We start from the raw sequence: 72,089 nt of genomic DNA on the forward strand, positions 1-72,089 counted from the left end.
TGGTAAGTTATTTAAAGTACAGTTATACAATAGCAATAACAATATTGGTACAAACTTCTAAAAGATTAGTACTAATTAATAACTCTACTGTTGTTGTGAGTTAAGGGCGCAGAGAGAGATTAGCAGACGAAATCATTAAGGACTAGCAAAGGCCCACCGCTTGCTCAGGCAAATGGTCTTGAGTTTATGCAGTGTCCTAATTTTTCTCACAAGACTTCAAAAGGCTTACTTATTAAGAAATTGTCATAACATTAAGAGTAACTTTTGTTTAAAGATATATAGAGTGTATTTGCAAGATAGCTTAGTAGCAACATAATATCAGAAGGCATTAATTGCTATTGCTTCTATGGATTTTTTCATATTTCTCTTCATTATCTGAACAAAAAACCTTGGGAAAGTATATAAATTTCATGAGAATGTCTCACTGAGAAAGCCCAGTAACTGCCTTTAGTGACAAAACAAGTCTTTTAACAAAACATTCTTTACTAGCCAGCTGCACTTCTATTCAAGGCCACGCAACAGGCCACTTCACTACACTTTATCTAAGATTCTAATGTCTAGTTAAACTTTATTTATTTACTATATTCATATACTAGCTAAGTCCTAACTTTATTCTTTCTAACATGATTAATAAGAAGAAATTCTTCTACAAACTTAACCCTTTATGAGGGATATTATGGCCAGCCTCTTATGTTTATGAGTCCAGTTTAAGGGGCTTACAGGCTTTTCTGTGGAACTTACACCTTCTGTCTCATTTTTAAAGAAATTATTACAAATTTACAGGGAAAGTATGGTACTATTATTCCTGTGCCATAAATAATAGCACACACCCAGAAAAGGGGGGAATATAAGGCCAGATTAATTCAAAAGATTAAAGGGGGAAGTATTGTGCCTTTCCTTTGCGGTGACTTTGTCAATTTGCAGCTGTTGGTCTTACTGCGGTGACTCTATCTTCTTTTGCTGCGACTTTGTCAACCAGCAGTTGTGGATTTTCTCCTGCTGTGACCTAGTTAGCCAGCATTAGTGGATTGGCTCCCGACAGATAGCTAAACAGTGAGAAAATTAAAACAACCATGAAAAACCTCTCAAAAATAAAAGTTCTGGACCAGATAGCTTCACTGGTGAATTCTACTAAGGATTTGAAGAATTATTGATTCCTGGCCTTCTCAAACTCTTCCAAACGATTAAAGAAGATGCAATACATTCTAACACATTTTATGAGGCCAACATAACCCTGATACCCAAACCTGGCAAGGACAACACAAAAAAATAAAACTGCAGACCAATATCTCTGATGAACATAGACACAAATATCCTAAACAAAATAGTAGCAAATTGAATACAACAATACATTAAAAAAATACATAATGATAAAGTGGTGTTCATCCAGAAAGCAAAGAATTTTTCAACATATGCAAATTGATCAATTTACTATACTACATTAACAAAGCATAAAAATTATATGACCTTCTCAATAGAGGGGAAAAAAGCATTTGATAAGATACAACATCCACTTATCATTAAAAGAAAAAATAAAATGGGTGTAGAAGGAAAGTACCTGAACATAATAAAGGCCATAAATGACAGACTTTCAGCTAATATCATACTCAGTGGTGGAAAACTGAATGCTTTTCTTCTAAAATCAAGAAGAAGACAAGTATGTGCACTCTCACCACTCTTATTCAGCATAGTCATGGAAGTCCTAACTGAAGCAACCAGGAAAGAGCCAGAAAAAAAAAGGCATCCAACTTGAGAGTAAAGAAGTAAAAGTGTCACTTTTTTCAGATGATGTGATTTTATGTATAGAAAACCCTAAAACTCCTAGAAACCATAAACAAATACAACACTGTTTCAGGGTAGAAAAATCAATGTACAAAAATCCACGGCTTTCTATATACTAACAATGAAATTCCACAGAACAAAAGGGAAAAACACAATTTCTTTTGAAATTTTAACAAAAAGAATAAAGTACCAAGGAATAAACTTAACAAAAGATGTTAAGGACTTATATAGTGAAACTACAAAGCATTATTAAAGAGCTTGAAAAAGACATTGAAATAGAAAGATAATCCATGTTCATGGGCTGGAAGAAGCAATATAGATGAAATGGCCATATTACCCAAAGCAATAGATTTAATATAATCTTCATCAAAATACTAATGTCATTATTTAAATAAATAGAATAAAAAAATCATCAGCTTTTTGTGTAACCACGAAAGACCCCAAATAGCCTGTGCAATCTTAATGAAAAAGAACAAAGCCAGAGGTATCACACTACCTGACTACAGAGCTACAATAATCAAAACAACATGGTATTGGCAGAAAAACAGACACATAAACCAATGGAACAGAATGGAGAATCCTGAAATAAATGACACACATCTGGGAAAATCATTTCTGACATAGAATCCAAAAACATACAAAAGAGGAAAGAAAGTCTCCCCAATAAATGGTGCTGGGAAAATTGGAAAACCACATGCAAAAGAGTGAAATTAGACTACTGTTTGTCCCCACATACAAAAGCTAATTCAAAATGGATCACCAACCTCAATATAAGACTGAAGTAATAAATTACATAGAAGAAAACATAGGTAACAAACTCATGCACCTTGGTGTTAGAGAAAATTTTATGAATTTGACCACAAAGGCAAGGGCAGTAAGGCAAAAATAAATGCACAGGGCTTTATCAAACTAAAAGTTTCTGCACAGCAAAAGAAACTCATTACAAAACAAAAAACCGACCAACACAGGCCCTGGCCGGTTGGCTCAGTGGTAGAGCGTCGGCCTGGCGTGCAGAAGTCCCAGGTTCAATTCCCGGCCAGGGCACACAGGAGAAGCGCCCATCTGCTTCTCCACCCCTCCCCCTCTCCTTCCTCTCTGTCTCTCTCTTCCCCTCCCACAGCGAGGCTCCATTGGAGCAAAGATAGCCCAGGCGCTGGGGATGGCTCCTTGGCCTCTGCCCCAGGCGCTAGAGTGGCTCTGGTCGCAAGAGAGCGACGCCCCAGAGGGGCAGAGCATCGACCCCTGGTGGGCGTGCCGGGTGGATCCCGGTCGGGCACATGCGGGAGTCTGACTGTCTCTCCCCGTTTCCAGCTTCAGAAAAATACCAAAAAAAAAAAAAAAAAAAAAAAAAGCGACCAACTGAATGGGAGTTGATATTTGCAAACAATTCCAAGAAGAGGTTAATATTTAAAATAAATAAATAACTCATACAACTCAACACCAAACAAGCAATTCAGTTAAAAAATGAACAGCGACTTCTTTCAAGAAGACCTGCAAATAAGCAGCAGAGATATGTAAAAATGTTCAACTTCACTAGCCGGTAGGGAAATGCAAATCAATTTTACAATGAAATACCACCTCATACCTGTTAGACTGGCTGTTATAATAAGACATAGGAACAAGTTTTGGAGAGGTTTTGGGGGAAAGGGAACCATCATTCACGGCTGATGAGAATGTAGATTGGTACGGCTGCTGTGGAAAATGGTCTCGTGCTTCCTCAAATAGTTAAGAATAAAGTTACCATATAACCCAACAATAACCTCTTTTGGGTATCTACCTAAAAAAAAACTAAGAAAACATTTATTTGCAATGATGTATGCACCCTTATGTTCATTGCAGCATTATTCACGGTGGCCAACACATTGAGACAAGCACAGTGTCCTTTGCCAGAGGATTAGATAAAGAAGATGTAGTACAGACATACTCTGTAATACTACTCAGCATACGAAAAGATTAAAAAAAAAAAAGAAAAGATAAAATATTTCTATTTGTGCCAACATGAATGGACCTTGAGAATATTATGCTAAGTGAAATAAGTCAACCAGTAAAAGCTAAGAACTATTTGACTTCACTCATTTGTGGGATATAAAACTAAGACTCAGAGATACAGATACAGTATGGCAGTTATCAGAGGGAAGGGAGTGTGCCATTGGCAGACGGGTTACGGGGACCGAATGTATAGTGACTTAAGGCAGTTTGACATTGGGTTGTGGGACCCAATGCAATATACAGGTCATGTATCATAGAACTGTAACATGAATCTTAGATGATCGTATTAACCAGTGTCACCCAAAAAATTAAATAAAATATGAACCCCCAAACACTACTCTGAGAAAGACAATGCCAAGAAAAAAAAATATGAGAAGACAAGCCAAAGACTTAAGGAAAATATTTTTAAAGACATGTCCAACATATACAATGTACTCTTCAAATGATATGAAATTACACAACCTATGTGAAAAATAGGCCAAATCAAAAAGTGTGTGCCAAAGATCTTGACAAATACCTCACCAAAGGGGATATGCAGATGGCAAATGATCATATGAATAGATGGTCCATAGCACGTGATCAGGGAAATGCACATTAAAGCTGTAAGATACCACTACATGCTTACCAGAATTGCCGAACTCTGAAACCCTGACAGCACCACGTGCTGGTGGGTATGTGGAGCAACAAGAGCCCTCATTTATGGCTGGTGGGGATGCAGAATGGCACAGCCACTCTGGAGACAGTTTGGAAAACGATGGTAAAGTGGATAGTTTAGTTTTTAACTTGAGATTAAAAATTTATGGGCACATAAAGAAAATGAAAGGATAGTTTATACATGACAAAACTCCAGGCCATGTGTCACAGCAGGTCCTATGTGACACATCGTCTCCAAGAGAAACTAGATTTTATTTATTAACAGAAGAATAAGAGGATGCTCATGGAAGACACCGAAGCTGTAGTGGACATCGGCGGTAGCTGAGATCGCAAAGGCATAACCAGTCTGTGATGAAGTGACCTGTGCAGCACGATATCCTGACTCTTACTCCAGTGCTCTAAGATTTTTGTTTTTTGTTTTTTTACTGTCTAATTAACCTGCATTATTCTATTTTTTTTCCTGTAATTCTTAAACAAATGCCTTCCAGTAGAAATGATTATCTAATTGTAGTCATATGATTGGAGTAGTACAGCCTTGTCCTGATCCGCACCTAAGTCATAAGGTAAATAAAATGTCATAGGTCTAGCAAATCTACTGAAAACATTAAACTTCTGGGATCAGGCATGGCAAAGAAAGAAGGAAGATAAAATATGAAACCCTCAAGTCAAAGAATGTGAAAGCCTCCTCCTCTACACTTGCCTCAAGCTCTGGCGGTGTGAAACACGCTGCCTTTTTAAAGCCGGGGAACTACTGACGCTGTCGTTTTTGCTGTGACTGACATATCCTGCCTCCCTCACAGTAATTGAGATATCAGGACTTTTCTTCCTAAAAGCACTTCATGGAAATCTTGAGGACAGTGAGTTGGTGTTTCTATCTCAGGAAGCATCACAGACACTGGTTTCCCAAGATAAAAATTTCAAAGACAACCTTGACCCAGATGTCTTCCTCATCTCACTCATCCAACCTTTTACTAACTAATCCTTCGTTGTGACTATCTCTTGAATCTGAATTTTCCTTTCCATTTTCACTGCCAGAGCCCTAGCTCTAGCCTTCGTTATCTCTTCCCTGGAACTTTTCAACAGCTCCTTTACAGAGAGGTATCTCTTCAGCTAGTCTTTACTTCACTCTAGTCTCTACTCCACATCACTCTACTCTTCTGACCACATTGTATTCGAGTGGTCAGAAAACTACTTTGGTGCATGCTGATGTCTGTTTTTTTTGAACTCATGTTGAATTACTCACGATTGTGCATGTGAGGTTAATTTCTGACTATGTGTTTTGTCTCCTGAATTTAGATGAAAACATCTCTTGAATGGTTTTCTTCACTTTTTCTTTTTAAATCAATTTTGATCACAGTGCCCAGTGTGCAATGGCAAATGCAGTTAACTAGGTGTTTAATGCAGAGCTAGATGATTAATTATATTATCACAGGTTAGGTTTTAGCATCACAAGAGGATATCAGAGTTATCTTTCGATTGGCAGCCTTTTCCTAAATCTTTTGTGGAAAAGGTCTTGGGCTTCCATTATAGTGGAAGATGCCAAGGACATACTTACTTCTTGCCAAGTTTTATTTATATAATTTGTGAGATAAAATATGGTGCTACATTGAAATGCCAAGAGGAAAACAGAACTTACAAACTATAAATAACTGAAGAGACCATCTCAGAGCTGTATTTGGGTATTCAGATATGCTTGCACGAATGAAGAGAAGTGGTTCCAATTGCACATTTCATTGTCTGAAATTTGGATAAGTATTAGCAGGCTGCACCAGTAGCTAGGTGTGAACCAAGACTAAGCAGTTATTAGGGCTTTGAATAGATATACTAATTCAAGATTCTAAAAAAGAGGGGTCACAGTTTAACACTTTTGCATTCGTATGTAATAGCACTTTCTTTGCTCTTTTAGAGAACGTAGTCATAATAAAATATATTTTTGACAAATTTAATGGTATTTTCTTTTTTTTTAGATTTTTCATTTATTGATTTTTATAAATAAGGGAGAGAGTGATGGAGGGAGAGAGAGAGAAATAAGGAAGAGAAATAGGAAGCATATCAACTTGTAGTCTTTGCCTCCTATATGTACCTTGGTGGGCGAACCCATGGATTTGAAACGGTGATCTCAGAATTCCAGGTCAACACTCTATCCATTGCATCAGGCAATTTAATGGTATTTTTATATTAGTAGTTAATTGTTGATCTAGTTCTTTATACTGGTAAGAAATACAGACTGATGTACTGAGGTTCCATTATGATGGCAGACGTGCTATTTGGAAATCACGGTAGAGAAATAAGTTCTTTTAAAATCGACTTATTTTCCCCTTGAGCAATTTGACTTTCGGGGTTTGAATAATAATTTACATATTATAGATTAAGATGATCAAAACAAGATTTAATTTACATATTAAAGGAAAGTAAAAATTTCAAACTGAGACTGAATTTGACATTTAACACTGCCATTTTTTATATTAAACACCAACAGGGACTGGGTTAATATCAACATCTGTGCATGAGATTGTATCAACTACCGTGATTAGAGAAAGACCCTCTGCAATCTTTTTTTAAGTTTATTATTAATTTTAATGGGGTGACATTGATAAATCAGGGTACATAGGTTCAGAGAGAACATCTCCAGGTCATTTTGACATTTGATTATGTTGCATACCCATCACCAAAGTCAAATTGTCTTCCGTCACCTTCTATCTGGTTTTGTTGTGCCCCTCACCTCCCCCACACCCCCGTAACCACCATCCTCTTGACCATGTCTCTGAGTCTCATTTTTATGTGCCATCTATATGGAATCATATAGTTCTTAGTTTTTTCTGATTTACTTATTTCGCTCAGTATAATGTTATCAAGGTCCATCCATGTTGTTGTAAATGATCTGATGTCATCATTTCTTTTCTTTTTTTTTTTTTTTTTTTTTTTACACAGACAGAGAGAGAATCAGAGAGAGGGATAAACAGGGACACACAGACAGGAACGGAGAGATGAGAAGCATCAATTATTAGTTTTTCATTGTGCATTGCGACACCTTAGTTGTTCATTGATGGCTTTCACATATGTGCCTTGACTGCAGGCCTTCAGCAGACTAAGTAACACCTTGCACGAGCCTGTGACCTTGGGTCCAGATAAGCCTGTGTTCAAGCTGGTGACCTCAGGGTCTCGAACCTGGGTCCTCAGTGTCCCAGTCCAATGCTCTATCCACTGCGCCACCGCCTGGTCAGGCTGATGTCATCATTTCTTATAGCTGAATAGTATTCCATAGTATATATGTACCAAAGCTTTTTAATCCACTCATCCACTGATGGACACTTGGGCTGTTTCCAGATCTTAGCTATTTTGAACAATGCTGCTATAAACATGGGTGTGCATTTCTCCTTTTGAAACAGTGCTATGGTGTTCTTGGGGTATATTCCTAAAAGTGGGATAGCAAGGTCAAAAGGCAGCTCAATTTTCAATTTTTTGAGAAATCTCCATACGTTTTCCATAGTGGCTTCACCAGTCTGCATTCCCACCAGCAGTGCAGGAGGGTTCCCTTTTCTCCACATCCTCGCCAGCACTTATTCTGTGTTGTTTTGTTGATGAGCGCCATTCTCACTGGTGTGAGGTGATAACTCATTGTGGGTTTTTTTACTGATCTTTTTAAATCTTGGAGCTAAGTCCTTTTTTTTTTTTTTTTGTATTTTTCTAAAGCTGGAAATGAGGAGCAGTCAGACAGACTCCCGCATGCATCCGACCGGGATCCACCTGGCATGCCCACCTGGGGGCGATGCTCTGCCCATCTGGGGCATCACTCTGTTGCAACCAGAGCCATTCTAGCACGTGAGGCAGAGGCCAAGGAGCCATCCTCAGTGCCCGGGCCATCTTTGCTCCAATGGAGCCTTGGCTGTGGGAGGGGAAGAGAGAGACAGAGAGGAAGGAGAAGGGGAGGGGTGGAGAAGCAGATGGGCGCTTTTCCTGTGTGCCCTGGCCGGGAATCGAACCCGGGACTCCTGCACACCAGGCGGATGCTCTACCACTGAGCCAACAGGCCAGGGCTCATTGTGGTTTTAATTTGCATTTCTCTAATGCTTAGCGATGTTGAGCATTTTTTCATATGCCTATTGGCCGTCTGTATGTCCTCTTTGGAGAAGTGTCTATTCATTACTTTTGCCCATTTTTTGATTGGATTGTTTGTCTGCCTGGTGTTGAGTTTTACAAATTCTTTAAAATTTTTTGATTATTAACCCCTTATTAGATGTATTGTCGAATATGTTCTCCAATTGTATAGTTTGTATTTTTATTATGTTCTTATTGTCTTTAGCTGCACAAAAGCTTTTTAGTTTAATATAGTCCCATTTGTTTATCCTGTCTTTTATTTCACTTGCCCCTGGAGATAAATTGGCAAATATATTGCTGCAAGAGATGTCAGAGAGCTTACTGCCTATGTTTTCTTCTAAGAGGCTTATGGTTTTATGGCTTACATTTAAGTCTTTTATTCATTTTGAGTTTATTTTTGTGAATGGTGTAGTTGGTGGTCTAGTTTCATTTTTTTGCAGGTAGCTGTCCAATTTTCCCAACACCATTTATTGAAGAGGCTGTCTTTACTCCATTGTATGCTCTTACCTCCTTTGTCAAATATCAGTTGTCCATAAAGGTGTGGGTTTATTTCTGGGTTCTCTGTTCTGTTCCATTCATCTATATGCCTGTTCTTATGCCAGTATCATGCTGTTTTGAGTACAATGGCCTTGTAGTATAACTTGATATCAGGAAGTGTGATACCTCCCACTTTATTCTTCCTTTTCAAGATTGCTGAGGCTATTCATGTTCTTTTTTGGTTCCATATCAATTTTTTGGAATATGTATTCTATATATTTGAAGTATGTGATTGTTATTTTAATTGGTATTGCATTGAATTTATTTTGGATAATATAGACATTTTAATGATGTTTATTCTTCCTAACCATGAGCATGGTATATGCTTCCACTTGTTTGTATCTTCCCTGATTTTATTTATCAATATCTTATAATTTTCGAGTACAAGTCTTTGATCTCCCTGGTTAAATTTACTCCTAGATACTTTATTTTTTTTGGTTGCAATAGTGAAGGGGATTGTTTCCTTAATTTCTCTTTCTGACAGTTTGTTGTTGGTGTTTAAAAATGATTCTGATTTCTGAGTATTAATTTTATATCCTGCCCCCTGGCTGAATTCATTTATCAGTTCCAGTAGTTTTTTGACTAAGACTTTAGGGTTTTCTTTATACAATATCATATCATCTGCAAATAATGATAGTTTTACTTCTTCTTTTCCAATTTGGATGCCTTTTATTTCTTTTTCTTGTCTGATTGCTGTGTCTAAGACTTACAGAACAAAGTTGAATAAGAGTAGTAAAAGGGAGCACCCCAGCCTTGTTCCTAATCTTAAGGGGATTGCTTTTGGTTTTCTCCCATTGAGTATGATGTTGGCTGTGGGTTTGTCATAGATGACCTTTATCATGTTGAGGTATGTTCCCTGTATTCCCACTTTGCTGAGAGTTTTGTTCATGAACAGGTGCTGGATTTTTATCAAATGCTTTTTCTGCATCTATTGAAATTATCATGTGGTTTTTCTCCTTACTTTTGTTTATGAGATGAATCACAATGACTGAACTGCGAATATTGTACCAACCTTGCCTCCCCAGAATAAATCCCATTGATCGTGATGTATGATTTTTTTCAGAAATTCTTGTATCCGGTTTACTAATATTTTGTTGAGGATTTTAGCTTCTAAATTCGTCAGGGATATTGACCTATAATTTTCTTTCTTTGTGTTGTCTTTGCCTGGTATTAGAATCAGAATTATGCTCGCCTCATAAAAGGAGCCTGAAAGTCTTCCTTCCTCTTGAATATTTTGAAATAGCTTGGAAGGATAGGAGTTAGTTCTTCTTTGAATATTCGGTTGAATTGTGAAGCCATCAGGTCAAGGACTTTTCTTTGTTGGGAGTTTATTGATAACTGTTTCGATCTCATTTGGTGTAATCGGTCTGTTTAGGTTTTCTGATTCTTCTAAATTAATTTTTGGAAGATTATATGTTTCAAGGAATTTGTTCTTTTCATCTAGGTTTTCTAATTTTTTAGCATACAGTTTTTTATAATATTTTCTTACAATATTTTGTATTTCTGTTGTGTCAGTTGTTATTTATCCACTCTCATTTATAATTCTATTTTTTTTTAGTTCTCTCTTTTTTCTTCTTAATGAATCTAGTTAAAGGTTCATCGATCTTGTTTACCTTTTCAAAGAACCAGCTCCTAGTTTCATTGATCCTCTGTATTGTTTCTTTAGCCTCTATATCATTTATTTCCGCTCTGATCTTTATTATTTCCTTCCTTCTACTAGCTCTGGGCTTTACTTGTGGTTTGTTTTCTTGTTCTGTAGATGCAGGGTCAAGTTGTTTATTTGAGCTTTTTATAGCTTTTAAGGTATGCCTATAATGCTATGAACTTCCCTCTCAGGACTGCTTTTGCTTTTGAGTTGATGTATGCTCATTATCATTTGTTTGTAGGAATTTTTTTATTTCTTCTTTGATCTCATTGTTAACACATTCATTATTTAATAACATGCTATTCAGTTTCATTTATCTTGTCCTCTAACTCTCTGATTCGATCCTCAGCTTCATTCATCCTGCTTTTAATTCCTTCCATTGTGGTCTTCATTTTGGATATTGTATTTGTCATTTCTGACTGATTCTTTATTATTATTTCAATGTCCTTTTTAATATTTGCTATGTCTTTATTTAGGTGTTCGTAATGACCATCTATTGTTGTTGTATGATCTTTGAGCATCCCAGCAATCATTATTTTAGATCTGCATCTGGTAATTTGGTTATATCTGAGTCATTCAGGTCCTTTTCTGAGGATTTCTCTTGATTCATTTTTGTTGCATTTCTCTGCCTTCCCATTTTGTCTGTGTATAAGATGGGTATGGCCACTGGAGTCCAATGGGTGTGACCTCTGTAATCCCTAGGTGTGGTCTGTCTGCAGGCCCACACTGCTTCTGCCACTGCTGCCTAGAGTGTTCGGGTACTCACATTGCCAGTGCCAGCCTACTGGAGTTGTTGCTGCGGTTTCTGCCTCTCCTGCACATGAGGATATGTGATCACTTGCCTGGGTCAACAAGCCTACGGGGCCTGGGCTTTTGCCGTGCCATTGCGGGTAGGGTTATGAGCCGCGCCCAGGCTGCAAGCCTTGGCACTGCAGGCAGGGGTGAGCACCTTTGTTCAGCTGTGGGTCTCCGCTTGTTTCTGGGTTTCCGCCCCATCCCTGCAGGAGCAGCCTGCTCGTGGGTTGGCTGCAAACCTCGGCTCCATAGGCTGGGTGGGCCAGCATGTCTGAGCTCAGTCATGGGACTCCGCCTGTTCTGGAGTTTTTTGCCCCACCACCGCGGGAGAAGCCGGCTCATGTGTCGGGTGGGCTGCAAGCCTTCATTCTGCAAGCCCAGCGAGGCTGTCTGCCTGCGTGCACCTTCTGGGGCTCCCGCCCTTCCCCCCACAGGTGGGGTTGCAGGTGGCCCACAGCTGGGCCTGACCACTTTTGCGCTTCCCCTCCAACCCAGCTGGGGGAGACTGAGCTCACACCCTGGCCTCAGTTGTGGCTGGCCAGTTCTGCCCTTGCAGATGGAACGGCGCTTCTGGTTCCCACTGCCTCCCGCCCTCCAGCTAGCCCTCAGCTGTGTGAGTGGGGGCATTGCAGCTCAGACCCTAACACTCCATACTGTAATCCCAAAAGCTCCCTCCTTCTAAGTGACTGTGCTCTGAGTGCCGTGGGAGAGCTTGTTTGGCTGATGTCCTGCTTCCCTTTGCTGGTATTGCTATTTCCAGGGGAAATATTAACTTCAGATTTGGGGAGTGACTCAGTCCAGGGACTAGGGTGGCTGTCCAAAGTGTTTCCCCCTGTGCCTCCTAGATTACACTCTCTTCCCACTGCTCCGGTCCTTTCCTCTCTCCCATCCTCCGAAGCTCCAGGTGGGTGGTTGTGAGAGAGGTTTGCTGCACGGTCCCTTTGAGAAATCTGTCTCTTTCTCACAAACAGTATCCTGACTTGTTTCACAGCTAAATACTGTCTGTATGCCTCTTCTAGGCTCTGGGGCTGTAGGCTGGGGCTTTGTTGCTGGGACTCAGGACCCTCCCCTCTCCACTAAACTCACTTCCTGCAACCCGAGTCTCTCTGGGCTGCTGTTCACTCTGGGGAGCTGGGCAGCCCTCTCCATGTTTCTGCTTTTCCTACCAGTCTCAGTGTGGCTTCTTCGGTGTTCTTTGGTTAAAGAGTCCTCTTAGTTTAGTCCAAAGTTGGTTTTTCCAGATGATGGTTCTTAAAATTAAGTTGTAATCCACTTTGGTTCTGGGAGGCGGAAGTTGTATGTCCACCTACTCCATCGCCATTTTTCTGCCTCAATAAATAAAATTTCTACTGCATTCTAATGGTCAAAACAGTTTACAGGTCAGCCCAGATTCAAGGGGATGAGGATGTTTACTTCTGCTTGCTCTCCGCGAAAAGCCACCCCCCTCTGCACTCTTCAGCCTAGAGCTTGCATCCAACCTTTGATCCCAACGGGGACACTTGAAGGAGGAAAGAATAGTGTCATCACATTGATGATGACTAAATGACAGGGTTGTAATTGGCAGAGGTTTGCTCACATGGTAGCCATGGATGGATGAGGTGCCGAGTAGTAGGGTGATGCTCAGGAGGTTGACAGACTTGTCTAGCTTGGCATAGATGTAAATGAAGGTGTGATGGAGGCTGAGGCAATCGGGGAGCAATCACCATCAAGCTTCTGCACTTCTCCATGCATACTGTGCTAATGGAGGGGCAGTAGCTGCTCTGATATGAAAACACTGCATGGCAGACATGGTAGCAGTTGTAACTACTGCTTCTGCATTGGTACCTGGTCATCTGCACTGATTCTTTCTGAGCCACATTGGCCCGAATTCTCTGAATGAAGGTCTGGGACACTCTTAGCAAGGTGGCTGGCAGTGCAGGTCTGGGCCCTGGGAAACCCAGAATGCTGGATTAGCAGTGCTTAGCACCTGGTCACTCAGTGCCTCCTCCATCCTGAACAGGCTCAGGCGGAGACCAGAGGCTAGCACTTTCTAGGAAATGGATGACTTGTGCAATTCTACCTCTCAGGTTCTAGTAGGGCTGCTAGGTTTTGGGATGCTTTTTGAGTCATCCACCAGATTTTGGCTAAAGACCTGAAAGAGAAACAAGATCTGAGTTGGTGTCTCTCTATCCATCCCCAGGTCCAGTATCATTCAGGAAGAAAGACTTTCTTCAAGCTTATTGCAACTCATGTCTTATAAGTTCTTCAAGATTCAACTGAGGTTGAATTGATGGCTACAGTCCAGCTCAACCCAAACTGACTTCTCCATTTACAGCTATCAAAGAACATTGGTTTGAACCATTCACATCCTACAAAATTTTAACAAACTATATACTTTTTTTTCTTACTAGATTGCATAATCCATAGCATGAAACAGGCTCTATGCCATAGGTTTAAATGCTTTTTTCCCCTAATATTAAAGACTTTCTGCAAGATTCCTACACACATTCTAACAAGGTTGTTATTTGGATTAATTGACACTAATGTATATGACTGTATCTTGCCTGATGTTTGCCACCACAGTGTATGAGCGCACAGTTAATATTTATGTGTAGAAATATGTGAGAAAATGGAGGAAAGTGGACAAGAGAAAAATGGAGTAGGCCAGGATGATGAAATCCCTTGGCAAAGCTGGAGAAGCAGACAGACATAAAGAAAAGGAAGAGATATAGGTATAGGGATAGAGACAGAGAGATGGAGAGAGATGATGGAGATGATAATGATGATAGGGATGATAGGTAGATTGACTTTGTTCCACCATTTACCAAGAAATGCTTTGGTCCCTTTAACCTGGAAAGGAAAGAAGAAACACAAGCAATTGATTCTCCCCAACCAAAAAAAAAAAAAGAAAAGAAAAGAATATTCTCTCTAAGTTATTTTCTCCTTCACAAAGAAAGAGGAAAATGCTAGAGAGTACTGCTCCTTCAGGTAGAGGCAGGAAAAGCAGAAGAGACTTCTCCCCAGCATAGTGAATGACAGCAACAGTGGCTCATTGGGAGCTTGTTTGGAAACCAGTTGTGACAAGGGTCATTCAATACTCTTAAATGAGAAGCTCCAAGAGAGAATGGGCAATGGGTTGAAGGAAGAAAAGAAACAGTGTAGGGTTTATCAGGGAGGCAATTAGCTACATATATGTGATTACAGTGCCTGTCTAAAATCCATTCTCCTTGCAGTTCAGTGAATTCTAATATTCATGAATTACCATATGTTCCATGTCAAAGCAATTTTTTCCATTGGCTTCTCTCCGGTAATTGTTTTCCTGAAACTGTTGCTGTCTGACATACTCCCTTTTTCTGAGTCCTGAAACAAATGTCTTAAAATAACACTGAAACAGCCCACTCTATATAGTGTAACTGCTGACATTAAATCAAATGAAAATTATATTAAGGACATTTATTCCCATAAAGAGTCTACCAAAAAGAGTGACATTCTTACCTATTTTGCTTATTCTGGCAAATTTCTAGAGACTTGAAATTATTTTTTAATATTATTAAATTGTTTTGCCATAGCGCGAGTTTGCTGAATTATTTAATCTGTCATTCCATAAAAATGTTCTTCTAGTTCTTCTGACTTTTATAAAATATTTTAATGAAAATAATATATTCTGAATAATTTTAATGTAAAATTTAAATGCATAGTTTAGAACACATCACAACAATTTTTCTCTTCTATCACAGTCAGAAAAACAGCCTCCTAAAGACATCGAGGCTGCTATTCCCAGGACCTATGAGTTCTGTACTTTCCCTGGTAAAGTGAAATGAATGTTACAGGTAGAAATAAAGTTGTTACTCACCTGACCTTAAATGAGGAGCTTAGGCTAGAGAACCTGAACTGGTGCAGTGTGATTGATCACAGAGTCCTTAAGTGTGGAAAAGGCAGAAGAGCCTGTGTCTGAGGGGTGTGATGGGAGGAAGACTGGACTGGCCCTCTGGGCTTTGAAGATGAACTCACAGGATAAGAAATGCAGGAAATCTCTGGAAACAGTAAAAGGCAAGGAAACACCAGATTCTCTCATAGAACCTTCCATAAAGGAAATGAAAGCCTCTAATATCTCAATTTTAGCATGATGAAACTTAGTATTTGGAACTCTGAAATCCAAATCTGGGTGACTTTATGCTATCAAATGTGTACGACTACTTCACAGCTGCAGTGGGAATCTAATATATCTGGAAACACTAATTCATTTTGGAATTTAAATAAGAAACAACAGAAAGCCAGAAATCATGAAACAGAATGAGCCAAAATCTTTGAATTAAGAGAAACTTAAATTTAACAATTTGATACCTGTAAGATGACTTGAGTTTTAGGTTTAAAGTCTTTCATTTTATAAATACAAATATATATGTATTTCTAGAACATAGTTCAACATTACAGTTAATTCTTCTAACTGAAGATTTTGTCTAGGTAGATTTTTCAGAAAGATATTACATATTACAACACTTGAAAAATTCTTGAAATAAATATTTCTAGAGAATGCTGTTAATGTGTTGTAATCTAATAATTATATAAAATGTCTGACATAAAATAAAAATTATGGAGTTGAATGTGTTAGATAAGAAGTAGCATGAGCCCTGGCTGGATGGCTCGCTTGGCTGGAGCATTGTCCTGCAATGCAGAGGTGGCTGGTTCGGTCCGTGGCCGGGGCACGTACAGAAACAGATTGATGCTTCTGTCTCCCTCTTACCCCCCTTCTTCTCTCTGGATTCAATAAAAATAAAAGATTAAAAAATAGAAAACATAAAAACAAAATAAGAAGTAGCATGAGGGAACCCTAAAGCAAAGAAAACATATAATCTAAGTTTTAGTTGTTACACTTGTAACAGAATGTATGTAGAACCAGATAACTGCTGGTAAATATATTTTTATTTGAAAATAAATTATTATAAACTATTATGTTAGGATTATTACTATTTTTTCACATTTAATTTAATACTTTTATAAGAAATACAGAAATATAAATTCAAATTTCAAGGAAATTATATTCCTGTTATACTTTGTATTCATCAAATACACAGATTCTTCACGAATACATCAAATGTTAATGATTTACATCAAATGTTAATGATTATCTCTAATATGAGATGATTTCCTTAAATATGAACACAATACAACTACATCGGTTGGAACCACCAGGCTTAGCAAGGTGATCCAAAGATGATGCGATGAACATAGGGCTACATATTTTTTTTTTGAATTAGTGTTTTGGGTTTCTTCAAATATATTTCCAGAAGTGGAATCACTGGATTAAAAGTAGTACCATTTTTAATTTTTTTTTGAACTCCATATTGTTTATCACAGTGGTTGACCCTGTTTGCATTCCTACCAGCAGTGCAGAAGGGTTCTCTTTTCTCCACATCCTTGCTAACAATTGTTGTTTTTTGATTTATTGATAATAACCATTCTGGGAAATGTGAGGTGACATGTCACTGTGGTTTAATTTACATTTCTCTGATAATTAGTAACCTTGCTTATTTTTCATGTGTCTATTGGCCATCTGTGTGTCCTCTTTAGAGAAATGTCTATTCAGGCCCTTTGCCCATTTTTTAACTGGATTATTTTGTTTTCCTGGTGTTGAGTTATATTAGTTCTTTATACATTATTAAAATTAACCCCTAATCAAATGTATCATTGACAGATATATTTCCCATTCACTGTGTTCCCTTTTCATTTTGTTGATGGGTTTTCTTTGTAAAAGCTTTTTAATTTGAGTAGTTTCATTGTTTATTTTTTCTTTGTTTCACTTGCCCAAAAATATACATCAGAAAAATATTGCTATGAGATATGTCTGAAATTTTACTGTCTCTGTTTTCTTCTAGGATTTTTATGGTTTTTTAACTTACATTTAAGTCTCTTATTCGTTTTGAGTTTATTCTTGTGTATGGTGTAAGTTGATGATCTAGTTTTATTTTTTGCATGCACTTAATTTTCCCAGCACCATTTGTTATTTACTCCATTGTATGCTCTTGCCCCTTTGTCAAATATTAATTAATTATAAAGGCATGGGTTTATTTCTGGGCTCTCTGTTCTATTCCATTGGTCTATAAACTTTTCCTTGTGCCAGTACCTGGCTGTTTTGAGTACAGTGTTCTTAAAGTATAGTTTAATATCAGGTATTATGATAATTTTAACTTTGTTCTTTTTTCTCAAGATTAAGAAGTTATTCAGCACCCTTTTTTGGTTTTATATAAATTTTTAGAATATTTGTTCCAGTTCTCTGAAATAAATTATTTGTATTTTAATAGAAATTGCATCAAATCTATAGATTGCTTTGGGTAGTATGGACAGTCAGTGATGCTAATACTTTCTATCCATGAACACAGTATACACTTCCATATTTTTACATCTCCTCAATTTCTTACTTTAGTGTTCTATAATTTTCTGAGTATAGGTCTTGTACCTTATTGATTAAATATCTTTTGTTAATAGTCACCTACTGCATTCAAGTAACAAAAGATGTTGAAACAGAGATTAAAGTAACTTTTTTGTTGTCTTAAACTTGTGCAATTGTTAGTTTTTCTAAGACTTCTGCTTCTCATTAGTATTTGTCTTTGGTTATATGTTCTCATTTTCATCTTTTACACATTTCATTTAAGTTTTCAAAAGTTGTATGTGTTGGAGAGCTCCCTGGACTCTCATTCTATTGTTTTAGGTACCTTCACATTTTTCCATCAAAAAAGGAAATTATAACTGCATAATCAGAAATGCATTTTTGAGAGTTTCTCAACTCTCTTGAGGCACATTTCCTCCTTCAGTCCCAAAATATGGAATAATCCAATAGACTCTCTACGTCCTATTTCTTTCTATCACTTTCATGTCTGTCTCTTCCTATTACTCTCTTTCCTAATGAGTATGCAAGTTTTTCACAGACTGTTCATAACCAATTCAACTGTAAATTTTTATTTTTCTACATAGTAGTTTATTCTTTGTCCTATGTTATAGTTTCTACTTTCAGTCATCTTGACACTCATTTTGATTTCTTTGCCATCTTCAAAATCTTGTAAAAAAACTGCAAAAAACAAATATTTTTTAAATCTTTTTCTGTTTTCATATAGGTACTCTTCATTTGCTTTAAGTTAGAGTGTAGAAAAATAAATCATGATGTATTTCCTTCCCCTAAAATATGTATTGATTGCCTTCAATGTGAAGACACTTGAGTAGTTCCATTAGGGTTATGATCATTTTTTATGATGAAGTTTATGGGATACAAACTGGTTGAAAAATTCTGCAACTATACCCCTCTATCTTCAGACCAAAATAGGTCAAGTGTTCTACCTATGTATTTCCATATAACCCCATGCAAACCATTATGTAAGCATTACTACATTGCATTTTAATTACTTGATTACTTGCTTTCCATCTCTATATTACTGTTATTTCCTTGGAGGCATGACTTTGATAAGTTAATTAATTTACTGCATAATTAAGAGAATTGATAAAAATAGACTTAGAACTTCATAACTGATTACATGTAGTAGAAGAATAAAAGAGGAATCTAGTCTCATTCAGAGATTTCTAAATTAGTGAATAGGTGGAAGATAAGGCTATGAACTAAAATATAGGATAAGTGTGGAAGATTTACTTACAAGAAATTTTATGTGGATCTTTGAGTTAGTTTTTATGGTGACATCAGTTGTGAGTATATTATCATTGTTCATCACTAGTAGCAATATTTTATAATAATAATATTAAGGTTTAGAAAGTATTTTTAATTGCCTAACATCACACAACTAGTGATTTCTAAGATCAACTTTTAGTCCAAATTGCTTCAAAAATATACTCTCATTAGATACCTAATGATACCTAAGGTCTTCCAGAGTCTTTTTTTTTTTCTTAATTGAGAAGTGGGGAGGCAGAGAGACAGATTCCTGCCTGTGCCCCAACTAGGATCTACCCGGCAAGCCCACTAGGGGGCAATGTTCTGCCCTTGCTTCCTTGCACATCAACTGAGCTATTTAAGTGCCTGAGGCAAAGCCATGGAGCCATCCTCACCACCCGGGGCTAACTTCCTTCAGCTGAGACATGGCTGCAGTAAGGAAAGAGAGAGCTCGAGAGAGAGAAGGGAGAGGGGGCAGGTTGGAGAAGCAAATGGTCACTTCTCCTGTGTGCCTTGACCAGGAAATGAACCCTCAGGACATATACATGCTGGGCTGATGCTCTACCACTGAGGCAACTGACCAGGGCCATCCAGAGTCTTTCAATGTTAACTTGAGTTAAGTCTTCATATTACTTATTCAACACAAAATCAATAAATACCCACGAAAAATTTTTAGAAGTATTTAATTATTTGAATTCAAGAAGCCAAATTTAGAGGAAGTGAGGGAGAAAAAGTCTTGCAAATTCACACTTCCCTCTCATGCTCAGAAGCATCATATATATACATTATACATTATATATATATATAAAATATATGGTCTACTGGAAAGTTCTGTCCGTTTCTATCACAACAAGTTTCAACACATAAGCACATGTTGGCACATATGTGCCTCTCTATTTTTATCACTTAATGTATACATACTGACATAGCAAATTAACTAAAAAAAAGTTGATTCACGTTAGTCTTATTTGTGAAGCGATAGTGTACCCATGGCTACTGATAAAGTTCATTTACGCCACTGTAATTTTTATGAATGTCAACAAGGTAGAAATGCTACAGAAGCATGTCTATCGCATCTACCATATTCCCCGGACTTAGCACCCTCTGACTATCACTTGTTTTTGTCCTTACAAAATTTTTTGATGGGCAAAAAATTCAAAAATGAAGATATTAAACAAGCACTGGTTCAATTTTTTGTATCAAAAGATAAAACATTTTTCAAAAATGGTATATACAAATTGCTCTCATGCTGGCAAGAAATCATTAATAATAATGGCAATTATATTATTTAATAAAGTTTATTGATGTTAAGAAAAATTTGTATTTTGTTTTATTCCAAAAATGGACAGAACTTTCTGGTAGACCTTATACACACACACACACACACACACACACACACACACACACACACACATAATTTAATACTTATATTTACATAAACTGGCACAACAGAAACCACAAATATACCACTATAGAAATTAAAAAAAATGAAACTTATGGTTGAACTAAGTATCATAATGATACAATTTAATTTAGTAAAAAAAGAAAACTAAGAACTCTTTATAAGAATAAATTAATTATACCTACTTGTTTAGAATCATGGGCAAGGTACATCATAGGATAAGACTCAAGAATAATTTTAAGGGGAAAATACTTATCTAGTATATTCATAAACATCTAAAAACATTAAGCCATCTGGTATAAACAAGAATTCCAGCTGAGAACTAGCAAAAAAATAATAATGGTTTGACAACCTTGACATAAGAGCTACTTATTTCAATGCCAACTTCTTATGTCTTGCCAGTTCAAAATCACATCTCTCTGAAAATGACATTTAGTTTCATTGTAATCTGATAGTGAAAATAGACCTTCTTCTCATCTCATGTATTAATGTGAACATATTTGCTCAAGGTGCCAAATTTTAATTACAGACCAGTCTATAGCACAACTTACCAAGTGGATATTAGCTATACAAGCAAATAACTGTAAGAAAGAGTAGCAACCATTAGGATCCGTGACTCAAGGATAGTTTAAATAACACCACCTGACATTATGAATTAATCAGCATACAGTGACTTAATGAGAGTTTTGCCATTATTTTTTGTGGGGGGGGGGGTAGAGCAGGGGAAAGGCAAATCTTTTCTCTTACCATGACTGAGGAAAATCAGAAAAGAAGTTCTCCAGAAACAAGAAATCAGCATGGACAGTCACTAAGAACATCACCCTCAAATAGCAGAAATTTGAAAATAACTGCACCTTCCATATTATATCAAGATATTACTTTATATCTTTCTAATAATAAAACTGTGATATAAATCATTGATAGGTATTGAATGCAAAAATCAGTGGCCTCAATTTTTGCTTTTTTTCCTTTATGTTCATGATGAATGAAGACTAAAATAGAAAAGCCAATGACTTCTTGTTTTGAAAAGAAAAAAGCTTCATTCTATGATTTTCAAATCATTGAGACCGATAACAACAGTCTAGGGGTATAAAGAAAATGTAGACGAGAATGCTGCCCACTGCGTAGAAGCGAATTCCGAGAATAGCGATACTAACTTGGAGAGATATAAGTCGTCCCACTGGTCTGCAAAAAGAATCACTGTTTCCTGTTATGCATTAAACTCCTAGGAATAATGGTTCTTAGAAAAAAATAGTAATGAAATAAATAAATAACTTTTTTTTTTAACAGCATTTGTTATTTATTGACCTCTGGTCATTCAAAAAGCTGCCGGTACTGGTTCTCATATACAGGAGTGGGCAAAATAGATTTATAGTTTTAATAAAAATAAATTATACAATAATTAATAAACAAAAAATATAACAATAAACTGTTTCATGTACTCACAACTGTAAACCTACATTTGCCAGCCATTGTACTTACAATGTTACTTGTAATTCTGAAATGTTTGCACATTTCATAGTCATTTGTAAACCCTAGAATATGTTCATATGATTTCTATGAAGCTATCAAGCTGAAAATGAATAAGAATGTCTTTTACCATTGAACTAAATTATAATTTATTTCATTGAGTTGGGATACAGAATAATTCTCTTCTCTGAGTTAATTCAGTATTAGACATTTAAAAACATTATTTGTTATTTTATTTATTTTAGCCCAGTAAAATTTTATCATTTAAAAATATAGACCCATTCATCTAAACGTAAATATGAAAATATACTCACTGTTTCTTAGCCCCAGGTGCTGTGTCAAATACGTGTTTCTCTACTTCATCCTTTCAAGAGCTCTTCATGATCAATGTCATTATCACATGAGCAGACTGAATCTTAGGACACTTAAACCACTTGTCCAAGAAAGTAAAACTACTAAGTATACAACTTTGGAATTTCACATTCATTTTTCTTAATTAGCCACCTGTAGACTTAATAAACTCCCTGTATTACTCCCAGTCCACCTAAAAGTGTTATCTCACTGAGACGCCTTGGTTCTAGTGCAAAGAGCATTTATGCAATTCAGAAGTTAACTTTGTATAAATATGACCCCAGTGAGCAGCTTTCTACATATGCAAATAATTTATAGAATTAATTCTTAAATCTAATTTTTACATCTACTCACAATGTATTTGTAACATATAATTTGCTACTATAAGGATTGTCTTGATTCTAAAATTCTGTTTCCTTGAATTAATTTTTCTTCTTTACTAGAACCTATTACATTTATAAAATCTAGGAAAACAGAATCTGACCCAAATATAATAAATTATTGAGATTAAAATATTGAGTTATTAATATGAAACTTCAAAGACAAAAGGATTGAACAAGTATTTTTGGTGTTTTAGAATTAATTCCTAAACATCAGAAAGATATAATAACCTTTAGCTTTTGCTTTGAATCTCCTGCTATATTGAGAAGGTAATTGAATTACAGATGCAAATATAAGCAGATATTTTCATTGCCTAGGTGCTGCTGAGTCAGTGATATTCTTCTACAGCATGATAATATTTCCCTCCTTACAAAATATTCAAAAACAAAAATAGAAGCTCTCAACATTTAAACTTCATGAATTTTAATTTTTCTGTAACATCTCAACAGCCATATGAGCTATTGGAATCATACACCTTTAATAGGATATTTATAGCAGCAAACCTACCATGGGAAATATTAGTAAACTCATAATAAAACTGTTAATAAAGTTTCAGTACCATGCTCAGTACAGGTATTATCCCTGAGAGGATAACCGCAGTTACCACAAAGAAATATATATGTAGCTACTTTGCAAAAGTAAAGTTATATAGTAGATACAATGATAATACTTAGATTTTTGCCCTGAACTCTATTTCAATTATTAGGTAAAAAAGAAAAAAAAGCCAAAACTGTGAGTCATTTCTGGATAGTTATATGTATTCAATTATCATAGGATAGCGTTGCCTTGACATCTCTATGAGAAGCATATGAATTAGTCTTTGTGGCCTTCAGATTAGGCTCCTGGTATTCTGGGAGGACAAACACTATAGCGAACATTTCAATATTTACTATGGCTTTCTTGGGGGTATTCTAGTGGAAGTAAAAAGATATTTTAGTTTTGGAGTCATTCAGCTCTAGCTTCAAATTTCAGCTTCTTTAACTCTGTGGTGTGGGCAAAGTAAGTAACCATTTAAAAGTCTGATAGAGTATGCAGAGGGGAGGGAATGATATTCAGTGTGTACTGAGCTCAGTATCCTCAGAAATGTTCTCAACAAGCAAGGGATTGAGTATTTGGTGACTACATCTGCATACAAAGAAAATCTGCACCTGCCACAGAGAGTCATAGTGAGGATTAGCAGAAATCAAGTAGGAGAAATAATGTCACATGTACGTGGTAATTGAAATCAATCACTGGGTCTTAGTTTCTCTCCTATGCTTTTTTCTTCTATCAAAGTATTTTTGAGATACCTAGAGTGCTTGTCTATATCTACTGTAAACTCTTCTCTGTGAGTTATCTAAATTTGTGGCTTTTGATTCAAATGAGGAGTTGATTTATAAAGGTGTCTAAAATTGTGTCTGTTTGAAATGAAATGTAGATAAACTTTAAAAAATTACAAGACATTTGGACTTAAACGTTTTTATGTTGCTTTGTTTGATCAAGGCTCAGTTTTGTCTACACATTTCCCAGCTCTACAGCTGTGTTTTAGATCCTGTCTTGGATGACTACCATCTCACCTCTGAGAGATGTGTTTCCAGTATTTCCCAAGACTGCATGACCTCATATTCAAATCTGTCAGAGAGGGGAACATAAAGTTTCATAAATCTATTTGAAAATGTAACTTTGGGATCCTAGTTATCACAAATGGTGGTATTTATTTAATTTAATTAATTTTTGAGCTCCAAGTATATATTTTATTTTACTTTTCAATCATAGTTTACATTTGCTATATTTTGTATTAGTTTCAGGTGCATAGCATAGTGGTTAGACAATCATATACTCTGCAAAGTGATCCCCATGACATTCTCAGAACATACCTGGCAGCCTACATAGTTATTACAAGATTATTGACTATATTCCCTGTGCTGTGCTTTACAGCACCTTGACTATTTTGTGACTACCTAATTTTGTACTTCTTTGTATAAAATTTTGTATATTATACTTTTTAATCCCTTTAATATTTTCACCCATTTCTTTAATCCCCTCTCCTGTGGCAGCCATCAGTCTGTTCTCTATGTCTGTTTATCAATTTCTGTTTTGTTTTATTCATTTGTTTTTTTATATGATTCCACATATAATGAAATAATATGAAGTTTATCTTTTCCTGTCGGATTTATTTCATTTGGCATAATTCTCTCTAGGTTCATCCATGCTGTCACGAAAGGTAACATTTTATTCTTTTCAGGGCCAAGTAATATTCCATTGTATATACGTACCACATTTTTATGCACTTGTCTATTAATGGGCACTTGGGTTGTTTCGATACCCAGGCTATTGTAAATAACATGGAAATGACCATAAGGGTACATGTATATTTTTGAATTATATTTTTTAGCTTTTCAGATAAATACCCAGAAATAGAATTGCTGGGCTATAAGGCAGTTTTGTTTTTAATTTTTGGAGGACCTTCCATACTTCTTTTAATTGAATTATACCAATAAGTCACATTTCTGAATATGGTGAGGAGGATTAATCTAAATAAAAGTATATGGCTGTAGCCTGACCAGGTGGTGGCGCAATGGATAGAGCATTGGACTAGGATGCAGAGGACCCAGGTTCGAGACCCCGAGGTCGCCAGCTTGAGCGCAGGCTCATCTGGCTTGAGCAAAAAGTTCACCAGCTTGGACCCAAGGTCGCTGGCTCGAGTAAGGGGTTACTTGGTCTGCTGAAGGCCCACGGTCAAGGCACATATGAGAAAGCAATCAATGAACAACTAAGGTGTCACAACGAAAAACTGATGATTGATGTTTCTCTTCTCTCTTCGTTCATGTCTGTCTGTCCCTATCTGTCCCTCTTTCTGACTCTTTCTCTCTGTCTCTGTCAAAAATAAAAATAAATAAAAAATAAAAATGTATATGGCTGGAAAATAGGAGCTGTTATTAAGAGATAGGCAGCCAATACATATCAATCACAGTCCCATTCTTTAAACATCCAATTAGAAAAATTATTCTCATTAATGACTCTTAAAACTGTCAAAAGATATAAATATATATATATATATATATATATACACAAATACACACACATACACATATTATATATATATAATTTAATTTCTCCTGAAAGGAAGGTGAAATTTGATCTACTATTACATTCAATTTCATACCGCAGGTATCTGGATGATATGTAGATCTCTGTGAAATCCTACTAATACTTTCACAGATCTGAATTTACTATTAAATAAGTGTAACTAAGTTTAGAATATCTAATATATTCTTATGGAAAAGGTATAAGCTAAGTATGATAAAAACTCCCATTTGGAAGCACATAATGGCCACAAGTTTATAAAATGTATCACAGTTTGCTGAAAAGAAATAATAAACTACTTTATACTATAATTTCAATGTTTTCTTTGGACTTACAATTGGGGGCCACTATTCTTACAGTCCTTAAGACACTTTCTGTTTATTCAAGTTTTAAGATTTAGGGATTATTTCAGGAGTCAAGCATTCATATAACGTATTAGCTTGGATTGAGCTATTCCTGACAATAGAACCATTAGACAAATTGAGTAGGTTTTTTTTTTCTGTTCATTTCTGATCAGTTTACAAGGTATTCAGCTGTAATTTTTAGTCTAAGACAAGGCATGTTGAATTTCATTTTTTTCTAAGTATTACATTTTTGACCTTTGCTCATTCCATCAGATTTTATTTTCCTGGAATTTGCCATTTTAATCTCTACCTAGAGGATATATGAAATAAGTGCCAATAATTTGCACTTGACCCTTCAATGGCATTCAGGTTGCATTGTCAAAAATGATCCTGCTATCTACAAATGGTTGTATTTATCACATAGAGAAGGGTTATCAGGTTATCTGTTATTAAACTTGGCTCTACATTATTTTATTCAGGTGCCTTGATTTTCAGACCCAGATAGAAAAGTTGTCCAACTGGCAAAGCTACATTTTCTTCACTTGTGGGTCACTTTTGTAATGTGAGGTTTTTTTCTTTTTAATCCTAATACTGTATTGTATAACTCAAAGATTTAAGAGGTAGCCATCAGCTCCTAACAGTGTTACATTTTTTCCCAACACTCCTAATGTTGTAGTTTAGGGAAACACATGATTTGCATAAAGAGATACAGTAATCCATGGTTTATAAGGGTGGAAAGAGATTTGTGGATTTCTCTGCTCAGGGAGCTCATCACTGCTTTCACTAGGAAAAAGGAAACAGTGTGACAGGATATCATTTCTGTTTCAACAAGCTCAGTTCAAACACTGTCTCAGTGCAAACAAGTAGATCTGCTAATTACTACAAAACTATCAACAGTCCATATAATTAGTAAAAAGCACCTGGCCTAAGCCAAGATAAAAAGATTCAGAAGATTACTGCTCTGAAGTACAAGATTAAAATTAACATAGGAAGAAAACAAGAGGGAGAAGGAATATATAAAGTAGAGTAGTAGACTAAGAAACCAGGATTATCCAGAGCCAGAACTGGCTGGAAAGCAATATATGATAGATGATGAGAAAACTAGCTAAGTGTTCAGTTGACCCATTTGTTACCTACCTACTAGTGAAGATTTCTGTAACTGAGACAATTAGCTAATGATGATTAAACATGGCTCTTTTTTTAACCCATAGTTTGACTACATTCCTCAGGCTTCCTTAAAGTGATCACATACCTCAGGTTTAGCCAATGAAAGGTAAGAGGAAGTTTTCGGACTCCCTCTTTCCTCTCTCAAATAACAAACTTCCATAAAAAGTCTTCCTGCTTTTCCCCGTTCCTACTGAATGGACGGGGGACATGGATAATCTAGAAAGTCACATGTTGAAAGTAAGAGAACAGACTTTATCCCGGGTTTCTGAATATGTGAAGTAGACTACCTCCTCCACCTGGGTATGCCAAAGACTCGTCTGCAAGGAAGAAATACATTTCAATTGCCTAGACCCATATAAGTTTGAATGTACTTGGCACTGTTGCCTTACACTAATTAATAGAGAAATCAGTATTAATATTTTACTGGGAAAGGGTAGGTAATTGTTACACTGATACCAGAGACTAGGAAGGATTCCCATGTCATTCATTGATGAAAAATACTTTATAACATTATGATTTCAGTAACTCAGAAGGCAAAGAATTTACCATTACTATAGTTCTAGGGGAAGAAATCAGTTAGAGCCCATCCAGATTGAGTTTTACTGAGTGTTGACATAATTGCTTCATTTAGCAAAGTTTTACAAGAAGAAATTAGCTTAGGTAAGAACTGGCTATTTGAGAACAAACCTATAAAGGATAAGAGTGAAGGAATTAAAAGCTTTTCGGAGGTGGAAAAGTTAACTGGACCCCAAAGTATAGAATATAATAAGTTTTTCTACCAAATTGTATTGTTTGATATGGTTTCAAAGTTGAAGGACTTCTATTAAAATTAGATAAACATGAGGGAAAAGAAGGAAAAATAGCATTAATCCTAAGAATGCTTTCCTGAAAGTAATTTTAGTGAAAACTACTGGCATATGGTAATGATTGAAAGCAAAAAATATCAGAAGCTTAGTTAGTTGTTTCTGAGGGAAACCATGAGACTGGTCTTTAAAAACCATGATTATAAAAGCATGGGCTGTAAGCAAGTACAAGCTGGCACAAGTTACACTCCCTAATAACAACCTCACGTGTGACCACACAAATAATGGACAAGGTAAGACCACCCACAGGATGGAACCTGTGACCACAGATAGCCATAAACAAGCAAGTTTCATGCAGAGACAAGATCCAGAGTATGATGAAAGAAACCATGTTTCTTCCTGGGTCGCACTATGTTTCCCTGGCAGAACTGAATCACCTCACCTCTATGTATAAATGACTCCTATGTGTTTACTTTACTCCCTTTATAAACAGGAATTTTTATTATGTATCATCTTTGCTTGCTGCACCATTATGTATAGGAACTAGGGAAGTTGCTGGGAGAAAGAATTTGCATTTTCATATGTTAAATTACTGTGGAAAAAAACCCACACATCCAGGAAATATAGAAAGACCATTTTAATACTAGGAAACTCAGGAATTTAGAGGTGAATGCCAAAACTGTATAGATCAGGTAGAGAAGGTTGAGTTCTTTTTATTGTGAGTGTACGGGAAGAGGATCATAGTGGATATTTGATGAACGGAAGTTTCTCATTGTATCAGACTGCTAACTTCATCAAAATCAAATTTCTCTCCTTGGGACTCAGCTCAAATACACATTTCAGCTTCATTGTAATTAGGTGGGACTGAGTACTAAATAATACAATATGTATCATTAAGATTTGCTATGTAACAAACCACTCCCAGATTTAGTGGCTTCAAACAACCATGTTTTTTTTTTTTTTAGCTCATGATTTTATCAGTCAACAATTTGGACAGCACTCAAATGGGGAGTTTTCTTGGTTTTTCTGGGCTGACTCAGTCGTCTGTGGGTCTACTTCTGGAGGCTGTTGGCTATCTGCTGAAGAATCTGAGCCATTTGTCTTATCATCCAGCGGCTGGCTGTGACTTCACATCCCAGTGGAAGCAGGGATTTCCAAGCACCGCAAAAGAATGTTAACCCCAAATTTCAATCATTTATCAGGTTTCTGCATGTATCTTTTGATAAAAAAAAATCTAATAGCCAAACCCAAATTTAAGACTCATAGACATATATTTGATCTCATAATGGAAGAAGCTGATAAGCCCAATTGCAAAGGGACATTCAGACAACGAGAAGATCCTGTGGCCATGTTTTTCCAATATACCGAGAACATAAATAAACCTAATAGGTGCCACTTTCAGACCTACTGAAACCCCTCATGTTCTTTTCACAGATTTTTTCTCTTCAGTTAACTGGATAGAGATGATTGCTTTCGAGTATTCTATCTGGGTACAGACTCCTTGCCACTCTTTCCATCAAGATGAAGAGCCCTGCTGACCATATGTGTTTCTTGAGCAAATAAAATGCATTTGCACTGGTGTGTTCCACTTTGATGCCTAGTCTTTAATAGACCTAAAAACCTCAACTTTTAGCTTCCTGAAGCTCTGAACCTCTGTGTTAAGAGTTTCATCTGCCTTCTTAGAGAGACCATGTGGAGGGAGAGAAATTACTGGTTAGCCTCCAACTGTTTTAGCAACATTCATATGTGGAAGCTGCCAGACATATGAATGTTGCCCCCGGGATTTCAAGCTAGCTTTGAAATACTTTATCTATTCATATGAGCTGCTGAACATGTGAATGAAGACCAAATTGAGTCTCCAGATAATGCCAGTCATATGAGGGCACTTGGATGAGACCAGCAGAAGAATCTTCCAAGTGAATCCAAAGATTATTTGTAAATTCTAAACATGTTGTTTATTTGTCCCTTTTCTTAAGCCACTAAATTTTGGGATAGTGTTCTATATAGTGATAGACAGCGGCAGTAACCATGGTGGCCTTAGAAGATAGTTGAAAATACAAGAACCTCTATCTACTTGTATGCTTGAATAAATTGAGGATAAATGCTAGCTTCATTCCAACTCTTACAGACTTAGAGATCCTCAAGAAAGTAATGAGAGTAAGAAATGAAATGTTATCCCATTGAGCCATTTCATATGTAGCTCTATTTTATATTTCTGCAACCTAATCTACATGATAAAAGCTTCTATTATCAGTGGTCTGTCCCCATTTCCAAATTCAGCTCAGTCATTGTCTGTTCATTCCAATAGGCAGCTCACTTTCTGGTGATTTAGGACATCTCAAAAATTCTCCGCCTCTCCAAAAAGACGGTATTAGGGTTTTCACACCTTGTGTGTTGTTAGAATTACAAAGAAAAGTCCTGTCTGTGGCCAAGATAGAACAAGTAGAATCATCATGCAATTGCCCACTTGTCCAGGGATAGGACAACCTTGCCCCTGTCACATCAGAATGGGACAGAGAAAAGCACACTTTGAGTTGACATGAGAAAGATAGTTATAATTCCACAAAAATAATACTAAATGAAAATTCTAAGGCCTTAGTTTCTGTGAGGATAAAGTGTCAGTCAGGCAATCTTCTGAACAAGAGTGATTATTCAAATTGCATATAATTACAAAATATACCAGGTGTATACCAGAAAATAATTCTATGGAGATGGGTTTATTTGCAAAAATATTAATATATCATTGTACTGAATGTATACAAAAAAAAAATTAAAAACCTTACAGGAAAGAGGCTGAATATATTACATCCCAGGCATAATCTTATCTTTGAAGAAAAACTCTGTTCCTCACAGAATGCTAGAAAGTGAGGTACTACTAACAAACAACTAACAGATAGAATGAAAGATCAATTAACAATATAGAAAATATTGAAAACTCTTAGTGGTACAGAGTAAATCATCACAGAAATACACAGAACATACTCAGAAAAGAATTACTTTCAATACCCCTGTGTAAAATCTTCATGAGAACTGGGATGTGTCTTCTTTCTGCGAAAACAGGGAAAATGGGGACAGGTTGACCACCCTATAGATAAATGAATAAATAAGTGAGTAAAGGTATTCTTAAGGTCAAAATGGGGTACATCTGCATAGCCATATTAGATTCAGCTCTATCTTTGAGGGAGGAAATATTACATAATCTGACCAGTCTGATACAGTAGACTCGAGGCGCACTTGACTGTTGAAAACTTGAAATGTGTCAAGTACAACTGAGAATTTGATTTTAATATAATTAAATGTACATTTAAATAGTTATGTGTGGGAAAGTTGGACTACTAATACTTCGGGGACAAAACTACATTAAGTCATTTCTTTCTTGGCCATAAGGTGCTAACTAGCAGCGCTGAGAGACTCAAAGCATCCTCTGAAGCCTAACAGAAAAGCAGGTAACTGGATATATTCTGCTTTGTGTTCACAAATGCAGTCAGAGATTAGGAAATAATTTTGGCCTATGTATTTACCATGAAGACTTTTTTTCTATTTGGCTCCAGCCCGGTGCCCAGTGAGTATGCCAAAATCTCTTTTATTGTATAGGTGAAGCTCACTATTCTGCTTGAAAGTCATTGCCTCAGCTGTACCCAACCCATCACTTCCCACTCCTCTTCCTCTCCTCCTTTTCCTCCTCTTCTTTTTTTAGAAAACCCCTACACTCTACTTTAACCCCCCCCAAATCTTCCTTTATCAACTTCATCATCCTCAAAATGCAGGCAGAATTTATAAATAGCAATCATTTCCTCTACTATCTAACTTTATACTTAACCATATATAAATCATCATAATCTGTCATGAATTCCCCCTACTTATTCATATATGAGTCTGTCTTCTGTCCTCTGAGGTCCTTGGGCCCTAAACTCAGTATCTTTTTCTAATTGCTTTCTCTAAAACAAGAAGCTCCTTTCTCTAGGAGTTTCACCTACTCCTTCTGAGACTGTTCATTGTTTTGTTTGTTTTATTTCCCCATGAAATTTTATTTCTTTGCTGACACTCTACATGCTAAGGCATTGTGTCTTTTCAAATGATTTTGAAAAAAAAAATTTTTTTACAAATAAGTAGCATTATTCACTGATGATTATCAAATCTTTACTCAAAAGTAGCCTCTTCCTGTAAGTTTTAGAGAGTTATGTTCATCATTCTTCTGGTTAAATACATGCAAATGTCAAATGTCTTGCAGCATCTCAAATTTAAGAAGCAAAAAAGTGAAAGGCTCAGCAATGACTGAAGAAATAAGGACTGTTTTCTCTCCTCTACTACTTATTTATTTAACGGATCACCTCTGCCTCCCTATCCAATAGCTTCAAATATGCCCTTTGCTTCCTCTCTTATATAGCATATCTTACTCTATCACTAAATTATTAATTCTGTATTTTGCATCTCACATGTGCCATGAACTAATAAAACCCAAGGATACCAAAATGAAAGAGGTGACAAAGTCTTCCAAATAGAAATAAAATTTGGTCAGATAATGGAAGACTAAGACAGTTTGGGAGCACACACAGTAAAAGGGAAGGGGAAGGTTTGGAGGAATAAATGGTAATAGAAGGAGACTTGACTCGGGGTGGTGAGCATATAACACAGTTACAGATGATGTGTTATAGCATTGTGTACCTTTAGCCTAATAAATTCATAAATGGCCACTTGATCCAATTCTCACAAATGAGGATTCAGTTGCGTTGATCTGGAAAAGTCTAAATTCTAACTTTGATTTGTAAATACACTGTATAAAGATGAAATGTTATATCCTGGATTCTAGTTAGCCACACAATAAAAGAAGTTTACAATGAAGAATATTTTTTTATTTATATTCTATGTAATGTTAAAGAGATAAACAGAAATTTTATAGCATCAGTTAAGCTATAGATTTCAGTTGATCAGTAATTTTATCACAAAAAATTAAAATAATAAAGTAGTGGAATAGTCAAAATTCAAAATATTTTATAAAAGACCTTCAACTTTCCAAACAAAATAAACTTAATAAAATTTTGAATGTATAGATTTTTGAAAATTCAGAAACTCATATAGTAAAAGTTGTATTTTATCTTTTTAATTTTTCTGAGCACAGCAAAGAACCAAACGTAGCATTTGATATTTCTAAAATTCTGAACATTGAAAGAAACACACATAAATACACAGTTTTCTTTAAAATTTTCTGAAATTCAAGTGCAATTTTGTTTTCTTAAATGTATAAAGTGGATAATAGATTTCCATTAGTTGCTTGGCAACATTGTTTTATGTTCTGCAGTTGAATTTTATATTGATGATTTATTTTTAAGGCTACCTGCATGGAGCTGTTGGAAACTTAAACAGGTATAGTAAAGTTAACAAAAATTCCTACATTCGTGGCTTATTGTTTCAAAGAAAATGATTAGTATAATCAACATGTGGTAGACACAGAATAAATTGTCACCAATTTATCATTGTATTTCTTACCAATTATATTCTATATACTCAAATACTCAAAAATTTTAATTCTGTTAATGTATTCCTTTAAATTATAGTAGTAAAAATCATCTTCCAGTATGGAAATTTAATTCTGTATTTAAAAATATGACTTTCTCAGTTTATATATATGAAGAATATATATACACACAGATGCACATATTCATAAATATATATGCACATGTACATGAATATAAATGTATTAAAATATGTATATAGAGGTTTACACACACATACATGTTTATATATATATTGATATATATATGTATATATAAAGGTCAGATAAATAGCATTTTCCCTTAATGATACAATTTCAGGGATTCTAAAAATAATCCTTTTCCCTGAAAAAAGTCTCTTGATGAAATGCTTAAATTTGTACTGGAAAGCCACATTTCTTTCTGTTACAAATTTGTGGGGGTTTTTCTATACACTGCATCGTGTGTGTGTGCACGCAAACACACACACACACACCATTTTTTGTGTTTTAAAGACCAATTTGTGTTTTAAAGACAAATGCTCTAAAGCCTTAATACTGACCAAAGAAATGACACTGATTGTTTGCACAGAATTCACCAGGTTACTATTCTATAAAGTTTGGAGATGTTGACATGGATGTGGCACAGGAATCTGAGCATTCAGCTTTTTGGTGATAACTGGAAATCGTCCAAGCCTCTCGTTGGAGAATGGTACTGATCAGGGAGGTGAGGAAGCACTGATGTTCTTGAGCTATCGTTTTCCTTTTGCATGTATCAGTGTTAATATTCCTCCACTTCCTGGAACTTAAGAATTAGGACTATCTGTGTTCTTCCAGTAAGAATCCTGTGGCATAACGGTTCAGTGCCTATGGTTTAAAGCAGGGGTCCCCAAACTTTTTACACAGGGGCCAGTTCACTGTCCCTCAGACCATTGAAAGGCCAGACTATAAAAAAAAAAAAACTATGAACAAATAAATCCCTATGCACACTGCACATATCTTATTTTAAATTAAAAAAACAAAAGTGGGAACAAACACGATATTTAAAATAAAGAACAAGTAAATTTAAATTAACAAACTGACCAGTATTTCATTGGGAACTATGGGCCTGCTTTTGTCTAATGAGATGGTCAATGTGCTCCTCTCATTGACCACCAATGAAAGAGGTTCCCCTTCCAGAAGTGCGGCGGGGGCTGGATAAATGGCCTCAGGGGGTCACATGCGGCCCGTGGGCCATAGTTTGGGGACCCCTGGTAAAGTCACATCTCTTGTCATGGCGTTCAATCTCATTCTTCATCTGGTTCTAAAAGAGCATTTCAGCTTTGTGGCTAGGTATGAGTGCTCAGCCAGAAGTGGTGACCTATATGTCCCAGGTATTTTCACAGTAATATTTAGCTTTGATAGTGCCCAGCACTAACCTCTTTTTAATATTTTTTTAAAGAAAAAACTTTTCAATCTTTTCTGAGCCTTAATCACTCCTGCTTTTACTCACTTTTCCCTTCCCTAGCAAAATATTTAGAATATTTTCATTCCTAGATCACCCCTTACCTTTTCAAAGTATTAGTGTTTCCTATTTCATACTATGTAATTTTATATTATGTGCTATTCTTTATTATATGGTAATAAAATATTTATATATCCATTTCTGCCACTCCATTGTACGCTCTATTTGTGGCAGGGTTGTTGCCTTAATTTCAGTGCCCATTTATTTGAAGAAAAAAAAAAGAAAATAAATACTGCTTTTAAATTTAAGAATTATCCTTAAACCACCACAATTTCTTGAAATGTCCTTTTTTCTTAAGACACATTTCTTAATCTATGTAAATTAGCTTTTGCCAAATTATAACCACCACCTGTTTGTATTAATAAAATGGGTACTTGACAGCTTTGTCCTGACTCATTTTTCCTAGATATAGAGTCAAACACTTGCTCAGGTAATAATTAATACTGTGCTACAAGAATGTTCTAAATTTACATTAAACATTTTAAAAGCATGTAATCAGTACTTTTGTGCATCTTCTATAGATATTTTATGTGTGATTACTGTGGGATTATCACGAGGTTACATAAAACATCTTATAGTTATAACAGTCTATTTACTGGTAACAATTTCATTTGTATAATAAAATCTCCATTTTATTTCTCCTTCCCCACATGTTATATTATCTATATTATCTATGTCTATTTTGTGGGTTTTTTTTTTTTTTTTTGAGAGGAGAGAGTGACAGAGAGGGAGAGAGAGGAGAGAGAGACAGAGAGAGAGAAGGGGGAGGAGCTGGAAGCATCAACTCCCATATGTGCCTTGACCAGGCAAGTCCAGGGTTTCAAACCGGCGACCTCAGCATTTCCAGGTCGACGCCTTATCCACTGCGCCACCACAGGTCAAGCTATTTTGTGTTTTATACTAATTAACAACATTACTCTTATCATTATTTTTATGCCTTTATCTTTTTTAAATTTTATAGCTGAATTAAAACTGATTCAGATATCACCACTACAGTGTTACAGAATTCGTTACCTGTCTATATCTGTACCTTTCACAGACAGAGCTTTATAGTTTTGTGTGATCTTCTGTTGCTGCCTTGTATCCTTTTGTTTCAACTTGAAGGAAAGAATCCCTCCAGCATTTCTTACAAAGCAAGTTTAGTTGTGAGGAAATTCCTCAGCTTTGTTGATCAGAGAAAACCTTTATTTTTCCTTCAGTTTTGAAGAACAATTTTGCTGGATGTAGAATTCTTGGTTAGCAAGTTTTGGGTATTTTTGGTTTGTTTGTTTTTCTTTCAGTATTTTGAATATTTCATCCCATTTTCATCTGGCCTGTAGTGTCTTTGTTTATGTAACCACTGATAACCATCTGGGAGCTTCCTTATATGTGAAGAGTCGCTTTTCTTTTGATGCTTTCAAGTTTCTCTCTGTCTTTGAATTTGATAGTTTGGTGATAATATGTCTTAGTATGGGTCTCCTTAAAGTTATTCTATTGCAGTTGTGCTCATTTGTGCTTCTTGAAACTGGATACCTATTTCTTTTTCAGATAGGGGAGGTTTTAGCCATTTTTTCTTCTAATAAAATGCTTCTCAATCTTCTCCTTCTGGGGTTCCCTAGAGTATCTTGATAGTCTCATAAGTCCTTTTGACTATCTTTACATTTCTTTACTCCTTTTCCCCCTGTAATTTGATTATTTCCGATGACTTTTATTTTAGTTCACTGATTTCTTCTCCTTGATCAAATCTGTTCTTTGAACCCATCTTGTGATTTTCTTTCTTTCTTTTTTCTTTTTCCGAAGTGAGAAGCGGGGAGCGACAGACAGACTCCCACATCATGTGTCCGACCGGGATCCACTCACATGCACACCAGATGGTGATGCTCTCCACAGCAATCGGCATTATTCTAGCGCCTGAGGTGGAGGCCATGGAGCTATCATCAGCACCGGGGCCAACTTTGCTCCAATGGAGCCTTGGCTGTGGGAGGGGAAGAGAGAGACAGAGAGAAAGGAGAGGGAGAAGGGTGGAGAAGCAGGTGGGTGCTTCTCCTGTGTGCCCTGGCCGGGAATCCAACCCGGGACTTCCACATGCTGGGCCAACGCTTTTCAGCTAAGCCAACTAAGCCAACCTGCCAGGGCTTCTAGTGAGTTTTTGAAGTCACTTATTATAGTCTTCAGCTCCAGAATTTCTGTCTGATTTTTTTTTTTGGTAGTTTCTATCTGTTGATATTTTTTTGTGGTGTTTATACAACCTTTTTATGTATTTGTTTTCTGACTTCAACTAGTCCGTATTCTCATAAATGTCCTTAAAACAAATATCTTATTTGTTAGATAATTTGTAGGTCTCTATTTTCTTAAGGTCAAATCTGGAGATTCCTTATTTTATTTTATTTTTTGATCAGGTCATATTTCCATGTTTCGTCATGTGCCTTGCAATACTCTGTTGTGATTTTTTATTTGGTAAAACCATCCCTCTCCCAGTCTTTTCTGACAGACACTGTTCAAGGCAAGACCTTCACGTGTCAGCCTGGCTAGAGGCTATTGGGGCCTCTCAAAGCTTTTCTGGGATCACCTCTCCTCTGAACATATATATGCAGTTAGTTTTCTATTTAAGTGGGTTTGCCAGATGTTTTGACAAGAGTTTGTAATCTCTTGCTTCCTTCATCTCTTTGCAGTACTGCAGATTTCCAGGTGCTGATGATATAAAACCCTGAGCTCACTTTCATTTTCAGTCATGTCCAGACATCCAAGAAGATGTGGTTCCCCATCACTGGAGTCTAGCAAGAAGGAAAACAAACCCTGAACGTGGTTTCCGAAAAGCCAGCATATTGAATGATGGTCCTACTCTTCTCTGCTTCTCCCATGGGAGAAACTGCTCCTCCCGATTGTGAGTCATCCCAAGTTGGTGGAGGAACAGACACAGTTGAAGTAAAATAACTTTTCTACTCTATTTCATGCTGATGTTCTGGGCTTTGAGCTTTCCTGGGGCACTGTGAATTTTTAGTTAATTTCTAGAGTTCTCATAAAAACTTTTCTGGACTGGTAAGTGTTTATAGGGAGCAATGAAGTCTGGAACTTTCTATTCTCACATCTTGCTGACATCACTCCAGGTATTTGGATTTTATTCTAAGCGAACATGTTTAGGATAGAAGGGCAAAGAGATTGTTTCCATTCTGAAGAGCTAATAATTCTGAAGGAAGAGTAGAAAACTATGTGGATTGAATAATGAAATGGGAGCAAAGTCATGGCAGTTAGGATAATACAATAAAATAATAAATGCTGCATTGATGACTTGTTTACATTTTGATAGTAATACCCATTGAGCTGAGTATAACTACTAACATATTTAATTGGCAAAAAGAAACAATCTCAACAAAGTAAACTTCTTTTTTTCCTTTTTCTTCTTTTTCCAAGTGAGAGGAAGGGAGATAGAGAGACAGACTCCTGCATATGCCCCAGTGGGGATTCACCTGGCAACCCCATCTGGGGCTGATGCTCTGCCTTTCTGAGGCCATGGTCACAACTGCACTATTTTTAACACCTGAGGTGGAGGCTCCCAGGAACCATTTTTAGTGCCTGGGGCTGATGTGCTTGAACCAATGGAGCCATGACTGCAAAACAGAAATAGAGAGAAAGAGAAAGAGGGAAGGGGAAGAGGAGAGGGAGAAGTTACAGATGGTTGCTTTTCCTGTGTGCCCTGACTGGCAATCGAACCCTGGACATACTCATGATGGGCCAATGCTCTACCACTGAGCAAACTGGCCAGGGCCAAGCACCTTTGATCTCTTTTAGTTCTTTTTGGGATGACCTCTCTTAGATCTTGACGGTCTTTTTTACTTTTTAAAATCACAGTAGTATGTTTTTATTATCCTGCTGATGTGTTTTATTCATTACAATCATTTCAGAAAATACCAGTGAACCACACTTTCTATAGTTAGATTCAAGATCAGCATGAAAACTTTTCCGTTATTAATGATTCAAAAAGTTTTGTGACCCTGCATTACTATTAACACAGCCTCTCCAAATTGGAATGCTGATATGATCTAAAATTAAGCTTGCTCTTTCTGCTCGGGAGAGTGAGAGAAGATTAGAGCATGTTCTGTAGCTCTAGTTCTAATCTGTGGGTCAGCACTTTTTTTGCTCTTTTCTCATCCTTTTGGCTATTCTTTGATTATCACCTTCACTTCATTCTCTTCACCTCTCCAACACTATATTGGACTCTCACACAGTTATATCTAAGGTATATATATATATAGCAGCAATTTTCAAACCATGTGCTGCAAAAATCTTTAAAACATGCAATATCTGACTATTTAGGTCAGGAGCACTGAATTCTTTTTCCTTAGATTGCCAAATTAAAAAAAAAAATTGGCCAAAGCCAACACAATAGCTGTCCCATTTTTTTTTTTTTTTTGTATTTTTTTCTGAAGCTGAAAACGGGGAGACCAGGATCCACCCGGCACGCCCACCAGGGGCGATGCTCTGGGACCAGAGCCACTCCTGCACCTGGGCCATCTTTGCTCCAATGGAGCCTTGGCTGCGGGAGGGGAAGAGAGAGACAGAGGGGAAGGAGGGGCGGGGGGGGGTGGAGAAGCAAATGGGCGCTTCTCCTATGTGCCCTGGACGGGAATCGAACCCGGGTCCCCCACACGCCAGGCCGATGCTCTACCGCTGAGCCAACCGGCCAGGGCCAAGCTGTCCCATTTTAATGAATTAAAATTATACCTATTTTCTGTCAGTTTGGCAAATAATATATTTTTTGGTATGCCACACACACACACACAAAAGTACTTAGTTTACATGTGCCATAAGATGAAAAGGTTGAAAATTGCTGATACAGAGTATAATTATAGGGTATAAGCTACATTAATTTTCTCTGTATTTCCATGAAAAGTTCCTTAATAAGTATATAATTTTGAAGCCTCCAACCAGCGTATGAGAGATCTCTTTTCTATAATTCTTAATAAAATTTGACCAGGATTTTCAATATTTATACCATTAGATTTGAGGTGGCATATTATTTATTTCTTTAAATATAGAGTGATCATTTTAAAAGCAATGTTTGTGATAGAAAGGATTCCAAATTGGCCCCAAAGAGCCTTGTCCTGTGGTGTACTTGCCCTTAGATAATCCCTATGGTTAAACGTGAGACCTATGAATGTGATCAGATACTACTGCTGTGATTATTTTATGCTATCAGCAAAGAATTTTTATAGATGTAATTAAGGTCAGGTGTCTTTTAATGTAATTAAGTTTCTCAATCAATTGACATTACATTAGGGAGATCATTTGGGTGGGACTTAAGTAGGTGGGAGCTCTTTAAAAAGGAAAGATTCAAAGCCAGAGGTACTCATCTAATGGCTTTGAGCATATAAACCGCCATGTTGTGGGAGAGGAGAGTCATGAGGCAAAAACCAGAGGGCTGCTTTTAAAAGCTGAGAATGGCCCTGAGTTCATAGCCAATAAGATAGTGTGGGCTTTTTTGCGAATGACTGAATTATTCTAAACAACATGGATGATCTTAGAAGAGGGTGATGAGTCCCAGATGAGGATTGTCACTCAGCGGACATTTTGATTCAGCCTATGAGAGCTTGAGCAGAGGTTTTGGCTAACCTGTCCTTAGACTTCTGGACCGTGCAACGTGCTATCGAGGTTGCTTTCCATTGCTAACTTTGTGAAAATTTGTTGCACAACAGAGGAAAGCTATTACAGTATAATGCATTATAGCTAAATAGATTACACTTTGTAAAAACGAGCTGAAACCCTTTGCTTATATTTTGAATGTTTATCTTTTATAGTTCTTCTTATATTTGTAATATTAATCTTTAGCTTATTAAGATGTAAACTGCTTCTTCACTTGTTTTATTTTAATAATGGTAATTCTATTCATAATTTTAGTTGTGCTGATATAATGGAGCAATTGATTTTTATATGATTTGTGTTCCTTGACTTGCTTTAAGAAAATACCCCTTCAAGGTCTAAATATGGTTTCTATGAAGGAATCTCACAAGTGTAGTATATATCAAACCAAACCCAAACTGCAAAGTAGCATGTACCAACTGATTAAGTGTACCGACAGCCCCCAAAAAGGAGATACTACCCTGTGTTAGAAATCAAAATATTGGTAGCCTTGTGGAGGAATAGTGATTGGGATGGGCCAGCAGGGGAAGGTGCCCTGTGAAGACCTACACTCTGGGGCTTAATCCAGTACTGATTTCACAGGTGTGTTCAAGTTGCAAAAATTCACCAAGCTGGAGTCTGACAATCTGCAGACTTTTCTGCATACTTGCTTTTAATAGCAATAGTCTGTGCCTACCGTTATCATACAATATACAATTAAATGACTACAACACAAAATAGAATGGTTGGCAAGAGTAGGTTTACATTTGTGAGCATGTGAAAATTAATTCTTGCATTGTTATTTATTAAACATTGAATTATTTATTTGTATTACACATGTTAACCTATGTTTTTCCACCCCTGTATTTATCTAGTTTACTGGTGATGGGTATTTAGTTTGTTTACTCATTAAACATCGTGCTGTTGGAAACATTGTTTTATGTTTTTGTTTAAGCTATGAAATCATTTTTCCGTTTTCTATAACTAGTAGTATAACAGCTGGGTCACAGGATTTACATTTGCTCAGCTTTGAGTGATAATAGCAAAGAGCTTTCTGAAATAGAAATATACTCCCTAAGTAGCAGTACATAAGCCCTTTAGATATTCTACATTTTACCAAAAAATATAAATCATTTTCATTTTAGCTATTGGGAGAAAGGGGACATAATATTACCCATTATGGATTTAATATACCTTTCTCTGAGGATATATGAAGTTGAACACTTTTTACTTTAACTTTGTGTATCTTATTTTGTTAAATGCCTGTTCATATCTACTGCCATAATCTACTGGATATAGTTATCATTGTAATTGTTGTTGATTTGTAGAAGCTCTTTATTGTAGCTATGAATCTTCATTAGATTCATTCATTGTAAGCTTCTGCCATCATGGAACTTGCCATTTTCACTCTCTTCATGGTAACTTTTGATGTGTAGTAGTTCGAACTTTAGTACAATGCATAATTATTTTTTCTTTATTTGTCCTTTGTGCCTTATGTCATATGGCCATCTCATTTGGAAGAGTGCCATATTTTTTATTGTTTAATGTGGTCTTTGAAAACAAGCCTAATAGTGTTTGTTGTGTCTGAGAGCAAGGGCTCAACATTTTTTGACCATCTGGATTTGAATCCTACTTTTACTACTTTTCAGTTCTGTCACTATGAGTTGGTTATTTAACCTTTCAACATTTGAGTTTTCTTTTTTTCTTTTTTTTTTTTTTAGAATTCTTTTTTTTATTTATTCATTTTTAGAGAGGAGAGAGAGAGAGAGAAGGGGGAGGAGCTGGAAGTATCAACTCCCATATGTGCCTTGACCAGGCAAGCCCAGGGTTTTGAAACGGTGACCTCAGCATTTCCAGGTTGACGCTTTATCCACTGCGCCACCACAGGTCAGGCACTAAGTTTTCTTATCTTAAGAAATAACTGAACATATCTCAGACAGTATTTATGGGAATTAAATAAAATATCCTATGTGAAAGTCATTAGGCAAGATTTAGCACATGGAAAAACCGCACAATAAATTTAAATGATAATTTGTAATATCAATTAATTCCATAGCTACAGAGTAATATATAAAAACGTATGAAAATTAGCATTAGGTGTCCAAAAAAGGTAAATCTGACTTTATTACTTAGTTTTTTGAAGCTAATATATCTTTTTTCAAATTAAATTTATTGGAGTGACATTGTTTAATAAGACTATACTTTTTAATAGTCGTATTAAAACTCATGCTTTCTAGGAGAAAGCCTGGATGATGAAAATAAATATATTCATCAGGGCACTCGGCTGCAGGCAACAGAAGCTGACTCTAGATAATTTAAGGAGACTAGAAATTCATTAAAAGAATGTTGGTGAGTTTATGTCATTGCTGATATTTCAGAAAAACCCGGTGAAGAGCTACACGGATAGAATGGCCAACACCAACACCAGCCTGCAGCGTGTTTAGGTGAGAGCTCTTCTGCCCTTCCTCCAACCTCTAGGCACAGATGTGAGTCTTGCTCACTTTTGGTACTTTGGAAAACTACATCGTGCTGCACCTGCTGATATTTTTGGAGAGAAAACCTCTATCTGCAGGACCTGCTTCTTTGGATTACTTACTTCCAAATATCTGTTACTCTCTCTCTCTCTAGTTCTTCTTGCTTCTTTGGTGTGATGAAGCCAACTGGCATTTTGTGAGCTCCCCTATGAAATGTCCCATGGGGAAGGAACTAATGACAGCTTCTGCTCAACAATTGAATCCTTGTTCCACATGAGTGAGTTTAGATGTGGATCCTCGCCAGGTGAGCCTTGAGAGGATTGTAGCTCCAGCTGACGAATTGATGGATGCAATCTCTCGAGAACTATTGAGCCATAGGAAGCACGTCGTCAGTGACCAGGCTCTTGACCATTAGAACATTTAAGATCATAAATGCTGTTTTTATAAGCCCTTAAATTTGGTGCTAATATTTATGTAGCAGTAGGTTACTAATACAATGTTTATCAGTATTTTAATAGTATTTTATGACCATGAATATTAAAGTTGTTAAATAAAACTCAATGTTAATCAGAATCCAAATAAACAGGATACACAAATTCATTAATTGATTTTTCCCCTGAACCTTATAGTGTCCTATGATGAAACTATATAGAGAGATAGAGAAACAACATCAGTGTGTTCATTCTTGCATTAGTATTAAGAATTCTGTACTGTACTCATGTATGAAAACATTAATAGTTGGTATAAAAAAGATAGTGGAAGGATGTAAAGAGGTACAAATAAAAGGTGATGGAAAATTATTTGAGTTTTAGATATAAAACATAATTGACTGTTAAATGCTATGAAGACATTTACCTGAAATCTATATACTCTTGTGGATCAGTGTCACCCTGTTAAATTTAATTTTCTAAAAAAAGAAAGACAAACTTTGGATCTTTATATATTTTCTTATACTAAAGGGTAAATTTATGTTAACCCATTTCTTGGGTAATGAGAAATGTTAATAAATATGTACAAAATAAAAAAAAAACATTTTTTCATATAAATAGTTTTAAAAGTAGAGAAAAGAAATAAATTATAAAATGATGATAAAAATTATGGATCAAATAAAGTAGTTTTATAAAATTTTATTTTCCCTTAACTATTCTAATTAATTCCATGAAAATTTGCCTAATATAGGCAAAATAATTTGGTTATGGCAATGCATAAAATCTGCTGTTATATAACTTTTTAAAACTAATACATTATATTCATATTAACATTTGAAAGAAGTAACCTAACCAAAGGGGATAAAAACATTCACCAAAATGGCTACTATATTTTATGCTTTAAAAAGCTTCAAGTTATGGAGTTATTTCCATTTTTTTAATAATTTCCTTTCAATATAAAAAATCATTTTAGACAAGAAACAGAGAGAGTAAAGGCAATTACTGTTGAAAACTAACACTTTCTACATCTAATACCAAAAAATAAAATTTGTGAAATTTTAGAATTAATTTTATACTCTCAGAAATAATAAAATCCAAGTACTATTATTCAAGTTATGCTAAAAGTATTTAATAAGCAAGATATACTGGCATTAGGTCTATTAACACATGGCTAATAAGAAAATAAGCTATTGATTAATACCAAAGTGTTTTTAATCTTACTCATACAAATCAGAACACATTTCTCCAGTGCTTTTATTCTGTAGAAGACCTTAGCTATTTCAAGTTTACAGGTCTTTGTATCTTCCAGATAAAAGAGCATTGATAACTAAAAAATACCTTCAAAAACTAACAGAAATCTTAATAAAACAATGAATGTGAGGTAGTTTAGCTAATTCAAGTACCTTTTGAAAAATAACCAATCCATTTAACATAATTTCAGGTTTGATAGTGAGACAGTAAATTTTGGTATTAATATAAAATAAAGGTTTAGAAGAACACACATCGGTATAACAAATTATATACATTACTGTTAGGAAGCTCTTCATTGATATGGAATTATTTGGTGATCCATGCTGATGTAGACAGAAGAATAAAGTGTGGTTCCTGAGCCTAAAGTTCTGACTCTAAGTTCATCCTGGTCAGCATTGTGCTTGCTAACCTTCCAGATGGCCTCCAGTGATGTCCAATTGCTGGTATTCTTGCCTTTTTAGAATCCTCTCCCACATTGAATAGGTCTGTTAGTAGCTACTGTGAAAGTGACAAACAAGTCATAAAGGACATTACAAGTTTTATATTGCTCTTTGAGAGTACTTACTCTAAGAAAAACCAGCTGCCATGTCATAAGGCCACTAAAGCGCCCTCAAAGGGATATTTACACTAAAACGGTCTGAAGCCTCTTAACAAGATCCATTAGAAACTGACCACTTCTAGGTATTTATCTGAAAAAAATGCAAAACACCATTTCAAAAAGTTATATGCCTCCCTATGTTCATTGCAACATTATTTACAATAACGAAGATATACAAGCTATGACCTAAGTGTACATCAATAGATGATTTGATAAAGAAGATACACACACACACACACACACACACGTGCACACACACACATAATAAAATATTACCTGGCCATAAAAAAAGAATAAAATCTTACCATTTGCAACAACATAGATGGACCTACAGGTTATTATGCTAAGTAAAATAAGTCAGACAGAGAAAGACAAATATTATATAATTTCACTCATATATGGAAACTAAAAATCAAAATAAATAAACAAAAACACAAATTCATAAATACAGAGAACAAAATGATGTTTGTCAGCTATGAAGGGGATTCGAGGATGAGGTGAAAAAGGTGAAAGCATAAAGAGGTACAAAGTGGTAGCACTTGCTGGGTGGTTGAGTAGATAAAGTGTTGACCCAGCATGCCAGAGGTCATGGGTTTGAGCCCCCATCAGGGCACAAACAAGAACCAATTGATGAGTGCACAACAAAATGGAAGAACTAAGTGAATCAATGAGTTGATGTTTCTCTCTCTCGAATTTAATTCATTCTGTAACTGAGCTTGTAAGTCAGTCAACTCGTATATCAAACTGCCGGTACTGGACCCGTGCGCCAACGCGCCAACTAGTGGCAGCTTTCAGAATCACAACTCGTATCTAGAATTTCTCTCGGATCTTGAACAAAAATATGGACTGTCACAGCTTGTATCTTAAAAAAAATTTGTATGTTGGTCTGTTTGTATCTCAAGGTACCACTGTACAGGAAGTACAAAATGGCAATTACATAAAAGTCATGGGATGTAAAGTATAGCATAAGGAATATAATCATTAATATTGTAATGACCATGTATGGTGGCAGGTGGGTACTGAAAATATTACGGTGGTGAACACTTTGTAAAGTATGTAATTGTCTAATCACTATGCTGTACACCTGAAAGTAGTACAAATAATACTGAATATAAACTGTAATTAAAAAATAAAATAAACAAATATAAAATAAATAAAAAAGAAACTGTGTTCCCCTACTAATAACCATGTGCATGAGCCTCTGTTGAAGAAGACTCTCTAGCCACAGATAAGCCTTCAGGTGACTATGGCTCTCGCTGGCATCTTAGCTTCACCTTCATGAGAGATTCCCCGACCCCCATCCAGAACTAAACAGTTAAGCTGCTCCTGAATTCCTGACCTGCAGAAAATGTGTGACATAATGCATGATATGGTTGGATTAAGCTTCTAAGGTTTGGCGACATTTTGTTAGGCAGCAATAAATAACTAATACATACAAAATCACACATAGAAAGAAAAAGGAACACTGATATTTAAATACTAACATAAACATGATTTTTTATACTGGTGTGCCTGTGGATGCTTGGGAAAGAAAAAAAATATATGCATATTCAGTACAACACCAATGGAGCACATATCAGCAAAATGTGTGAAGTGAGCACATCCTATTTCCCAAGGACAAAACATAGTATGTCATATGGATTTTCAAAGAAATAATGCACCTGGCCAGGTGGTGGCACAGTGGATAGAGCCTCAAACTGGGACACGGAAGGCCCAGGTTCAAAATCCCAAGATTGCCAGCTTGAGAGTGGGCTCATCCGGCCTGAGTGCAGGGTTGCTGGGTTGAGCATGGGTCATAGACATGAACCCATGGTCACTGGCTTGAGCCTACAGGTCACTGGCTTGAAGCCCAAGGTCGCTGGCTTGAACCCAAGGTCACTTGCTCTGCTATAGCCCCCTGGTCAAGGCACATATGAGAAAGCAATTAATGAACAACAAAGGCACTGCAACAAAGAATTGATGCTTCTCCTCTCTCTCCCTTTCTGTCTGTCTGCCCCTATCTGTCCATCTTTCCGACTCTCTGTCTCTGTCAAAAAAAAAAAAAAAGAGAAAGAAACAATGCACACAATAAATTTCTCTCGCATACTTCATCATGTCAAAGACTGATAAACATGGCCTCTTGCCCACTGAGGCACAGCGAGATAAAAATTAGAGGATGTTCAACCAGCTGTCTTCAGGGCGGTCCACCAATCCTATCAACCAAAACATTCCAAACGGTTCCTTTCAGACTATTTGCATTAATAAGTATAATGATGTCTAAAACCATATGGGATTCTGTATTTGCCATAATTAAAATTAATTGTCCTATGAATGATTAATACTTAATCTGAATGTTTCATAGTTTCTATATTACTGAGATTCCAAACAATGAAACTCATCTACATTTTATGTTGTGTTTTCCATTCCCATTAAAAATATAATTAATTGCTGCATCTGTTTTCTTTTATGAAATATGACTAATTGCTCATTTTTAAGCATTAAATATTTACTGCAGAAATTTACCTGGAGATATTTCTGGCATGTTTAGTAATTTAAATTTTGCTTGTAATCATGAGTAATAACTATCTGATATTATAGATAACCGTAGAATGAATGGGCTTATCTGTCATTAAGAAGGCATCTGTACATTCTTCAATTTTGAATAATTAAAAAAATAAAAGTTATGAAATACAGGTAAATATCTCTGCAAAGGCAGTCATTTTCATAATATTGTTTTGCATTATAACCTTGAACAATATCATTTCTATGTTGTTGTTTTTTTGTAAAAAATAATTTTCTAAAAATATGCACTGCCATGCTCAAGAGATTTCCAAATTAGTAAATTTATCAGAAAGTTTGCAATTTGGGAAAGGTACCATAATAATGATCTAGCTTCAAGATTACAATTAAGTTTTGTGATAGAAGCTGGACCAGATTTTATTTCCCTTGAGAAACTTGATGTCCTTATCATGGAGCTATAGTGACCATTAAAGTTTACTAAATACTAATTGGTTCTAGGAGTTAAATTGTTGGCTAACTAGTGGTAAATGACTTTTCAAATACATTTTAATCAAATGTATTATTTAAGTAAACTAGTCAAATATATCACTTTGACTTATTATTATAATGCTCTCAAATTTAGTTAAACAATTTACATTAAAACTCATTTATAAGAAAACTAATAAATCCAATATTTGATTCCTTCCTGTTGCAACCTCATCATTCATTTTTACTAATCTATACCAATGTTCATGAACAAAAGGATATCAGAGAAGAGATACAGGTAACACATAATCTTTCAAGAGAAGCCTATATGTCATCTCTAAATAGGATGAGTCATTAACTTAATAAAGAATTGATGTAATTTCTAATGTATCTCCTGCTTATGTTAATTTTTATTAAAGTAATTGTTTACAGAACAAAGCATTAATTTCCAAATATATTACATGGTTTACAATTATAAAAAGTAGTTGCCCCAAATCCTCATCATCACTGTCCTACTCTTAAGCATGCACTTTTAACTCATTTAGCTAATTTGTCTTAGTATCTACCTCCATGTTTCTTTTTCTTTTTTTTTGTATTTTTCTGAAGTTGGAAACGAGGAGACAGACAGACTCCCGCATGCGCCCGACCGAGATCGACCTGGCACGCTCACCAGGGGGCGATGCTCTGTCCATCTGGGGCGTCGCTCTGCCGCAATCAGAGCCATTCTAGCACCTGAGGCAGAGGCCACAGAGCCATACTCAGCGCCGGGCAAACTTTGCTCCAATGGAGCCTTGGCTGCGGGAGGGGAAGAGAGAGACAGAGAGGAAGGAGAGGGGGAGGGATGGAGAAGCCTCGGCCGGGAATCGAACCCAGGACTCCTGCATGCCAGGCCGACACTCTACCACTGAGCTAACTGGCCAGGGCCATCTACCTCCATGTTTCAAAATTATTTGCTTTTATTTTAAGTTTTCTCAAATTTAGGTGTTTCTGTAATTAGAAGGTGCTTTAGGTCTCCTACCTTTCCCTTCTTAAAAACAAAAACAAAATTCAAATTCATGCAAAAATACCAGGCTACTAATTCTCTCAAGAATTTTATATAAAAATCCTTAATCAAATCAATAGTCAATGTTTAAATTATTATGGTGATTCAAGTACTATTATTTAGTGTGCCTGGCAGAATAGATTCTAAAGATACTCCCCAAGATTCTTATCCTTCAGTTCAAACACTGATTTAGAGATAGCTGGGAAATGATTTGGCAGACAAAATTAAGGTTGCTGATCAGCTGACTTTAAATAGAGAGATTATGCTGAAATGTCTGGAAAGCCACATGTAATTACATGAGCTCTTAAAAACAATGAAAGGCAGAATACCTACTCGAAGAGATGGGTTGGAAAAGTAGGCAGGAGCAATGAGGCAGACGTGGAGAACAGAGAGATTCAAAGTGGGAGAGAGACTCAACCCACCATCACTGGCTTTCAATTCAAAGAGGACCAGGAGCCAAGGAAAGCAGGTGTCCTCTTAAAGCTGAGAATGGGGGAAAGTGGATATAGGATGAGATAAACCTGAAGGGAAGGGCAGAGGGCGCTATGGGGAGGGGGACAAGGGAGATGTTGAGGGGAATACGGGGAGGGGGTATGCATTGGGGGCAACACTAGAATCTATGTAAACACAATAAATTAAAATCAATTTTTTAAAAAAGCCAGCAAGAGGCCCTGGCCGGTTGGCTCAGCGGTGGAGCGTCGGCCTGGCATGCGGGGCACCCGGGTTCGATTCCCGGCCAGGGCACATAGGAGAAGTGCCCATTTGCTTCTCCACCCCCCCCCCTCCTTCCTCTCTGTCTCTCTCTTCCCCTCCCGCAGCCAAGGCTGTGTTGGAGCAAGGATGGCCCGGGCGCTGGGGATGGCTCCTTGGCCTCTGCCCCAGGCGCTGGAGTGGCTCTGGTCGCGGCAGAGCGACGCCCCGGTGGGGCAGAGCATCCCCCCTGGTGGGCAGAGCGTTGCCCCTGGTGGGCGTGCCGGGTGGATCCCGGTCGGGCGCATGCGGAAGTCTGTCTGACTGTCTCTCCCCCTTTCCAGCTTCAGAAAAAAAAAAAAAAAATCCAGCAAGAAAAGAAGAACCTCAGTCCTACAACAACTGAATCCTGCCAACAACCTGAGTGACCCTAGAGGCACATTCTTTCCCATGTACTCCAGGCTAAGGAATCAGAGATCTATCTGACAAGTCAACACCTTGGTCCTCAACAGATTCGTAGGGCCCTATCCATGACTATTCACTTCTACCTACAGAAAATAATGAGATATTGTTTTGAGCAGGTCAAGTTCGTGGTGATATGTTGTAGAACAACAGAAAGCTGATACATGTTTCAGTATGTATAGAGCACAGTCACTTTTTATTCGCTGAACATCTGAATGCAGACCTCTCTCTGCAGTCGCCATAGAGCAGTCCCCATGGCCATTTCTTTTATCTCCTTCCTTTATCTTCCTGTGCTGGATCCACTATTTCCCTGAGTCCCAGAACTTCCGTGTTTTTTTTTTAATCTTTCTTTTTTCTTTAATTAAATAATTTATTTGTGGCAAGCATCCTTCAGTAGCTTCCTGAGACAAGGAGTACCTTAAAAGAACTTTGCCTTAGAAATATAGCTTGTCTGAAAATAATTTGATCAACTTTTGATAATTAGTTGTTTGAGAAGTTGTCAGGATATAGAATTTTAGCTTGATGATAATTTTTCTTCAGGATTTGGAAAGCGTTGTCTAGTCTTATTCAACAGTTCAATGCTATTCCGATACTAGTTCCTATATATAAATGAAAGCGTTCTTTATCTCTCTCTCTTGCCTTTGTTTTCTTCAGTGGGTCCTTCTTTTTATCCCTAGTATTTGAAAATTTTCTAAAGTGCACCTTACTGTGTTTACTTTATCCATTGTTGTTATTACTCCTTGATTAGTCCTTTCAGTATAAGAATTTAGGTTTATCCAAAATATTTTTTAAATGATTTCTTTTACACTCTTCTCCCCTGATATCCTTCTGTGTTCTCACTTTTTCAGTTGATGATAAATTGAATTGTCTAGTTTAATACGTGAAATTATTTTAAACATTTTCTTCTATTATTTATATCTATATATAGATATAAGTAAATCTTTTATTCTGGTTATCTCATGCTTGGAGAGTTTTCTCATGCTTATCTTAAAAACCTTCTTTGCTGTATTTATTTCTGCTATCATGTTTTTAATCTCCAAGGATTCTTATTGTATGCATATTGTTAAGGTTTTTTTATTTTCTGAATGTTTTCTTGTTTTATGGCAGAAATTTATTTTCTCGTATCTCTAAAGAGATGTTACAATTTATAGTGCTAACTTTTTCTTTTGTTCTCTGGGATCATTCCTTTCTATAATAATTGTAATATAATTTTCTATAAGAATAATGTCCCTGGCTGGTTGGTTCAGTGGTAGAGCGTCGGTCTGGCATGTGGGAGTCCTGGGTTCGATTCCCAGCCACGGCACACAGGAGACGTGCCCATCTGCTTCTCCACCCCTCCCCCTCTCCTTGCTCTCTGTCTCTCTCTTCCCCTACTGCAGCCAAGGCTCCATTGGAGCAAAGTTGGCCCAGGCACTGAGGATGGCTCTATGGCCTCTGCCTCAGGCGCTAGAATGCCTCTGGTTGCAACATAGCAATGCCTCGGATGGGCAGAGCATCGCCCCCTGGTGGGCATGCCAGGTGGATCCCAGTAGGATGCATGCGGGAGTCTGTCTGACTGCCTCCCCGTTTCCAACTTCAGAAAAATACAAAAAAAAAGAAAAGAAAAATATTTTAGTCCTTTTTGCTATTGTGGTTAATAGAAACATATTTTAAAATATTCATAGTTGAAATTCATAAAACATATCCTTACATAGTAGTTTTTAGTGTTTATTAGATGAAGCATAGGAATTTTGATAAACTATTTGCATAGTTTATATTTTAAAACAGAGAACATGATATAGTTATAGTTGACTGTTTCATTATTGAATATTTTACCAACACATGGAATAGACATTGATAAGAAGAAAATCTCTTGTCTAATAATTACGTGGTCCACACTGGTTATTAGTTAAATACATCTGATTATATTTTTCCTCCATTACCCATATGCTTCTGGTACTGATACCATTAAAAGTGTCTGAATTATATTACCTCTGGCTCTGTAGTCTCTTACCATGCTTGGTGAGTCAGCATGGTGGGCAGTAGCAGTATTACTGGAAGTCACTTCTATATTAAACAACTAGCAATAATTTAACTCTAATGTTACTATGAACCACATACTTGTTGTAATGTCTCTATACTAGATGTATTCCCAAATCATCTCTTCTTTATTTAGATGTTAGAATTACCTGCAGATCCTTAAGCACCACCTAACAGGAAGGAGACAGAGAGGAAAGTAAAGTTAGAATAGAAAGAGACAATGGTCTTACCTGATTGTAGGCAATATATTTAATGTTGAAAAAATTGTCACCATGTATGTCTGTGTGAACACGTTTCTGGGTCCCTCTCAAAACCTTGGAAGGAAGCCATAAAAGTAAAGAGCCTTTAAGATTAAGCTTTATAAACTTCATAACAAATCTACTTCTGTAATAAATTTGCTTTGGGTACCCATCCAGGAACCTGATTGGAAATATAGATTTTGCCTTAGAAAGCCTATGTTATAGATCAAGATTGTACATTAAATAAATCAACGTCAAGTCAACCTTGTACCTAAATCTGAAATTCATGCCACTATGAAGTCCAGAGTAGAGTCAACTGCATTAGCCAAGACAGCATATGAATTAAGCAATGAGGTAAAACTTTGGCATTATAGAGATGCTTTAAGCATGAATGTTCACTTACTCCCATGGTGCAATATACAGAAGAAAATTAAAATATAAAAATTAAATCTTCTTTTTAATTGAAGAGCAAGTAAAAAAATAGCTCTGAAAGCCTATCAGGGGTCTCCAAACTTTTTACACAGGGGACCAGTTCACTGTCCCTCAGACCATTGGAGGGCTGCCAAATACAGTGGTCCTCTCACTGACCACCAAAGAAAGAGGTGCCCCTTCCAGAAGTGCAGGGGGGCCTGGATAAATGACCTCAGGGGGCCACATTGCGGCCCGCGGGCCGTAGTTTGGGGACGCCTGGTACCTCCCACTTAAGAGTTGAACTTTAGTGAAAGAAAAGCAAAGTGCTATCTTTCCCAATTTCTGCTAATCTTACTTAGAAGGTAGGAATGGGTTTCCTCTGGGATGTGCAGTTTGGACTGTCTTTCATTGAAAAGGGCACCGTTAATTCAAGAAACCAGTGTTATTTTAAATCAAGGTATATTTCCTCACAAAACTTACTTGTAAAGCATAGAAACAGTTACGTAATAGGTCACGCGACGTTATTAAGCACTGCCCTTATATATACCACAAGTGAATAGATGACAAGTGAATTCCTTGTTCTTACTGCAGTTATTCAAGGCAAAATTATGTTCTCGGAACTCAATAGTTACAGTTGCCAATATGCGAGAGAATTATTCAGTTTTATCTGCGTGTTAAAAGATAGATTAAAAAAATATGTTTGTTTTAGCTTCAACAGATATCAGTCATTGTATACCACTTGCCTAGAGCCCTGACTTAAAACTTTAACTCTGCTGTAGATCTTCCTTATTTAGAGATTTTTAACAGCATATTATATTTACTATACCATTTTAGGAAAAGTGTGAATAGCATGGGAACTTACCTAGAAAAAAACAGCATTTTTGCAAAGTTTAGAGTGCATTATTAATTGCAACTCCAGTTCCTAGTCTTACTATAGCTGCCATCCTTTCCCACAGACTCTATTCAAAACTTCCAGTTTATTTTCCCCACGAAGTCTATAATTTTGGCATTCAGTGCTACTTTTTGTTGTTGTTAGAATGGTCCAGTGACCCAACTTTGCACTTTACTGAAATGATATTTTCACTAGAGTGTCACAGTTGCTATTTCTAATACCTTGTGCCAGGGAATGGCTTGGGCTGAATAAACTGCCTGTTGGGTAATTAATTATCAGACACCAATGTAGGGGTGATTACCAGACTTAATGCTAATAACCTCCATGGCTTTGTAGTAGACATGAAAATCAGCACCTTTGCAATTTAAATGTTTTCAGATTTCATTTATTCATTTTTAGAGGGATAGAGAGAGAAGGGAGGGAGGAGCAAGAAGCATCAACTCCCATATGTGCCTTGACCAGGCAAATCCGGGGTTTCGAACCAGCAACTTCAGCATTCCAGGTCTATGCTTTATCCACTGCACCACCACAGGCCAGGCAGCACCTTTGCAATTTAAAAACTAGCCAAACATTGTTCTGTGTATCAATATATAAAAGTATCTAGTCTTGCTTCAGCCTAGGCTGAAATACCATCAAATAATGCAAATTCTCTTCCCAAAGAAAGTGAGGAGAAAAATATTCTCATTGGCAAAGTCTCTTTCCAACTCATTACTTATAAAAGCTACCTCCCCCCTATCCTGGGAAGAAGTGAAAAAAGGCATACAGAAAGGGAAAGTGTTATTCTCATGAAACTCTCCACTAGGAAGTGTAAAGAATGCTAATGAAACAACAGTTTTTCTGTAAATTGTTTCTAGTGCCTGGTAATTTATTCATATTTAAGAAGGCTTCCAACATTTGAATGGATTCTCTGTAACATGTAGGTTTGTTTGTTTTTTTGTATAATGTCTCAGTCGTTTTATCATAGGATGAACAAATTACCTGATTTTTTAAAAGTCATTTTTCTTAAGTCAATCTATTGCTCCTAAATGTATTTTTCTAGTTGCTTATCTTGAATATAATTCTGTATATCATGGTTCTAGGATATGAGAAGGGAAATAATACAGGGTTTCCCATTATTCAGAGGACAATCCAATGTTCCAGTCTTATGCACTAATGTCTCTCTTGAGGACAATGCCAAGTGTCACTAACTCTAAAATATCTCTAGTTTAAATTAACCAAAGAACCAATTGTACGCCACCTCCAACTTGTCAGAAGAAAATGTTTTGAAAGTTTGATTAAATTGTATAGTTTTGGTCAATCGACTCTTCATCCTCTCTACATGCATCTTCAGAGGGATTAGTGCCTCCAAAATCTGGAGGCTTTTGGAGTTCCTATAGCAAATTTTCTTGCTTTTTCTTGTCTCTTCTCTTACAGGTAATTTATCTTAATCATTTTATGCTCTGTTAAGTCTATTACTACACATCTGTCTACTATTCAGTTTTTACAGTTTCATTGTCATTGCTCATTCAATATATATCCATATTATTCTTCGGTTCTTTTTAGGCTAATACTTTTGTTTTTGTAGTTTTACTATTGCATTTTAAAAATTTTTGGATGGAAACAAGCTGAATACTTTTATTCAAACACTTTGAATAAAGCCTTATAAACTGAATTATATCCTCTCAAAATTCTTAAGTCCAAGCCCTACACCTAATATAACAGTATTTGAGATCAGGTCATTAAGGTAAAAATTAAGGTTAAATGACTGCATAAATGTTAACCTTAAACTAATAGGAATGGTATCTCTATAATAAGATGAAAAGACAGAGAAACAGAGAGAAGGTAATGTACGGATACAAGTAGAACATGGTAGTCTACTAGCCAAGGAGAGAGACCTTACCAGAAACCAACCCTGCTGGAACCTTGTTCTTGTATTTGCAGCCTATAGACCTGCAAGAAAATTTATTTCTACCATGTAAGGCCCCTAGCCTGTGCTATTTGTTATGGCTACGTTAGCTGACTAATGGATCATTAAATATAATTTTATAATTCTTAATATTTATAAATTTAATATCTCATTCATAATTGTGACAAATGGATTCTTCTCAATCATCATTGAGGACTCATCTCTTTCAGAATATCATAACTGATTTGAGACACTGAAAAACATATAAAGGTCCTGCTGCATTGTGGTCAGCAGTCAAATTTTTATGCTTATTTGTCAAGTCTTCATTTCCCCTGAAGACATGCTATTTTGTGGCTTTAGGCCCTACTTATGGATCTTTGACAAGGCAGCCTTAGAACTTGTGGTTCACCTTCCTGAAGTTTATTCTACTCTCAGATGTCCTTGTCCATTCTAGAGACCCAGTAAAATAATGGGTTAGGGCTTTCTTCCTGGGATCTTTGGAGTCCTATTATTGCTCTCAGTCATGGGGCTCTAACTCTTGTCTTCTAATATTTTGCCTCTTTTCTTTCCCTCCCTCAAAGTCATTCACCACCTCTTTATGTCAGCTTGTGTCAGTCAGAGCAACTGTGGGAAAGTGGTTACATCAAAGGTTGCAACCTCAAAGTTGTATGGTTTGAATTCCTTCTGAAGACTTCATTTTATTTATATTTTGACAACACGATATTTTATTACTTAAATCAAGTTTTTAAATTATGAATTTTTGTTCTACTTTGAAAAATGTGTAGATCTGGCACTATGTACTAGTCCAAAATCTAGGAGAGATGAGCAGCATTGCCTAACTTTGTGTGACTTATGAGCATTTCCTTCATACAGTGAATGTGTGCATAGTTAATGTGTGTTTCCCATTCACAATTTCTTTTTCATCCTTATATACCTTTGAGTTTACAAAATAAAAAAAAAAGGTTTTATAAAAAAAATAAGATGTAATTGTGCTACTACAAATAGTTGTGAAGATTTGGTACCAAACAATGCTAGGTGATATAATTCACATATTCAGTGTCTGACACTGTCTAGGTTTCTATATTATCTAACAAGATGTAGTTATTATCCTTTAACCTCGGTTTCCTCTGTCAAAATCTGCTTTTGCCTTTGAAACACAAATATTCATTAGGTATGCTTATCTCCTTGGAAAGGTCCAGGGGAGTGAGCACTAGGAGAATGAAACAAACAATATCTCAATATGTTGTCCTATCATGGTAGTATCTAAGAAAGAGCACAATACATTGTCTATGAAAGTAAATATATATATAACAAAAAGACTGCAAAAGAATGAATATAGCTATAAAATTACACAAGGCAGTTATGGAATTATCTAGACAGGGATGAAGTCGAAATGAAACATCAAGAAATTATGGTAGCCAATGCCATAAAGAATGAGGGCTGATCGCTCCAAGGTCAAGATTCTTATTCATGTTCCTAGGATGCATTGACCTTATATTTTAAAAGAAAAATTAAACTAAGTGATTATTAAGAACTCGTGAGACATTTAGACTCTTTGATTACAGTAAGTAGTACAAACTCTTTCAATTGCTAACTCCCAAGAATATAGCATTGACAAGTGAATGCTTTTATGCTTATTTTTAAAAGAAGCTTTCAGCAGAATGTTTGTGCTCAGAGCAATCTGACTTACTTTACTTGTATTCTCATTTGTGAAAGAAGAGTTTTCGGGTTGCTTTTTTCCCTTTTTCTGGAAGTCACTGCAGATTTAATTTCCCTTTAAGCAGTAGAGTAATAAAACACTCTCTTTCACCCCACATCTTGAGAGTTTTAATGGAGAAAACATTCAGTGCAGGTAAAGAAAGCCCCTGAGGCTCTGGGAAAGGAGCCCTAAATTTAGTAAGAGATATATCAGAGGTGTGAATTCTACTATTTGGCTTCCAGGAAAACTCCATTCTTTCTACATTCTCAGTTCTACCTTCCCCTTTTATTTTCAATCTTGTTTCCCTTTCCCTGAAATCTTATCTATTCAGTGTTCATGGGATGCAAGGAAATCAGACAAGCACTTGTTGCCATTCTTCCATCTAAATCTGTCTTCTGTTTATTCTTTGTCTTTCTTTTGAAATACTCTAAATATATTATTTGAAATAACATTACATTTTTAAGATTTTTTCAAAGAAATAAAACTATTATTGTCCATATCTTAAGGGATAATTAAATTATATTTTGATGCACTGTATTTGATAGTCACCATTAAATTCTTCAATACTTTATGGTTACCCATCATGAAATTTAGAGCAACAGGTAAGGAAGAAAACAAGCACTATAAACCATAAGGTCAAAGAAAAAATACTGGCAAGAAAAGACATATCATTTTGAGGAGACCTTAATAATGTCTCTGTCTTTAGACTTTATGTTTTATTGGAGCTAAGAAGAGAAATAACACCAGCCTACTGAGAGGTTCTATTTAAAATGACAAGTTCAGAGAAACATTGAAGCCATAGTTTATCTTCTTAGAATCTAAATGTAAGTAAGTCCAGTTAACAATTTATTTTCTTCTACTAGTGTTAGATTCCTCATGAATGAAGAGTATATTTTGCTTTATTTTGTTTGTTTATTGACTTGTTTTTCTCTGAAGGCTTTGTCAATTAATTTTTGAAAAAAAAATAATATTTATTGAATGTATTGGGGTGATACTAATTAACATAATTAAACTGGGTTCAGCTACCCAACTCTACAACACATCTTTGAAAATCATATTGTGCCTGATGACTGTTATTTATTGCAAAAATTAATGAGACCACTCTTGATTTGATATTTCAATGTTTTTCTTTAACTTCAATTTTTAATTTAAAACACAGTATAAGTATACGGAGTTCTTTAGGAAGGCTATTTGGCTATCAATATAGTAGAATAGTAAAAAAGAAAAAGGAATATCCTACATTTTAGTTATCATGTTAAGACTTTATTTTCTATAGAAAACTTAATAGAATTCTGTGCTCTCTACTTAGAGTGCTTAATCAATTTTGTTTTGCTTTGTTTTCTGTGGGTTGCGATGCCGCTGTTTTTAAGTCTCTATTCACCCTATTCTCCAATCTAAACCTTCTGCCTTTGCCCTGTATATTCTTTTCTTGTTCTGTGTAATCCCTAGTCATTTTTATAATGTCTAGTTTACAATTTGCACTTCTTCCAGGAAGCTTTTGATGAATACAAGGGCCTGCGGTAGTAATTGCATCTTGCTCTTTACTATCATTCCACTGATGGCTTGTCCTGCTTTACAAAGTACACTGTAGTGTTTAAAGTCCCATATAAGAAGAGTTGGGACATGAGTTAAAGTTTTTGCCCTACCACGTGTAATTTCTGAAGCTATGATTTTCACTCTCTAAAATTCATTGAACTTTTCTTTCAGTTTTTATGTATGTTGAAAGTTGAATGAGGAAAAGTTTCTATGTATTGGAGGGTTTGTAAAACTGAAACTTTATACCCATTAAACAGTCACTCTCTATTCCTCACTTCCCCCATCCCCAAGCAACTACCATTCTATTTTCTGTCTCATTGATTTTGACTACTTTAAGTACTTCCAAAAAGTAGAGTCTCCAAGAAGTATTTGTCTTTTTGTGACAGGTTTATTATACTTAGCATAATATTCTTAAAATTTATTCATGCTGTGGCATATTGTAGAATTTTCTTATTTTTAAAGTCTTAATAATATTCCATTGTATGTGTGTACCAAATTTAGCTTGTCTATTCATTCATCAGTGGACACTTGGGTTGCTTCCATGTTATAATTATTGTGAAGAATGCTACCATGAACATGGGTATACAAGTATCTATTCAAGATTTTCCATTCAATTTTCTGGAGTATATACCAAGAAAAAAATTTTTTGGCACCTAATGTTTCTAATATATCCATTTTTTATAATTCCCCAACTCTAGCTTTATTTAGAACATGATTATTTCTCTCCTGGTTTCTTAAAACAACCTTCCAACTTTACTTTAAACTTGTCCTCCTACCGAGAGATATTTCTGTAATACATTTGCTTATGTGTTAAACCCACTAAATGTTGTACCATTATCTTTAGAATGAGTCTAAATTTATTTAGGAGCTCTATGAACACTTTGGATATCTGAATGCAGATTATATTCTCAGATATCTTTTTATACCTTCTTTTCAACACCTCACTCTCTGGCCATATTAAGTTGCCATTAGAAAGAACAATGTTGGCCCTGACTGGCTGGCTTAGTGGTAGAGCTTTGGTCAGGCACATGGATGTCTCAAGTTTGATTCTCAGTCAGGGCACACAGAAGAAATGCCCAATTGCTTCTCCATTCCTCCTCCCTCTCTCACTTCTCTCTCTCTCTCTCCTCCTCCCCTCCTCCAGCCATGGCTCTATTGAAGTGAGTTGGCCCTGGGTACTGAGGATGGCTCCTTGGCCTACACCTCAGGTGCTAAAGAATGTCTCCAGCTGTAATGGAGCAAGGGCCCCCAATGGGCAGAGCATTGCCCCCTAGTGGGCTTGTCGGATGGATCCTGATGGGGGCACAAAAGAAATAACAATGTTATTTTTTTTGCCTCCAGCCCATTGCATGTGCCATTCTATCTTTTGAGAATAACCTTCATTTTCCCCATTCACCTGGCAACTCAATCTTTAGATTTAATATAATTCATACGTCCTCTCTGAAACCTTTTTCTGATGCCACTTTGTAAACCAGATGAGTGGCTTCCATCAAATGTTCCCATAGCACGTTCCATATGTGGTAATGCTCACCAAAATTTATTGTGTTCAGATTGTATTTTGTCTGTCCCTCCTAATAGACTGTAAGCATCATAAGGGCAGTGACCAAATGTGTAGCCCCATTCTCTGTCTCACTCAGGGGGATCAACCAGTATTCATTTATTTGTTTGGTGAATACACAGCTAGGCGTAAAGAGCAAACTGGAAGGCTGCAGAAACAGCAGCAGCATTTATAAACTCCAAGGAGACTCCTGCAACTCATAGAAATTTGAGATAATATAAATCCGGTGGGTTGACATCTGACCTTAACATTTTTTAAGACCCTATTGGAGCTTATTCTATTAACTCTGGGTTCAAATATGAAGGAAAAAGATTAAAGTCCATATGTGAAATGTTAAAATAACATTATTGCTTGCATTTGAAATCCAAAATATAATTAACATTTTTTTATATTTTACTTTGTTGTAAAGAAATGTATTTTCTAATAAAAAACATTTTGACCACTACACTGTAAACTCTCACATATATAGTTGGAGTTGCATAATTATGTGAAAGTAGGACCCCACAATACATTTTCTTGTTATACTATAGTTTTTGTGTAGCTAATTATATAAATATGTATGTTTGAATGAGAGTAAACAAAGTGGTCTCCCTTTTGCTTTTCATCCTCTATCATCATTTCTCCAATGTTTATAAAATTCACTAAGTAATAAATATTTCTTTAAGTAATCTAATATCAGATTATTAAACAGGATAAAACTATGTTCTGTAGTCATCATACCATATGCATGTATTCTGGGGGTAATATTCATATATCTGACAATAATAAAGTGGTGCATTTCTTTATAATGTATTCAAGATGTGTAGGTTCCTATGATCAAAGGAAAAGGTAAAAAGAACCACTACATTTTCCACAAAGTCTATATATTCAGAACACAAAACTACAATTACCACAAAAGTTCCTTAAGCCATTTATTAAATCTCCAACTTTCAAATTCCTATCAAAATGTTTTAAATATTACTCCTAATCAATGAACTCTAACATATACTTTTTTGCTTTCCTTTTTCTCCCTGTATTATAGTCATTATCCTTTTTATTTCTTGACCTGTGGGGAGAAAAAAAATATGGTTCCTACTTCTAACTGGGTTCTATGTTTAAGATTTAATAAGACCAAAAGTGAAGATGCCTCATTCATCTTATTCCCCTTGGGTACTGCAATTCACAGAGTTGAAAGTTAGCTTGTCTGATTTTTCTTTGGGGACCTTACTGCACTAATGAGCACTCAGGTGTAATACACTGGAAGAAGTTTTGCAGGTAAAAATTGTTTGTTACTTATGGTAAGAATGAGCATGCTATCCCAAGGCAAAGTGATTTATTATAACTTTTTGCAGTACTAGCAAAAATGGTGCATACTTGCCCATTTTTGCTTTATGTGCAAAACTTTTTTTCAACAAAAGTCACTGTATTCTTGATATTAATTATGGTAGTATTTTTAAACAAAATAAATTCTGAAAAGTTTGGATACTTTTTAAGACAACTGTTTTGAAGCAACATGACAGTGGTAGAAATCTTTTGGTAAAAGGATCTTTGTACTTTACTTGTAATCATATTTTTAACATGTATCAGAGTACCACACAATCCTATCTACTAGAGATGATGGCTATACTGCATAGAGTCTATATCCACAGAAATGTGTTAATATTATATAACATGACATAGTTGGTGAGTCATTTAATTTTACACACATATATTTTTAACTACATTTTTAAATATTTCATGGGATTTTAATTTTACTTTCTTAGATTTTGGATTGGTCTTTCTACATTTTGTGTTTAAAAGACTTAACTTGACAGTTGTAGTAGCCTTACATATATAATAGTATATACATCCCTCATTCTTTTTATAAAATGAAATACATATGTATAATAAACATATCAGTGGTACAAAAAACCAGTTTGTTGTTTTAAAAATTTTATAATTCCTTTCTGAATAGTTCATCAGGGCAATGTTATACTGCTTCTACTTTAACCAGAAGAAAATATCTTTAAAAAATTAATAACGTTCTTTTTTTTGCTTTAGGTACAATTTTATCAACTGAATGATCATCACTATCCTTTATCTTTCAGTACCAAAAACACATGAAACTTGTACTTTAGCCAAGAGGAAGAATCTATTCATAATAAGATCCTTTGCGAGGATAAGCTATTTAATAGTTTATATTCTCATCACAATAACTGTGAAACTTCCTTTGGAAAGGTTTACAGTTAGGAAGTCACAGACTTACTGCACTAGAATCACACTTTTAAGATCACCCTTCTTGGGGTGATGACGGTGCAGCCAGCCTAACATAAGTCCAGGGAACTGCACTTGGCAGCTCTCGTCTAACTGAACACACTCACTATTGGAAAGGCTAGATCACCACTTCCAATAAGAATAGTGGTGTGGTTGCTTCTTTTAGAGATAAAAGACTAATGGAGACCAAAATCTAAAATCTGGTGCTTTAGCTACTGGCCTGTGTAACTAGGGATCTGATCTAGATGATTTCTAATTCCTTGGCAGGAAACGGGGTGACACTTTTTAAGATGCTTTAATCTATGAGAAAATATCATGTCAGTAACCTTTTTGAATCTATTTGTTGGTTTTCGAGAGCCATGCATTTTTTTTTCCTATCTCTTTCATCCTGTCTAGGTTTTGCATCACAGGAAAACCAACATCAACTACACAATACTTAGAGTAGGTGACTATAATCCTTATAAGGTAGAAATATTTATCTGTTACACTTACAGATTTATTTCCTATCTAGAACATATCTAAAATGCAGCTAGATGCTCAATAAATATTGGTTGAATAAGTGAATTAATTAATGAGTCATTACACAGAGCTTCCTGCTCACTAATAATAAAGTCAACCTTTTTTTTTTACTCAAAGAATCATTCTTTACTTGCTCATGGATGGTAAAGAAATACCAAATTCTTTCCAACCCACCTGTTAGGAATAGACAAATCACCAATGTTGATATCAGTGATTTTGGATCATAGGATAGGAAAGACTTTGGATCACACAATTCATGGTGATGGTGGTTGATGATGATACTAACTATAACATAAAGGTGTGTTCTAAGCCCTTTATATCCTTACAACTATAGTATACAGTGGATTCTCTTCTTAACATCATTTTTAGAACAAGAATCTGAAGCCCAGACAAGTCAATTAGCACAAGGTTATAAAACATTCTAGATCCAATACCTGCCAGTCTCCTGTATCTCCATGAATTTTCTTTTATCACACACACACGCGCACACACACACACACACACACACACACACACACACACACACCATCCAGGTAACTCTGTGTTTAAGGAAGCATTACTGTACACCCATAAAGCGTATGTAACACCCATTAAACCACCTTAAATTTTCAATATGAGAAAGGGAATCGGAACTAAGAATCTTTCCTTTAATTCAAAAATGAAATACATTCATTTTATAGTAGTCTGCGTATGATATCCAAACACATACAACCAACTCATTGACAACAAAAATAAAATTTCACAACTTAGTACACTTCTCTTGCACCTTTTGCAATTAATGTATCTTTACTCCAAATTTGAAAACTTTTTGAAATGTATATTATGCATTAGTTATGTAAAAAATTATCTTAGAATAAAATGTATTATGCATATCAGAAGTCAGTGATTAATGAGGGTTGTTTTAACAAAGTTCTTCAAACTGGGAGGCTTAAAAGAGCAGATGCTTTCCTCCCACAATTTCAGAGGCTGGAAGTCACTGAACATCAAGGTTCGGCAGAGTCAGTTCCTTCTGAGGGCTCTGAGGGAGGAGCTGTTCCATGCCTCTCCCCGGCTTCTGGTGCTGACCCACATTCCTTGGCTTGTAGATGCATTACTCCAATCTCGGGCTCTGTTTCCACATGCCATTCTCCCTATGTGCTTCTGTGTCCGAATGTCCCTCATCTTCTAAGGGTGCCAGTCATCACTGGATCAGGGACGATCTTAATGACCTTATCATATCTTAATTAAATCTACAAAAACTCTACTTTCCAAATAAGGTCACATTCACAGACATTGTGATCTAGGGGCTTAACATTTGGGGGGAGAGATAATTGAACCCATAATGCTATTTTCAAATGTAAACATATTCTTTCCCACAATAATACTAACACCTATTTGACCTCATTTTCAAAACATTTAAAAAATATTTCTCTTTACAATATGGTTAATATGTGCTATGCATTTTGAAATGCAATTTACCAGTGCCAGTTTATAAAATTTTCACCACAAGTTTTAAAAGCAGAGATTTGGACCAGGGAAGTGTGGCTCCAAAACCTGCCCCATTTCTCTGTCAGAGTCGTTCTCCTTTAGTCTCTCATGCTCCTGAATCATTCTGCCTCTTCCTTCCCTTCCTCTCACGTGACCATCTCTGAATTCTTCCAATGGATCCTTCAAATCAATCTGTTGCCTCCTTATACATTCTAGATATCCCTCATCATTGCTCCAAAATGGCCCAAGTAACGTTATTTTCTGTTTGCCAAGATTTCAAGAAATGACACTTAAACTAGCCTGTTAAAATCCACATGAATGGTCATGGATGTTTGGGTTACTCTTTCTAGGTCTGAATGTTAAATGTTGGGGTGTTATAGAGGAAACACAAAGCTCTAAGGGCCAGTCATTATTTTAGTAGAAATTCAGAGGTTTGAATTCAAAAGAGTTTGATAATAAAAGTAGCTGGGACATTGAGTTATATTTCATTTCTTTTAATAACAATATATATTTATCAAGCATGTTAACCTTAACATTCCCTTTTTACAGGTTAGAAACCTGAGGTAGATATCAGTGGGGTAACTTGCTTTGCTTCAGCTCACATATTTAATAAACAAAAGCAGTATGGAGACTGCATTGGACTATTCCCTACTACTTTTTGTAAAATTATTTATAAAAATTAAATGAGATAATGCATTTATAAATCATCTTCCTATGAACCTATTTTTAAAATATCTTTTCCTGCCTGACCAGGCAGTGGCGCAGTGGATAGAGCGTCGGACTGGGATGAAGAAGGACCGAGGTTCGAGACCCCCGGGGTTGCCAGCTTGAGCACGGGCTCATCTGGCTTGAGCAAAAAGCTCACTAGCTTGGACCCAAGGTCACTGGCTCGAGTGGGGGGTTACTCAGTCTGCTGAAGGCCTGCGGTCATGGCACATATGAGAAAGCAATCAGTGAACAACTACGGCATCGCAACGAAAAACTGATGATTGATGCTTCTCATCTCTCCTTGTTCCTGTCTGTCGGCCCCTATCTATCCCTCTATCTGACTCTCTCTCTGTCCCTGTAAAAAATAAAAATAAATAAAATAAAATAACTTTTCCTGCTTTGTTTTTTTTTTTCCCCCTTAAAACACGTCTGCATGGCAATGCAAGGGCACATTCCAATTCTCAGTCATAGTACATTTTACTGCTATTTCAAGTACATGATTATACTCTTTTTATTGATTTTTTTATTTTTCATTGATTTTATTGAGGTGACATTGGTTAATAAAATTATATGGGTTTCAAGTGTACACTTATACTTATTATTTTAGAGTGAGAGGAAGGGAGAAACAGAAATATAAATTTGTTGTCCCATTTATTCATGCATTTATTGGTTGATTATGCATTTACTGGTTGATTTATTTACGCATTTGTTGGTTGATTCTTGTATGTGCCCTGCCTGGGGATGGAACCCATGACCTTTGTGTATCTGGATGACACTCTAACCAAGTGAGCTACCCGGCCAGCGCTCAACATCTTATACTCTTATCTTTGACTAATTCTTATAACTTCACATCAGAACTGAACCAAAATAAGAACAAATGAACAAATAAATAAAAAAGCCATGTTAAGTATTGTAACATATATTTTAAAAGATGCTTACATTTCCCTTTTAAATGGGAACTAAATATTTAGCATGTGTTTATGGCTTACTGTCTTAATCAGCCTGGGTTGCTATAACAAAATATTATAAACTATGCGGATTAAGAAATGAGTATATTTCTCACAGTTCTGGAAATTAAGTCCAAGATCAAGATGCTGGTCAATTGGGTTCCTGATAAGAGCCCTCCTAATTCGAGCATGAAGGTGGAAAGAGACAGAGAGACAGAGAACTAGAGACAAAGAGTAATATCTCTCTTCTTCTTCCAAGGTTTACAGTCCTGTGGAATTAGAGCCCTACCTTTGTGAAATCCTCTAAACTTAAGTACCTCTTAAAAGCCCTATTTCCAAATACAGTCATATTGTGGGTCAGGGTTTCAAATATAAATTTGTAAAGGAACACAGTTTTGTCCAGAGACTGAGTCTTATCCACTTTATTTTAAATGATTCATATTATATAATATGAGACCTGAAAAGCAGAAAAAAAATTTCAAGCAGAATTTAAATTGTATCATAATGAATGAGTTCTAATTATATATTATAGAGTAAGTATTAACTCTGTTATAATGATTATCATTAGACTTTCTTAGCTTGCCTTTGGCTATCTGTACTTAGCTTTTGAGTTTTCTCATACCACTAGATAGAGATGGTTTTAGCTATATTCACAAAAACTACACAAGTTTTTGGCATAATCTTATTGTAATTAAATTCCAATTTATAGAAACTCTAGTGTTGGAATTGAAAGTGCTCTAATTCCATAAAAACCTCAATATGCAAAATCTTATTACCCATGTTACTACTCAAATGTTGAAAAGCTTAAACTCTGAAAACATAGTTATATAGTCAATGTCCATTTAAGGAAAAAGGTTTTTTTTTGTTTTTGTTTTTTTTTTGTTTTTTTTTTCTTTCATTTTTCTGAAGCTGGAAACAGGGAGAGACAGTCAGACAGACTCCCGCATGCGCCCGACCAGGATTCACCCGGCACGCCCACCAGGGGCGACGCTCTGCCCACCAGGGGGCGATGCTCTGCCCACCCCGGGCGTCGCCATGTTGCGACCAGAGCCACTCTAGCGCCTGAGGCAGAGGCCACAGAGCCATCCCCAGCGCCCGGGCCATCTTTGCTCCAATGGAGCCTCGGCTGCGGGAGGGGAAGAGAGAGACAGAGAGGAAAGCGCGGCGGAGGGGTGGAGAAGCAAATGGGCGCTTCTCCTGTGTGCCCTGGCCGGGAATCGAACCCGGGTCCTCCGCACGCTAGGCCGACGCTCTACCGAGGAAAAAGGTTTAATAGAAGCATCAAGTGTGCTATTTACTGAATTAGCACTTTTGCAAGTTTTTTTTTTAACCAGTTATAAAAGGGATCAATTTCTAGATCAAAATTTATTTCTGATTAGTCAATTGTCCTGGTAAAATAGCACTTTAAAAGAACACGCTGTGCTTTACAGGATTTGGAGTAAGAACTGGGTATTTGCTTTGGGGGCTTCAGCACTTTCCTTTCAGTGTAAGCTGCTCAGGAGCTCTAGGCATCTCTGGGCCAGCAGATACATGCCGTTTCTATACCCGTACCAAATTTCATCAGCATCTTCAGTAAAATGGGAAATATCCATTTAAATGCCCCAAATAAGTATGTAAACTGTTCTTTGAGTGATTTTTATATGATTAGCAGCCAAAGAAGAACATGCTGCCTATTGATAAGTCTTACTTTTGTATAATATTATTTTATTTATATACACAGGAGTGATAAAATGACTTGGATCAGTCTATAATCTTTCCTCTGTATGTGTCGGGAGGGTGGGGGAGGGAGAAAGAGAGAGAAAGAAAGAGACAGATTTCTTTATTTGTTCTCAGAACAATTTTGGGTGCTGAGAATGTCAAGACTGAAAAGATATTGCTCTCTAGAAACCCACCATCTGCCAAGAAAGACAGAGACATGAACCAAAAACTATTAAACTGTTGGATTTGTACAAGTTTGTCTTCAATACAAGAATAATATTATATGGTTTAGGATCACAGTGCAGTGCATGGTACATTCTGTCATGGAATAAGGAAACAACGTCAAAAATGGCATCATAGAAAAGGTAGCTGAGCAGTAAAGAATTAATTTTAGCCAAAGAGTGGTCTGGGAGATAACCTCTAAACTTTTGGTATTTACCTAGGTATAAAAGTGTCTTTGCTATTAATGGTGGGTTTTTGAACTACACCTGGTAGTTTGTGCTAAAGAGCTAATTCAAGTTGGGTGCTGGCTATGCCACAAAGACCAAACATGTGATTGCAGTGTTGGAACTGTGAACAAATACATGGACAATGATACAATCATTTTTGCTTATATAATGAAGCCCCAATAAAAACTAAGGAGAACAAAGTTCAAACGAACTTCCTGAGTTCACAGTACTTTATGCATATTATCATACACAGATAATGGAAGGGTAATATGTTACTGAGGAAATGGTAGTGTTTCCTTTAAATCCTCACCTTATGTGTCTTTTCTTTGGTTAGTTAAAAATTTTCATCCTGTAACCATGATACTCTAAAAAATTTTTTTTCTGAATTCATGGAATTGTTCTTTTGAGAGTGAGTGATATGAGGACTGTTAAATTTGTAGCTGGCTGGTCTGAGGAACAGTGGCTTTGGAAAATTCCAAACTTGCTGATGGTGTCTAAAGTGAGGGCAGTCGGATAAGGACTATTCCTTCAGACAATCGTTTCTTAATTAATTTTCATGGTATTTAAATTTCAGTGAATAAATTTGTAGATTTGGGTACCTAGTTGGATACTCACATAGAGAATGAGGAATCTTCATATGATATAGTTTACTCTAAGCTTGATTTATCAAAACCCTTGGCTGTTGGAAGGAAAATTTACTCACAATAGAATATCTTATTTCAGACATAATTTTTTCCCCTACTCAGTCCAATATTAAAATTTTATTTAAGTCATATAGAAACTAGGGAGAGAAAAATAGAAGCATAAAAAATAAAAAAATTGACATTTTCAGTAAAAACTATATAAGGCCTTAAAACAAAATATAACTGGCCTGGGACCATTATGGGTAGATGAATTGGATTGAGTCACATTCATTTTGATGTCCTATCAGTATGTCTTTTTGTACTGTAGACCTCATCAAACTAAAAACCAAATTTTACAATTCCCTTGCAACTTGAAGTCTGTATGTAATTTTGATATAATTTTGTAATTGTGTAGATCTTTTTTATCTTTCTTTTTTTTTTTTTGTGAGAGAGAGGTAGTATGGGATAGACAAGAAGGGAGAGAGATGAGAAGCATCATCTCATAGTTATAGCACCTTAGTTTTTTTTTGTTTGTTTTGTTTTTTGTTTTGTTTTGTTTTGTTTTGTTTTGTATTTTTCTGAAGCTGGAAATGGGGAGAGACAGTCAGACAGACTCCTGCATGCGCCCGATCAGGACCCATCCGGCACGCCCACTAGGGGGTGATGCTCTGCCCACCAGGGGGCGATGCTCTGCCCCTCCGGGGCATCGCTCTGTTGTGACCAGAGCCACTCTAGCACCTGGGGCAGAGGCCAAGGAGCCATCCCCAGCGCCCGGGCCATCTTTGCTCCAATGGAGCCTTGGCTGCGGGAGGGGAAGAGAGAGACAGAGAGGAAGGTGGGGTGGAGAAGCAAATGGGCGCTTCTCCTATGTGCCCTGGCCGGGAATCGAACCCGGGTCCCCCGCATGCCCAGCCGACGCTCTACTGCTGAGCCAACCGGCCAGGGCCAGCACCTTAGTTTTTTATTGATTGCTTTCTCATATGTGCTTTGACTGGGAGCATCCAGCTGAGCCAGTGACCTTTTGTTCAACTCAGCAATCTTGACCTTTAAGTTAGTGACATTTGGGCTCAAGCCGGTGTCCATGGGGTCATGTCTATTATCCCTCACTCAAGACAGCAACCCTGCCTGCGCTCAAGCTAGTGAGGCTGTTCTCAAGGCAGATGAGCCTGTGCTGAAGCCTGCAACTTCGAGGTTTAGAACATGGGTCCATAGCATGCCAGGCCAATGTTCTATCCACCCGGCCACCACCTGGTCAGGCTATTTGTATAAACCTTGACTTTCAAATGAGTCATATGGGTAGAGAGGCAAGCTGTGAGCTATTATTATACATCTCTGTTAGAATAGAGATGTGGCCAATTGCTATGGTTGTGGCTTCCTCACTTTCCATATTCTACCAAAATGGTTTGGCTTTGGAACCAACAACTAGAGAAGCGATTCCACTTTCACAGGTAATACCTTCATCTTATCAGTACAATGTGCTTCTTTAGGGCATACTTCTGAAGTGATTGAGAAGTCCTCTGTGGACTCTATATAAGATTAGTCTTTATAGGCTAGATGAATCTACAAGTCAACTTTAACCTAATGCTTAATCTAGTTATACTCTGCAACTAAACCCTAACTGATAAAGTATCGCAAACTTCTAAGAACAGACATACAAAAATCTCTAGAAAAATATACTTCAACTGGAATCTTGTTAGTAATTCAAAATCTCAGAACCAACCTGGACCTATTAATCAGAAGCTACCTTTTAATAAGATCCTTACTTTTTCTCAATTAATTTTTAAAGTAAATTTTTATATTTCAATTATCATTAACATTCAATACTGTCTTTTAATAATAATTTCAGATATACAACATAGTGGTTAGACATTTATATAATTTATGGAGTTATCTCTTCAGTTAAGTTTAATACCCACCTGGCATCATACATAGCTATGGCAACATTATTGACAATATTCCTCATGCTGTGTTTGATATCCCCATGACTAGTTTGTAACTACCAATTTGTACTGCTTAATCCCATCACCTTACACACTCAGCCACCATCAATTAATACTTTTATTAATGAAGGAAAGAAAAGAAAGTAAAGCAAATTTGGTGATAACTCCTAAGGCGGCAATTAAAGGAGAGATTGTATTATAAAATGTTGGGGGCAGAGTGGGACTCCTTTAAGTACGTTTGTGAAGATAGGCTTCTCAGAGACTCTAACACTTGAACTGACATTGAGCTCACTTTAAAGATCCAAGAACAAGAAGACCTGGAGGATGTCTGAGACAGATCTGTCAATTATGAAGGCTTTGAAACAAGAATGGTCTGACATAGTCAGAAAATAGAAAGCTTATTGTGACTTGAATATGGAAAGTAAAGAGGAAATGAAAAAAGATCAGAAAGGTAACCATGAACCTGATGTAGGTCTGTGTCTGACTTGAAAAGGGAACATTGACTTATACTAGCTTTAATTGGAAGAACCATTAAAAGAGTTAAACAAAGAATATGATAAAATTTAACTTTTTTTTTTTACAGAGACACAGAGAGAGAATCAGAGAAAGAGAGAGAGATAGGGACAGAGAGACAGGAATGAAGAGAGATGAGAAGCATCAATCATTAGTTTT

The sequence above is a fragment of the Saccopteryx leptura genome, chromosome 5 (genome assembly GCF_036850995.1).
Source record: "Saccopteryx leptura isolate mSacLep1 chromosome 5, mSacLep1_pri_phased_curated, whole genome shotgun sequence".
Taxonomy (NCBI): Eukaryota; Metazoa; Chordata; class Mammalia; order Chiroptera; family Emballonuridae; genus Saccopteryx; species Saccopteryx leptura.